Below are 72089 nucleotides of genomic sequence, written 5' to 3'. Positions count from 1 at the left end.
CACGGAGACAGTCCTGCTCCACACTCACCACCACCAGAACATATCTTCAAAGCTATCAGCCCAAAATAAAAAAAGCAACACACCACTCCCGGGAGGGCTCAAACCTCCCACCTTTCGGTTAACAGCCGATCGCGCTAGCCCATTGCGCCACGGGGACAGTCGTGCTCCACTCTCACCACCATCAGAACATATCTTCAAAGCTATCAGCCCAAAGAAAAAAAAGCGCCGCACCAGCACCGCGTGGGCCCGAACCTCAAACCTTTCGGTTAACAGCCGATCGCGCTAGCCAATTGCGCCAAAGAGACAGTCCTGCTCCACTCTCACCACCATCAGAACATATCTTCAAAGCTATCAGCCCCCCAAAAAAGCAACACACCACTCCCGCGAGGGCTCGAACCTCCAACCTTTCAGTTAACAGCCGATCGCATAGCCAATTGCGCCATGGAGACAGTCGTGCTCCAATCTCACCACCATCAGAATATATCTTCAAAGCTATCAGTCCAAAGAAAAAAAGCGCCGCACCTCCACCGGGTGGGCTCGTACCTCCACCGTTCCGAATAACAGCCGATCGCGGCAGCCAATCGCGCCACGGAGACAGTCCTGCTCCACTCTCACCACCATCAGAACATAACTTCGAAGCTATCAGCCTAAAGAAAAAAAAGCAACACACTACTCCCGGGAGGGCTCGAACATCCAACCTTTCAGTCAACAGCCGATCGAATAGCCAATTGCGCCACGGAGACAGTCGTGCTCCACTCTCACCACCATCAGAACATATCTTCAAAGCTATCAGCCCAAAGAAAAAAAAGCGCCGCACCACCACTGCGTGGGCTCGTACCTCCAAACTTTCGGTTAACAGCCGATCGCGTTAGCCAATTGCGCCACGGAGACAGTCCTGCTCCACTCTCACCAACATCAGAACATATCTTCAAAGCTATCAGCCCAAAGAATAAAAAGCAACACACCACTCCCGGGAGGGCTCGTACCTCCAACCTTACGGTTAACAGCCGATCGCGCTAGCCAAATGTGCCACGGAGACAGTCGTGCTCCACTCTCACCACCATCAGAACATATCTTCAAAGCTATCAGCCCAAAGAAAAAAAAGCGCCGCACCACCACCAGGTGGGCCCGAACCTCCAACCTTTCGGTTAACAGCCGATAGCGCTAGCCAATTGCGCCACGGAGACAGTCGTGCTCCACTCTCACCACCATCATTACATATCTTCAAAGCTATCAGCCCAAAATAAAAAAAGCAACACACCACTCCCGGAAGGGCTCGAACCTCAAACCTTTCAGTTAACAGCCGATCGAATAGCCAATTGCGCCATGGAGACAGTCGTGCTCCACTCTCACCACCATCAGAACATATCTTCAAAGCTATCAGCCCAAAGGAAAAAAAACGCCGCACCACCACCAGGTGGGCTCGTACCTCCAACCTTTCGGTTAACAGCCGATCGCGCTAGCCAATTGCGCCACGGAGACAGTCGTGCTCCACTCTCACCACCATCAGAACATATCTTCAAAGCTATCAGCCCAAAGAAAAAAAGCGCCGCACAACCACCGGGTGGGCTCGTACCTCCAACCTTTCGGTTAACAGCCGATCGCGCTAGACAATTGCGCCACGGAGACAGTCGTGCTCCACTCTCACCACCATCAGAACATATCTTCAAAGCTATCAGCCCAAAGAAAAAAAAGCGCCGCACCACCACCAGGTGGGCCCGAACCTCCAACCTTTCGGTTAACAGCCGATAGCGCTAGCCAATTGCGCCACGGAGACAGTCGTGCTCCACTCTTACCACCATCAGAACACATCTTCAAAGCTATCAGCCCAAAGAAAAAAAAAGCGCCGCACCACTACCGGGTGGGCTCGAACCTCCAACCTTTCGGTTAACAGCCGATCGCGCTAGCCAATAGCGCCACGGAGACAGTCGTGCTCCACTCTCACCACCATGAGAACATATCTTCAAAGCTATCAGCCCAAAGAAAAAAAAGCAATGCACCACTACCGGGAGAGCTCGTACGTCCAACCTTTCGGTTAACAGCCGATCGCGCTAGCCAATTGCGCCACGGAGACAGTCCTGCTCCACACTCACCACCACCAGAACATATCTTCAAAGCTATCAGCCCGAAATAAAAAAGCAACACACCACTCCCGGGAGGGCTCAAACCTCCAACCTTTCGGTTAACAGCCGATCGCGCTAGCCTATTGCGCCACGGGGACAGTCGTGCTCCACTCTCACCACCATCAGAATATATCTTCAAAGCTATCAGGCTAAAAAAAAGAAAGCGCCGCACCAGCACCGGGTGGGCCCGAACCTCAAACCTTTCGGTTAACAGCCGATCGCGCTAGCCAATTGCGCGAAGGAGACAGTCCTGCTCCACTCTCATCACCATCAGAACATACCTTCAAAGCTATCAGCCCCTAAAAAAAGCAACACACCACTCCCGCGAGGGCTCAAACCTCCAACCTTTCAGTTAACAGCCGATCGCATAGCCAATTGCGCCATGGAGACAGTCGTGCTCCAATCTCACCACCATCAGAATATATCTTCAAAGCTATCAGTCCGAAGAAAAAAAGCGCCGCACCTCCACCGGGTGGGCTCGTACCTCCACCGTTTCGGTTAACAGCCGATCGCGGCAGCCAATCGCGCCACGGAGACAGTCCTGCTCCACTCTCACCACCATCAGAACATATCTTCGAAGCTATCAGCCTAAAGAAAAAAAAGCAACACACTACTCCCGGGAGGGCTCGAACATCCAACCTTTCAGTCAACAGCCGATCGAATAGCCAATTACGCCACGGAGACAGTCGTGCTCCACTCTCACCACCATCAGAACATATCTTCAAAGCTATCAGCCCAAAGAAAAAAAAGCGCCGCACCACCACTGCGTGGGCTCGTACCTCCAAACTTTCGGTTAACAGCCGATCGCGTTAGCCAATTGCGCCACGGAGACAGTCCTGCTCCACTCTCACCAACATCAGAACATATCTTCAAAGCTATCAGCCCAAAGAATAAAAAGCAACACACCACTCCCGGGAGGGCTCGTACCTCCAACCTTACGGTTAACAGCCGATCGCGCTAGCCAAATGTGCCACGGAGACAGTCGTGCTCCACTCTCACCACCGTCAGAACATTTCTTCAGAGCTATCAGCCCAAATAAAAAAAGCGCCGCACCACTACCGGGTGGGCTCGTACCTCCAACCTTTCGGTTAACAGCCGATCGCGCTAGCCAATTGCGCCACGGAGACAGTCCTGCTCCACTCTGACCACCATCAGAACATATCTTCAAAGCTATCAGCCCAAAGAAAAAAAAGCAACACACCACTCCCGGGAGGGCTCGAACCTCCAACCTTCCGGTTAACAGCCTTTCGCATAGCCAATTGCGCCACGGAGACAGTCGTGCTCCACTCTCACCACCGTCAGAACATTTCTTCAGAGCTATCTGCCCAAAGAAAAAAAAAAGTGCCGGACCACCACCATGTGGGCTCGTACCTCCAACCTTTCGGTTAACAGGCGATCGCGCTAGCAAATTGCGCCACGGAGACAGTCGTGCTCCACTCTCACCACCATCAGAACATATCTTCTAAGCTATCAGCCCAAAAAAAGCAACAAACCACTCCCGGGAGGGCTGGAACCTCCAACTTTTCAGTTAACAGCCGATCGCATAGCCACTTGCGCCATGAAGACAGTCGTGCTCCACTCTCACCACCGTCTGAACATTTTTTCAGAGCTATCAGCTCAAAGGAAAAAAATCGCCGCACCACCACCGGGTGGGCTCGAACCTCCAACCTCTCGGTTAACAGTCGATCGCGCTAGCCAATTGCGTCACGGAGACAGTCCTGCTCCACACTCACCACCATCAAAACATATTTTCAAAGCTATCAGCAAAAAATAAAAAAAGCAACACACCACTCCTAGAAGGGCTCGAACCTCAAACCTTTCAGTTAACAGCCGATCGAATAGCCAATTGCGCCACGGAGACAGTCGTGCTCCACTCTCACCACCATCAGAACATATCTTCAAAGCTATCAGCCCAAAGAAAAAAAAGCGCCGCACCACCACCGGGTGGGCTCTTACCTCGAACATTGTTGTTAACAGCCGATCGCGCTAGCCAATTGCGCCACGGAGACAGTCGTGCTTCACTCTCACCACCATCAGAACATATCTTCAAAGCTATCACCCCAAAGAAAAAAAGCGCCGCACCACCACCGGTTGGGCTCGTACCGCCAACCTTTCGGTTAACAGCCGATCGCGCTAGCCAAATGCGCCACGGAGACAGTCGTGCTCCACTCTCACCACCATCACAACATATCTGTAAAGCTATCAGCCCTAAGAAAAAAAAGCAACGCACCAGTCCCGGGAGGGCTCGTACCTCCAACCTTTCGGTTAACAGCCGATCGCGCTAGCCAATTGCGCCACGGAGACAGTCCGGCTCCACACTCACCACCACCAGAACATATCTTCAAAGTTATCAGCCCAAAATAAAAAAAAGCAACACACCACTCCCGGGAGGGCTCAAACCTCCAACCTTTCGGTTAACAGCCGATCGCGCTAGCCAATTGCGCCACGGAGACAGTCCTGCTCCACTCTCACCACCATCAGAACATATCTTCAAAGCTATCAGCCCAAAGAAAAAAAAGCAACACACCACTCCCGGGAGGGCTCGAACCTCCAACCTTCCGGTTAACAGCCTTTCGCATAGCCAATTGCGCCACGGAGACAGTCGTGCTTCAATCTCACCACCGTCAGAACATTTCTTCAGAGCTATCAGCGCAAAGAAAAAAAGTGCCGGACCACCACCGTGTGGGCTCGTACCTCCAACCTTTCGGTTAACAGCCGATCGCGCTAGCAAATTGCGCCACGGAGACATTCGTGCTCCACTCTCACCACCATCAGAACATATCTTCTAAGGTATCAGCCCAAAAAAAAGCAACAAACCACTCCCGGGAGGGCTGGAACCTCCAACTTTTCAGTTAACAGCCGATCGCATAGCCACTTGCGCCATGAAGACAGTCGTGCTCCACTCTCACCACCGTCAGAACATTTTTTCAGAGCTATCAGCCCAAAGGAAAAAAAATCGCCGCACCACCACCGGGTGGGCTCGAACCTCCAACCTCTCAGCTAACAGCCCATCGCGCTAGCCAATTGCGCCACGGAGACAGTCGTGCTCCACTCTCACCACCATCAGGACATATCTTCAAAGCTATGAGTCCAAAGAAAAAAAAAGCGCCGCACCTCCACCGGGTGGGCTCGTACCTACAACCTTTCGGTTAACAGCCGATCGCGCTAGCCAATTTCGTCACGGAGACAGTCCTGCTCCACACTCACCACCATCAAAACATATTTTCAAAGCTATCAGCCCAAAATAAAAAAAGCAACACACCACTCCCGGGAGGACTCGAACCTCCAACCTTTCGGTTAACAGCCGACCGCGCTAGCCAATTGAGCCACGGAGACAGACGTGCTCCACTCTCACTACCATCAGAACATTTCTTCAAAGCTTTCAGCCCAAAGAAAAAAAAGCGCCACACCACCACCGGGTGGGCTCGTACTTCCAACCTTTCGGTTAACAGCCGATCGCGCTAGCCAACTGCGCCACGGAGACAGTCGTGCTCCACTCTCACCATCATCAGAACATTTCTTCAAAGCTATCAGCCCAAAGAAAAAAAGCAATACACCACTCCCGGGAGGACTCGAACCTCCAACCTTTCAGTTGACAGCCGATCGCATAGCCAATTGCGCCATGAAGACAGTCGTGCTCCACTCTCAGCACCGTCAGAACATTTCTTCAGAGCTATCAGCCAAAAGGAAAAAAATCGCCGCACCACCACCGGGAAGGCTCCAACCTCCAACCTCTCGGTTAACAGCCGATCGCGCTAGCCAATTGCGCCACGGAGACAGTAGTGCTCCCCTCTCACCACCATCAGAACATATCTTCAAAGCTATCAGCCCAAAGAAAAAAAAGCGCCGCACCTCCACCGGGTGGGCTCGCACCTCCACCGGGTAGGCTCGTACCTCCAACCTTTCGGTTAACAGCCGATCGCGCTAGCCAATTGCGCCACGGAGACAGTCCTGCTCCACACTCACCACCATCAGAACATATTTTCAAAGCTATCAGCCCAAAATAAAAAAAGCAACACACCACTCCCGGGGGGGGCTCGAAACTCCAACCTTTCGGTTAACAGCCGATCGCGCTAGCCAATTGCGCCACGGAGACAGTCGTGCTCCACTCACACCACCGTCCGAACATTTATTCAGAGCTATCAGCCCAAAAAAAAAATCGCCGCACTACCACCGGGTGGGCTCGTACCTCTAAATTTCGGTTAACAGCTGATCGCACTAGCCAATTGCGCCACGGAGACAGTCGTGCTCCACTCTCACCACCATCAGAATATATCTTCAAAGCTATCAGCCCAAAGAAAAAAAAGCGCCGCACCACCACCGGGTGGGCTCGAACCTCCAACCTTTCAGTTGACAGCCGATCGCATAGGCGATTGCGCCATGGAGACAGTCATGCTCCACTCTCACCACCGTCAGAACATTTCTTCAGAGCTATCAGCCAAAAGAAAAAAAATCGCCGCACCACCACCGGGAGGGCTCCAACCTCCAACCTCTCGGTTAACAGCCGATCGCGCTAGCCAATTGCGCCACGGAGACAGTCGTGCTCTCCTCTCACCACCATCAGAACATATCTTCAAAGCTATCAGCCCAAAGAAAAAAAAGCGCCGCACCTCCACCGGGTAGGCTCGCACCTCCACCGGGTAGGCTCGTACCTCCAACCTTTCGGTTAACAGCCGATCGCACTAGCCAATTGCGCCACGGAGACAGTCCTGCTCCACACTCACCACCATCAGAACATATTTTCAAAGCAGCAGCCCCAAATAAAAAAAGCAACACACCACTCCCGGGAGGGCTCGAACCTCCAACCTTTCGGTTAAACACCGATCGTGCTAGCCAATTGCGCCACGGAGACAGTCGTGCTCCACTCACACCACCGTCAGAACATTTCTTCAGAGCTATCAGCCCAAAGAAAAAAAAGCGCCGCACCACCACCGGGTGGGCTCGTACCTCTAAATTTCGGTTAACAGCTGATCGCACTAGCCAATTGCGCCACGGAGACAGTCGTGCTCCACTCTCACCACCATCAGAACATGTCTTCAAAGCTATCAGCCCAAAGAAAAACAAGCGCCGCACCACCACCGGGTGGGCTCGTACCTCCAACCTTCGGTTAACAGCCGATCGCGCTAGCCGATTGCGCCACGGAGACAGTCTTGCTCCACTCTCACCACCATCAGAACATATCTTCAAAGCTATCAGCCCAAAGAAAAAAAAAGCGCCGCACCACCACCGGGTGGGCTCGTACCTCCAACCTTTCGGTTAACAGCCGATCGCGTTAGCCGATTGCGCCACGGAGACAGTCCTGCTCCACTCTCACCACGATCAGAACATATCTTCAAAGCTATCAGCCCAAAGAATAAAAAGCAACACACCACACCCGGGAGGGCTCGTACCTCCATCCTTTCGGTTAACAGCCGATCGCGCTAGCCAATTGCGCCACGGAGACAGTCGTGCTTCACTCTCACCACGATCAGAACATATCTTCAAAGCTATCAGCCCAAAGAAAAAAAAGCGCCGCACCTCCACCGGGTGGGCTCGTACCTCCAATCTTTCGGTTAACAGCCGATCGAGCTAGCCAATTGCGTTACGGAGACAGTCCTGCTCCACACTCACCACTATCAAAACATATTTTCAAAGCTATCAGCAAAAATAAAAAAAGCAACACACCACTCCCGGGAGGGCTCGAACCTCCAACCTTTCGGTTAACAGCCGACCGCGCTAGCCAATTGCGCCACGGAGACAGACGTGCTCAACTCTCACCACCATAAGAACATTTCTTCAAAGCTATCAGCCCAAAGAAAAAAAAGCGCCGCACCACTCCCAGAAGGGCTCGAACCTCAAACCTTTCAGTTAACAGCCGATCGAATAGCCAATTGCGCCATGGAGACAGTCGTGCTCCACTCTCACCACCATCAGAACATATCTTCAAAGCTATCAGCCCAAAGAAAAAAAAAGCGCCGCACCACCACCGGGTGGGCCCGTACCTCCAACCTTTCGGTTAACAGCCGATCGCGCTAGCCAATTGCGCCACGGAGACAGTCGTGCTCCATCTCACCACCATCATTACATATCTTCAAAGCTATCTGCCCAAAATAAAAAAAGCAACACACCACTCCCGGAAGGGCTCGAACCTCAAACCTTTCAGTTAACAGCCGATCGAATAGCCAATTGCGCCATGGAGACAGTCGTGCTCCACTCTCACCACCATCAGAACATATCTTCAAAGCTATCAGCCCAAAGAAAAAAAAGCGCCGCACAACCACCGGGTGGGCTCGTACCCCCAACCTTTCGCTTAACAGCCGATCGCGCTAGCCAATTGCGCCACGGAGACAGTCGTGCTCCACTCTCAGCACCATCAGAACATATCTTCAAAGCTATCAGCCCAAGATAAAAAAAGCAACACACCACTCCCGGGAGGGCTCGTACCTCCAACCTTTTAGTTAACAGCCGATCGCGTTAGCCGATTGCGCCACGGAGACAGTCCTGCTCCACTCTCACCACCATCAGAACATATCTTCAACGCTATCAGCCCAAAGAATAAAAAGCGCCGCACCACCACCGGGTGGGCTCGAACCTCCAACCTCTCGGTTAACAGTCGATCGCGCTAGCCAATTGCGCCACGGAGACAGTCGTGCTCCACTCTCACCACCATCAGGACATATCTTCAAAGCTATCAGTCCAAAGAAAAAAAAGCGCCGCACCTCCACCAGGTAGGCTCGTACCTCCAACCTTTCGGTTAACAGCCGATCGAGCTAGCCAATTGCGTCACGGAGACAGTCCTGCTCCACACTCACCACCATCAAAACATATTTTCAAAGCTATCAGCAAAAAATAAAAAAAGCAACACACCACTCCTGGAAGGGCTCGAACCTCAAACCTTTCAGTTAACAGCCGATCGAATAGCCAATTGCGCCACGGAGACAGTCGTGCTCCACTCTCACCACCATCAGAACATATCTTCAAAGCTATCAGCCCAAAAAAAAAAAGCGCCGCACCACCACCGGGTGGGCTCTTACCTCGAACATTTTTGTTAACAGCCGATCGCGCTAGCCAATTGCGCCACGGAGACAGTCGTGCTTCACTCTCACCACCATCAGAACATATCTTCAAAGCTATCAGCCCAAAGAAAAAAAGCGCCGCACCACCACCGGTTGGGCTCGTACCGCCAACCTTTCGGTTAACAGCCGATCGCACTAGCCAATTGCGCCACGGAGACAGTCCTGCTCCACACTCACCACCATCAGAACATATTTTCAAAGCTATCAGCCCAAAATAAAAAAAGCAACACACCACTCCCGGGAGGGCTCGAACCTCCAACCTTTCGGTTAAACGCCGATCGCGCTAGCCAATTGCGCCACGGAGATAGTCGTGCTCCACTCACACCACCGTCAGAACATTTCTTCAGAGCTATCAGCCCAAAGAAAAAAAAAGCGCCGCACCACCACCGGGTGGGCTCGTACCTCTAAATTTCGGTTAACAGCTGATCGCACTAGCCAATTGCGCCACGGAGACAGTCGTGCTCCACTCTCACCACCATCAGAACATGTCTTCAAAGCTATCAGCCCAAAGAAAAACAAGCGCCGCACCACCACCGGGTGGGCTCGTACCTCCAACCTTCGGTTAACAGCCGATCGCGCTAGCCGATTGCGCCACGGAGACAGTCTTGCTCCACTCTCACCACCATCAGAACATATCTTCAAAGCTATCAGCCCAAAGAAAAAAAAGCGCCGCACCACCACCGGGTGGGGTCGTACCTCCAACCTTTCGGTTAACAGCCGATCGCGTTAGCCGATTGCGCCACGGAGACAGTCCTGCTCCACTCTCACCACGATCAGAACATATCTTCAAAGCTATCAGCCCAAAGAACAAAAAGCAACACACCACACCCGGGAGGGCTCGTACCTCCATCCTTTCGGTTAACAGCCGATCGCGCTAGCCAATTGCGCCACGGAGACAGTCGTGCTCCACTCTCACCACGATCAGAACATATCTTCAAAGCTATCAGCCCAAAGAATAAAAAGCAACACACCACACCCGGGAGGGCTCGTACCTCCATCCTTTCGGTTAACAGCCGATCGCGCTAGCCAATTGCGCCACGGAGACAGTCGTGCTCCACTCTCACCACCGTCAGAACATTTTTTCAGAGCTATCAGCCCAAAGGAAAAAAATCGCCGCACCACCACCGGGTGGGCTCGAACCTCCAACCTCTCGGCTAACAGCCGATCGCGCTAGCCAATTGCGCCACGGAGACAGTCGTGCTCCACTCTCACCACCATCAGGACATATCTTCAAAGCTATGAGTCCAAAGAAAAAAAAGCGCCGCAGCTCCACCGGGTGGGCTCGTACCTCCAATCTTTCGGTTAACAGCCGATCGCGCTAGCCAATTGCGTCACGGAGACCATCCTGCTCCACACTCACCACCATCAAAACATATTTTCAAAGCTATCAGCCCAAAATAAAAAAAGCAACACACCACTCCCGGGAGGGCTCGAACCTCCAACCTTTCGGTTAACAGCCGACCGCGCTAGCCAATTGAGCCACGGAGACAGACGCGCTCCACTCTCACCACCATCAGAACATTTCTTCAAAGCTATCAGCCCAAAGAAAAAAAAGCGCCGCACCACCACCGGGTGGACTCGTACCTCCAAATTTCGGTTAACAGCCGATCGCGCTAGCCAATTGCGCCACGGAGACAGTCCTGCTCCACTTTCACCACCACGAGAACATATCTTCAAAGCTATCAGCCCAAAGAAAAAAACGCAACACACCACTCCCGGGAGGGCTCCAACATCCAACCTTTCGGTTAACAGCCGATCGAGCTAGCCAATTGCGTCACGGAGACAGTCCTGCTCCACACTCACCACTATCAAAACATATTTTCAAAGCTATCAGCAAAAAATAAAAAAAGCAACACACCACTCCCGGGAGGGCTCGAACCTCCAACCTTTTGGTTAACAGCCGACCGCGCTAGCCAATTGCGCCACGGAGACAGACGTGCTCAACTCTCACCACCATAAGAACATTTCTTCAAAGCTATCAGCCCAAAGAAAAAAAAGCGCCGCACCACTCCCGGAAGGGCTCGAACCTTAAACCTTTCAGTTAACAGCCGATCGAATAGCCAATATCGCCATGCAGACAGTCGTGCTCCACTCTCACCACAATCAGAACATATCTTCAAAGCTATCAGCCCAAAGAAAAAAAAAGCGCCGCACCACCACCGGGTGGGCTCGTACCTCCAACCTTTCGGTTAACAGCCGATCGCGCTAGCCAATTGCGCCACGGAGACAGTCGTGCTCCACTCTCACCACCATCATTACATATCTTCAAAGCTATCTGCCCAAAATAAAAAAAAGCAACACACCACTCCCGGAAGGGCTCGAACCTCAAACCTTTCAGTTAACAGCCGATCGAATAGCCAATTGCGCCATGGAGACAGTCGTGCTCCACTCTCACCACCATCAGAACATATCTTCTAAGCTATCAGCCCAAAGAAAAAAAAGCGCCGCACAACCACCGGGTGGGCTCGTACCCCCAACCTTTCGCTTAACAGCCGATCGCGCTAGCCAATAGCGCCACGGAGACAGTCCTGCTCCACTCTCACCACCACGAGAACATATCTTCAAAGCTATCAGCCCAAAGAAAAAAACGCAACACAAAACTCCCGGGAGGGCTCCAACATCAAACCTTTCAGTTAACAGCCGATCGCATAGCCAATTGCGCCACGAAGACAGTCGTGCTCCACTCTCACCACCGTCAGAACATTTCTTCAGAGCTATCAGCCCAAAGAAAAAAAAAGCGCCACACCACCACCGGGTGGGCTCCTACCTCCAACCTTTCGGTTAACAGCCGATCGCGCTAGTCAACTGCGCCACGGAGACAGTCGTGCTCCACTCTCACCATCATCAGAACATTTCTTCAAAGCTATCAGCCCAAAGAAAAAAAGCAATACACCACTCCCGGGAGGACTCGAACCTCCAACCTTTCAGTTGACAGCCGATCGCATAGCCAATTGCGCCATGAAGACAGTCGTGCTCCACTCTCAGCACCGTCAGAACATTTCTTCAGAGCTATCAGCCAAAAGGAAAAAAATCGCCGCACCACCACCGGGAGGGCTCCAACCTCCAACCTCTCAGTTAACAGCCGATCGCGCTAGCCAATTGCGCCACAGAGACAGTAGTGCTCCCCTCTCACCACCATCAGAACATATCTTCAAAGCTATCAGCCCAAAGAAAAAAAAGCGCCGCAACTCCACCGGGTGGGCTCGCACCTCCACCGGGTAGGCTCGTACCTCCAACCTTTCGGTTAACAGCCGATCGCGCTAGCCAATTGCGCCACGGAGACAGTCCTGCTCCACACTCACCGCCATCAGAACATATTTTCAAAGCTATCAGCCCAAAATAAAAAAAGCAACACACCACTTCCGGGGGGGCTCGAACCTCCAACCTTTCGGTTAACAGCCGATCGCGCTAGCCAATTGCGCCACGGAGACAGTCGTGCTCCACTCACACCACCGTCAGAACATTTCTTCAGAGCTATCAGCCCAAAGAAAAAAAATCGCCACACTACCACCGGGTGGGCTCATACCTCTAAATTTCGGTTAACAGCTGATCGCACTAGCCAATTGCGCCACGGAGACAGTCGTGCTCCACTCTCACCACCATCAGAATATATCTTCAAAGCTATCAGCCCAAAGAAAAAAAAGCGCCGCACCACCACCGGGTGGGCTCGTACCTCAAACCTTTCGGTTAACAGCCGATCGCGTTAGCCGATTGCGCCACGGAGACAGTCCTGCTCCACTCTCACCACGATCAGAACATATCTTCAAAGCTATCAGCCCAAAGAATAAAAAGCAACACACCACTCCCGGTAGGGCTCGAACCTCCAACCTTCCGGTTAACAGCCTTTCGCATAGCCAATTGCGCCACGGAGACAGTCGTGCTCCACTCTCACCACCGTCAGAACATTTCTTCAGAGCTATCAGCCCAAAGAAAAAAAAAGTGCCGGACCACCACCGGGAGGGCTCCAACCTCAAACCTCTCTGTTAACAGCCGATCGCGCTAGCCAATTGCGCCACGGAGACAGTCGTGCTCTCCTCTCACCACCATCAGAACATATCTTCAAAGCTATCAGCCCAAAGAAAAAAAAGCGCCGCACCTCCACCGGGTAGGCTCGCACCTCCACCGGGTAGGCTCGTACCTCCAACCTTTCGGTTAACAGCCGATCGCACTAGCCAATTGCGCTACGGAGACAGTCCTGCTCCACACTCACCACCATCAGAACATATTTTCAAAGCTATCAGCCCAAAATAAAAAAAGCAACACAACACTCCCGGGAGGGCTCGAACCTCCAACCTTTCAGTTAAACGCCGATCGCGCTAGCCAATTGCGTCACGGAGACAGTCGTGCTCCACTCACACCACCGTCAGAACATTTCTTCAGAGCTATCAGCCCAAAGAAAAAAAAGCGCCGCACCACCACCGGGTGGGCTCGTACCTCTAAATTTCGGTTAACAGCTGATCGCACTAGCCAATTGCGCCACGGAGACAGTCGTGCTCCACTCTCACCACCATCAGAACATGTCTTCAAAGCTATCAGCCCAAAGAAAAACAAGCGCCGCACCACCACCGGGTGGGCTCGTACCTCCAACCTTCGGTTAACAGCCGATCGCGCTAGCCGATTGCGCCACGGAGACAGTCTTGCTCCACTCTCACCACCATCAGAACATATCTTCAAAGCTATCAGCCCGAAGAAAAAAAAGCGCCGCACCACCACCGGGTGGGCTCGTACCTCCAACCTTTCGGTTAACAGCCGATCGCGTTAGCCGATTGCGCCACGGAGACAGTCCTGCTCCACTCTCACCACGATCAGAACATATCTTCAAAGCTATCAGCCCAAAGAATAAAAAGCAACACACCACACCCGGAAGGGCTCGTACCTCCATCCTTTCGGTTAACAGCCGATCGCGCTAGCCAATTGCGCCACGGAGACAGTCGTGCTCCACTCTCACCACGATCAGAACATATCTTCAAACCTATCAGCCCAAAGAATAAAAAGCAACACACCACACCCGGGAGGGCTCGTACCTCCATCCTTTCGGTTAACAGCCGATCGCGCTAGCCAATTGCGCCACGGAGACAGTCGTGCTCCACTCTCACCACCGTCAGAACATTTTTTCAGAGCTATCAGCCCAAAGGAAAAAAATCGCCGCACCACCACCGGGTGGGCTCGAACCTCCAACCTCTCGGCTAACAGCCGATCGCGCTAGCCAATTGCGCCACGGAGACAGTCGTGCTCCACTCTCACCACCATCAGGACATATCTTCAAAGCTATGAGTCCAAAGAAAAAAAAGCGCCGCACCTCCACCGGGTGGGCTCGTACCTCCAATCTTTCGGTTAACAGCCGATCGCGCTAGCCAATTGCGTCACGGAGACCATCCTGCTCCACACTCACCACCATCAAAACATATTTTCAAAGCTATCAGCCCAAAATAAAAAAAGCAACACACCACTCCCGGGAGGGCTCGAACCTCCAACCTTTCGGTTAACAGCCGACCGCGCTAGCCAATTGAGCCACGGAGACAGACGCGCTCCACTCTCACCACCATCAGAACATTTCTTCAAAGCTATCAGCCCAAAGAAAAAAAAGCGCCGCACCACCACCGGGTGGACTCGTACCTCCAAATTTCGGTTAACAGCCGATCGCGCTAGCCAATTGCGCCACGGAGACAGTCCTGCTCCACTCTCACCACCACGAGAACATATCTTCAAAGCTATCAGCCCAAAGAAAAAAACGCAACACACCACTCCCGGGAGGGCTCCAACATCCAACCTTTCGGTTAACAGCCGATCGAGCTAGCCAGTTGCGTCACGGAGACAGTCCTGCTCCACACTCACCACTATCAAAACATATTTTCAAAGCTATCAGCAAAAAATAAAAAAAGCAACACACCACTCCCGGGAGGGCTCGAACCTCCAACCTTTTGGTTAACAGCCGACCGCGCTAGCCAATTGCGCCACGGAGACAGACGTGCTCAACTCTCACCACCATAAGAACATTTCTTCAAAGCTATCAGCCCAAAGAAAAAAAAGCGCCGCACCACTCCCGGAAGGGCTCGAACCTTAAACCTTTCAGTTAACAGCCGATCGAATAGCCAATATCGCCATGCAGACAGTCGTGCTCCACTCTCACCACAATCAGAATATATCTTCAAAGCTATCAGCCCAAAGAAAAAAAAGCGCCGCACCACCACCGGGTGGGCTCGTACCTCAAACCTTTCGGTTAACAGCCGATCGCGTTAGCCGATTGCGCCACGGAGACAGTCCTGCTCCACTCTCACCACGATCAGAACATATCTTCAAAGCTATCAGCCCAAAGAATAAAAAGCAACACACCACTCCCGGTAGGGCTCGAACCTCCAACCTTCCGGTTAACAGCCTTTCGCATAGCCAATTGCGCCACGGAGACAGTCGTGCTCCACTCTCACCACCGTCAGAACATTTCTTCAGAGCTATCAGCCCAAAGAAAAAAAAAGTGCCGGACCACCACCGGGAGGGCTCCAACCTCAAACCTCTCTGTTAACAGCCGATCGCGCTAGCCAATTGCGCCACGGAGACAGTCGTGCTCTCCTCTCACCACCATCAGAACATATCTTCAAAGCTATCAGCCCAAAGAAAAAAAAGCGCCGCACCTCCACCGGGTAGGCTCGCACCTCCACCGGGTAGGCTCGTACCTCCAACCTTTCGGTTAACAGCCGATCGCACTAGCCAATTGCGCTACGGAGACAGTCCTGCTCCACACTCACCACCATCAGAACATATTTTCAAAGCTATCAGCCCAAAATAAAAAAAGCAACACAACACTCCCGGGAGGGCTCGAACCTCCAACCTTTCAGTTAAACGCCGATCGCGCTAGCCAATTGCGTCACGGAGACAGTCGTGCTCCACTCACACCACCGTCAGAACATTTCTTCAGAGCTATCAGCCCAAAGAAAAAAAAGCGCCGCACCACCACCGGGTGGGCTCGTACCTCTAAATTTCGGTTAACAGCTGATCGCACTAGCCAATTGCGCCACGGAGACAGTCGTGCTCCACTCTCACCACCATCAGAACATGTCTTCAAAGCTATCAGCCCAAAGAAAAACAAGCGCCGCACCACCACCGGGTGGGCTCGTACCTCCAACCTTCGGTTAACAGCCGATCGCGCTAGCCGATTGCGCCACGGAGACAGTCTTGCTCCACTCTCACCACCATCAGAACATATCTTCAAAGCTATCAGCCCGAAGAAAAAAAAGCGCCGCACCACCACCGGGTGGGCTCGTACCTCCAACCTTTCGGTTAACAGCCGATCGCGTTAGCCGATTGCGCCACGGAGACAGTCCTGCTCCACTCTCACCACGATCAGAACATATCTTCAAAGCTATCAGCCCAAAGAATAAAAAGCAACACACCACACCCGGAAGGGCTCGTACCTCCATCCTTTCGGTTAACAGCCGATCGCGCTAGCCAATTGCGCCACGGAGACAGTCGTGCTCCACTCTCACCACGATCAGAACATATCTTCAAACCTATCAGCCCAAAGAATAAAAAGCAACACACCACACCCGGGAGGGCTCGTACCTCCATCCTTTCGGTTAACAGCCGATCGCGCTAGCCAATTGCGCCACGGAGACAGTCGTGCTCCACTCTCACCACCGTCAGAACATTTTTTCAGAGCTATCAGCCCAAAGGAAAAAAATCGCCGCACCACCACCGGGTGGGCTCGAACCTCCAACCTCTCGGCTAACAGCCGATCGCGCTAGCCAATTGCGCCACGGAGACAGTCGTGCTCCACTCTCACCACCATCAGGACATATCTTCAAAGCTATGAGTCCAAAGAAAAAAAAGCGCCGCACCTCCACCGGGTGGGCTCGTACCTCCAATCTTTCGGTTAACAGCCGATCGCGCTAGCCAATTGCGTCACGGAGACCATCCTGCTCCACACTCACCACCATCAAAACATATTTTCAAAGCTATCAGCCCAAAATAAAAAAAGCAACACACCACTCCCGGGAGGGCTCGAACCTCCAACCTTTCGGTTAACAGCCGACCGCGCTAGCCAATTGAGCCACGGAGACAGACGCGCTCCACTCTCACCACCATCAGAACATTTCTTCAAAGCTATCAGCCCAAAGAAAAAAAAGCGCCGCACCACCACCGGGTGGACTCGTACCTCCAAATTTCGGTTAACAGCCGATCGCGCTAGCCAATTGCGCCACGGAGACAGTCCTGCTCCACTCTCACCACCACGAGAACATATCTTCAAAGCTATCAGCCCAAAGAAAAAAACGCAACACACCACTCCCGGGAGGGCTCCAACATCCAACCTTTCGGTTAACAGCCGATCGAGCTAGCCAGTTGCGTCACGGAGACAGTCCTGCTCCACACTCACCACTATCAAAACATATTTTCAAAGCTATCAGCAAAAAATAAAAAAAGCAACACACCACTCCCGGGAGGGCTCGAACCTCCAACCTTTTGGTTAACAGCCGACCGCGCTAGCCAATTGCGCCACGGAGACAGACGTGCTCAACTCTCACCACCATAAGAACATTTCTTCAAAGCTATCAGCCCAAAGAAAAAAAAGCGCCGCACCACTCCCGGAAGGGCTCGAACCTTAAACCTTTCAGTTAACAGCCGATCGAATAGCCAATATCGCCATGCAGACAGTCGTGCTCCACTCTCACCACAATCAGAACATATCTTCAAAGCTATCAGCCCAAAGAAAAAAAAGCGCCGCACCACCACCGGGTGGGCTCGTACCTCCAACCTTTCGGTTAACAGCCGATCGCGCTAGCCAATTGCGCCACGGAGACAGTCGTGCTCCACTCTCACCACCATCATTACATATCTTCAAAGCTATCTGCCCAAAATAAAAAAAGCAACACACCACTCCCGGAAGGGCTCGAACCTCAAACCTTTCAGTTAACAGCCGATCGAATAGCCAATTGCGCCATGGAGACAGTCGTGCTCCACTCTCACCACCATCAGAACATATCTTCTAAGCTATCAGCCCAAAGAAAAAAAAGCGCCGCACAACCACCGGGTGGGCTCGTACCCCCAACCTTTCGCTTAACAGCCGATCGCGCTAGCCAATAGCGCCACGGAGACAGTCCTGCTCCACTCTCACCACCACGAGAACATATCTTCAAAGCTATCAGCCCAAAGAAAAAAACGCAACACAAAACTCCCGGGAGGGCTCCAACATCAAACCTTTCAGTTAACAGCCGATCGCATAGCCAATTGCGCCACGAAGACAGTCGTGCTCCACTCTCACCACCGTCAGAACATTTCTTCAGAGCTATCAGCCCAAAGAAAAAAAAAGCGCCACACTACCACCGGGTGGGCTCCTACCTCCAACCTTTCGGTTAACAGCCGATCGCGCTAGCCAACTGCGCCACGGAGACAGTCGTGCTCCACTCTCACCGTCATCAGAACATTTCTTCAAAGCTATCAGCCCAAAGAAAAAAAGCAATACACCACTCCCGGGAGGACTCGAACCTCCAACCTTTCAGTTGACAGCCGATCGCATAGCCAATTGCGCCATGAAGACAGTCGTGCTCCACTCTCAGCACCGTCAGAACATTTCTTCAGAGCTATCAGCCAAAAGGAAAAAAATCGCCGCACCACCACCGGGAGGGCTCCAACCTCCAACCTCTCAGTTAACAGCCGATCGCGCTAGCCAATTGCGCCACAGAGACAGTAGTGCTCCCCTCTCACCACCATCAGAACATATCTTCAAAGCTATCAGCCCAAAGAAAAAAAAGCGCCGCAACTCCACCGGGTGGGCTCGCACCTCCACCGGGTAGGCTCGTACCTCCAACCTTTCGGTTAACAGCCGATCGCGCTAGCCAATTGCGCCACGGAGACAGTCCTGCTCCACACTCACCACCATCAGAACATATTTTCAAAGCTATCAGCCCAAAATAAAAAAAGCAACACACCACTTCCGGGGGGGCTCGAACCTCCAACCTTTCGGTTAACAGCCGATCGCGCTAGCCAATTGCGCCACGGAGACAGTCGTGCTCCACTCACACCACCGTCAGAACATTTCTTCAGAGCTATCAGCCCAAAGAAAAAAAATCGCCACACTACCACCGGGTGGGCTCATACATCTAAATTTCGGTTAACAGCTGATCGCACTAGCCAATTGCGCCACGGAGACAGTCGTGCTCCACTCTCACCACCATCAGAATATATCTTCAAAGCTATCAGCCCAAAGAAAAAAAAGCGCCGCACCACCACCGGGTGGGCTCGTACCTCAAACCTTTCGGTTAACAGCCGATCGCGTTAGCCGATTGCGCCACGGAGACAGTCCTGCTCCACTCTCACCACGATCAGAACATATCTTCAAAGCTATCAGCCCAAAGAATAAAAAGCAACACACCACTCCCGGTAGGGCTCGAACCTCCAACCTTCCGGTTAACAGCCTTTCGCATAGCCAATTGCGCCACGGAGACAGTCGTGCTCCACTCTCACCACCGTCAGAACATTTCTTCAGAGCTATCAGCCCAAAGAAAAAAAAAGTGCCGGACCACCACCGGGAGGGCTCCAACCTCAAACCTCTCTGTTAACAGCCGATCGCGCTAGCCAATTGCGCCACGGAGACAGTCGTGCTCTCCTCTCACCACCATCAGAACATATCTTCAAAGCTATCAGCCCAAAGAAAAAAAAGCGCCGCACCTCCACCGGGTAGGCTCGCACCTCCACCGGGTAGGCTCGTACCTCCAACCTTTCGGTTAACAGCCGATCGCACTAGCCAATTGCGCTACGGAGACAGTCCTGCTCCACACTCACCACCATCAGAACATATTTTCAAAGCTATCAGCCCAAAATAAAAAAAGCAACGCAACACTCCCGGGAGGGCTCGAACCTCCAACCTTTCAGTTAAACGCCGATCGCGCTAGCCAATTGCGTCACGGAGACAGTCGTGCTCCACTCACACCACCGTCAGAACATTTCTTCAGAGCTATCAGCCCAAAGAAAAAAAAGCGCCGCACCACCACCGGGTGGGCTCGTACCTCTAAATTTCGGTTAACAGCTGATCGCACTAGCCAATTGCGCCACGGAGACAGTCGTGCTCCACTCTCACCACCATCAGAACATGTCTTCAAAGCTATCAGCCCAAAGAAAAACAAGCGCCGCACCACCACCGGGTGGGCTCGTACCTCCAACCTTCGGTTAACAGCCGATCGCGCTAGCCGATTGCGCCACGGAGACAGTCTTGCTCCACTCTCACCACCATCAGAACATATATTCAAAGCTATCAGCCCGAAGAAAAAAAAGCGCCGCACCACCACCGGGTGGGCTCGTACCTCCAACCTTTCGGTTAACAGCCGATCGCGTTAGCCGATTGCGCCACGGAGACAGTCCTGCTCCACTCTCACCACGATCAGAACATATCTTCAAAGCTATCAGCCCAAAGAATAAAAAGCAACACACCACACCCGGAAGGGCTCGTACCTCCATCCTTTCGGTTAACAGCCGATCGCGCTAGCCAATTGCGCCACGGAGACAGTCGTGCTCCACTCTCACCACGATCAGAACATATCTTCAAACCTATCAGCCCAAAGAATAAAAAGCAACACACCACACCCGGGAGGGCTCGTACCTCCATCCTTTCGGTTAACAGCCGATCGCGCTAGCCAATTGCGCCACGGAGACAGTCGTGCTCCACTCTCACCACCGTCAGAACATTTTTTCAGAGCTATCAGCCCAAAGGAAAAAAATCGCGGCACCACCACCGGGTGGGCTCAAACCTCCAACCTCTCGGCTAACAGCTGAATCCGCTAGCCAATTGCGCCACGGAGACAGTCGTGCTCCACTCTCACCACCATCAGGACATATCTTCAAAGCTATGTGTCCAAAGAAAAAAAAGCGCCGCACCTCCACCGGCTGGGCTCGTACCTCCAACCTTTCGGTTAACAGCCGATCGCGCTAGCCAATTGCGTCACGGAGACAGTCCTGCTCCACACTCACCACCATCAAAACATATTTTCAAAGCTATCAGCCCAAAATAAAAAAAGCAACACACCACTCCCGGGAGGGCTCGAACCTCCAACCTTTCGGTTAACAGCCGACCGCGCTAGCCAATTGAGCCACGGAGACAGACGTGCTCCACTCTCACCACCATCAGAACATTTCTTCAAAGCTATCAGCCCAAAGAAAAAAAAGCGCCGCACCACCACCGGGTGGACTCGTACCTCCAAATTTCGGTTAACAGCCGATCGCGCTAGCCAATTGCGCCACGGAGACAGTCCTGCTCCACTCTCACCACCACGAGAACATATCTTCAAAGCTATCAGCCCAAAGAAAAAAACGCAACACACCACTCCCGGGAGGGCTCCAACATCCAACCTTTCAGTTAACAGCCGATCGCATAGCCAATTGCGCCATGAAGACAGTCGTGCTTCATTCTCACCACCGTCAGAACATTTCTTCAGAGCTATCAGCCCAAAGAAAAAAAAGCGCCACACCACCACCGGGTGGGCTCGTACCTCCAACCTTTCGGTTAACAGCCGATCGCGCTAGCCAACTGCGCCACGGAGACAGTCGTGCTCCACTCTCACCATCATCAGAACATATCTTCAAAGCTATCAGCCCAAAGAAAAAAAAGCGCCGCACCTCCACCGGGTAGGCTCGTACCTCCAACCTTTCGGTTAACAGCCGATCGAGCTAGCCAATTGCGTCACGGAGACAGTCCTGCTCCACACTCACCACCATCAAAACATATTTTCAAAGCTATCAGCAAAAAATAAAAAAGCAACACACCACTCCCGGGAGGGCTCGAACCTCCAACCTTTCGGTTAACAGCCGACCGCGCTAGCGAATTGCGCCACGGAGACAGACGTGCTCAACTCTCACCACCATAAGAACATTTCTTCAAAGCTATCAGCCCAAAGAAAAAAAAGCGCCGCACCACTCCCGGAAGGGCTCGAACCTCAAGCCTTTCAGTTAACAGCCGATCGAATAGCCAATTGCGCCATGGAGACAGTCGTGCTCCACTCTCACCACCATCAGAACATATCTTCAAAGCTATCAGCCCAAAGAAACAAAAGCGCCGCACCACCACCGGGTGGGCTCGTACCTCCAACCTTTCGGTTAACAGCCGATCGCGCTAGCCAATTGCGCCACAGAGACAGTCGTGCTCCACTCTCACCACCATCATTACATATCTTCAAAGCTATCTGCCCAAAATAAAAAAGCAACACACCACTCCCGGAAGGGCTCGAACCTCAAACCTTTTAGTTAACAGCCGATCGAATAGCCAATTGCGCCATGGAGACAGTCGTGCTCCACTCTCACCGCCATCAGAACATATCTTCAAAGCTATCAGCCCAAAGAAAAAAAAGCGCCGCACAACCACCGGGTGGGCTCGTACCCCCAACCTTTCGCTTAACAGCCGATCGCGCTAGCCAATTGCGCCACGGAGACAGTCGTGCTCCACTCTCAGCACCATCAGAACATATCTTCAAAGCTATCAGCCCAAGATAAAAAAAGCAACACACCACTCCCGGGAGGGCTCGTACCTCCAACCTTTTGGTTAACAGCCGATCGCGTTAGCCGATTGCGCCACGGAGACAGTCCTGCTCCACTCTCACCACCATCAGAACATATCTTCAACGCTATCAGCCCAAAGAATAAAAAGCGCCGCACCACCACCGGGTGGGCTCGTACCCCCAACCTTTCGCTTAACAGCCGATCGCGCTAGCCAATTGCGCCACGGAGACAGTCGTGCTCCACTCTCAGCACCATCAGAACATATCTTCAAAGCTATCAGCCCAAGATAAAAAAAGCAACACACCACTCCCGGGAGGGCTCGTACCTCCAACCTTTTGGTTAACAGCCGATCGCGTTAGCCGATTGCGCCACGGGGACAGTCGTGCTCCACTCTCACCACCATCAGAACATATCTTCAAAGCTATCAGCCCAAAGAAAAAAAAGCGCCGCACCAGCACCGGGTGGGCCCGAACCTCAAACCTTTCGGTTAACAGCCGATCGCGCTAGCCAATTGCGCCAAGGAGACAGTCCTGCTCCACTCTCACCACCATCAGAACATATCTTCAAAGCTATCAGCCCCCCAAAAAAGCAACACACCACTCCCGCGAGGGCTCGAACCTCCAACCTTTCAGTTAACAGCCGATCGCATAGCCAATTGCGCCATGGAGACAGTCATGCTCCACTCTCACCACCATCATTACATATCTTCAAAGCTATCAGCCCAAAATAAAAAAAGCAACACACCACTCCCGGAAGGGCTCGAACCTCAAACCTTTCAGTTAACAGCCGATCGAATAGCCAATTGCGCCATGGAGACAGTCGTGCTCCACTCTCACCACCATCAGAACATATCTTCAAAGCTATCAGCCCAAAGGAAAAAAAACGCCGCACCACCACCAGGTGGGCTCGTACCTCCAACCTTTCGGTTAACAGCCGATCGCGCTAGCCAATTGCGCCACGGAGACAGTCGTGCTCCACTCTCACCACCATCAGAACATATCTTCAAAGCTATCAGCCCAAAATAAAGAAAGCAACACACCACTCCCTGGAGGGCTCGTACCTCCAACATTTCGGTTAACAGCCGATCGCGTTAGCCGATTGCGCCACGGAGACAGTAAAGCTCCACTCTCACCACCATCAGAACATATCTTCAAAGCTATCAGCCCAAAGAAAAAAAGCGCCGCACAACCACCGGGTGGGCTCGTACCTCCAACCTTTCGGTTAACAGCCGATCGCGCTAGACAATTGCGCCACGGAGACAGTCGTGCTCCACTCTCACCACCATCAGAACATATCTTCAAAGCTATCAGCCCAAAGAAAAAAAGCGCCGCACCACCACCAGGTGGGCCCGAACCTCCAACCTTTCGGTTAACAGCCGATAGCGCTAGCCAATTGCGCCATGGAGACAGTCGTGCTCCACTCTCACCACCATGAGAACATATCTTCAAAGCTATCAGCCCAAAGAAAAAAAAGCAATGCACCACTCCCGGGAGGGCTCGTACGTCCAACCTTTCGGTTAACAGCCGATCGCGGTAGCCAATTGCGCCACGGAGACAGTCCTGCTCCACACTCACCACCACCAGAACATATCTTCAAAGCTATCAGCCCGAAATAAAAAAAGCAACACACCACTCCCGGGAGGGCTCAAACCTCCAACCTTTCGGTTAACAGCCGATCGTGCTAGCCTATTGCGCCACGGGGACAGTCGTGCTCCACTCTCACCACCATCAGAACATATCTTCAAAGCTATCAGGCTAAAGAAAAGAAAGCGCCGCACCAGCACCGGGTGGGCCCGAACCTCAAACCTTTCGGTTAACAGCCGATCGCGCTAGCCAATTGCGCGAAGGAGACAGTCCTGGTCACCTCTCACCACCATCAGAACATACCTTCAAAGCTATCAGCCCCTAAAAAAAGCAACACACCACTCCCGCGAGGGCTCGAACCTTCAACCTTTCAGTTAACAGCCGATCGCATAGCCAATTGCGCCATGGAGACAGTCGTGCTCCACTCTCACCACCATCAGAATATATCTTCAAAGCTATCAGTCCAAAGAAAAAAAGCGCCGCACCTCCACCGGGTGGGCTCGTACCTCCACCCTTTCGGTTAACAGCCGATCGCGGCAGCCAATTGCGCCACGGAGACAGTCCTGCTCCACTCTCACCACCATCAGAACATATCTTCGAAGCTATCAGCCTAAAGAAAAAAAGCAACACACTACTCCCGGGAGGGCTCGATTATCCAACCTTTCAGTCAACAGCCGATCGAATAGCCAATTGCGCCACGGAGACAGTCGTGCTCCACTCTCACCACCATCAGAACATATCTTCAAAGCTATCAGCCCAAAGAAAAAAAAGCGCCGCACCACCACTGCGTGGGCTCGTACCTCCAAACTTTCGGTTAACAGCCGATCGCGTTAGCCAATTGCGCCACGGAGACAGTCCTGCTCCACTCTCACCAACGTCAGAACATATCTTCAAAGCAATCAGCCCAAAGAATAAAAAGCAACACACCACTCCCGGGAGGGCTCGTACCTCCAACCTTACGGTTAACAGCCGATCGCGCTAGCCAAATGCGCCACGGAGACAGTCGTGCTCCACTCTCACCACCGTCAGAACATTTCTTCAGAGCTATCAGCCCAAAGAAAAAAAGCGCCGGACCACCACCGTGTGGGCTCGTACCTCCAACCTTTCGGTTAACAGCCGATCGCGCTAGCAAATTGCGCCACGGAGACAGTCGTGCTCCACTCTCACCACCATCAGAACATACCTTCTAAGCTATCAGCCCAAAAAAGCAACAAACCACTCCCGGGAGGGCTGGAACCTCCAACTTTTCAGTTAACAGCCGATCGCATAGCCACTTGCGCCATGAAGACAGTCGTGCTCCACTCTCACCACCGTCTGAACATTTTTTCAGAGCTAACAGCCCAAAGGAAAAAAAATCGCCGCACCACCACCGGGTGGGCTCGAACCTCCAACCTCTCGGTTAACAGTCGATCGCGCTAGCCAATTGCGCCACGGAGACAGTCGTGCTCCACTCTCACCACCATCAGGACATATCTTCAAAGCAATCAGTCCAAAGAAAAAAAAGCGCCGCACCTCCACCGGGTGGGCTCGTACCTCCAACCTTTCGGATAACAGCCGATCGAGCTAGCCAATTGCGTCACGGAGACAGTCCTGCTCCACACTCACCACCATCAAAACATCTTTTCAAAGCTATCAGCAAAAAATAAAAAAAGCAACACACCACTCCTGGAAGGGCTCGAACCTCAAACCTTTCAGTTAACAGCCGATCGAATAGCCAATTGCGCCACGGAGACAGTCGTGCTCCACTCTCACCTTCATCAGAACATATCTTCAAAGCTATCAGCTCAAAGAAAAAAAAGCCCCGCACCACCACCGGGTGGGCTCTTACCTCGAACATTTCGGTTAACAGCCGATCGCGCTAGCCAATTGCGCCACGGAGACAGTCGTGCTTCACTCTCACCACCATCAGAACATATCTTCAAAGCTATCAGCCCAATGAAAAAAAGCGCCGCACCTCCACCGGGTGGGCTCGTACCTCCAAACTTTCGGTTAACAGCCGATCGCGCTAGCCAATGGCGCCACGGACACTGTCGTGCTCCACTCTCACCACCATCAGAACATATCTTCAAAGCTATCAGCCCAAAGAAAAAAAAGCGCCGCACCTCCACTGGGTAGGCTCGTACCTCCAACCTTTCGGTTAACAGCCGATCGCGCTAGCCAATTGCGCCACGGAGACAGCGTGCTCCACTCTCACCACCATCATTACATATCTTCAAAGCTATCAGCCCAAAATAAAAAAAAGCAACACACCTCTCCCAGAAGGGCTCGAACCTCAAACCTTTCAGGTAAATGCCGATCGAATAGCCAATTGCGCCACGGAGACAGTCGTGCTCCACTCTCACCACCATCAGAACATATCTTCAAAGCTATCAGCCCAAAGAAAAAAAGCGCCGCACCACCACCGGGTGGGCTCGTACCTCCAACCTTTCGGTTAACAGCCGATCGCGCTAGCCAATTGCGCCACGGAGACAGTCGTGCTCCACTCTCACCACCATCAGAACATATCTTCAAAGCTATCAGCCCAAAATAAACAAAGCAACACACCACTCCCGGGAGGGCTCGTACCTCCAACTTTTCAGTTAACAGCCGATCGCATAGCCACTTGCGCCATGAAGACAGTCGTGCTCCACTCTCACCACTGTCAGAACATTTTTTCAGAGCTATCAGCCCAAAGGAAAAAAATCGCCGCACCACCACCGGGTGGGCTCGAACCTGCAACCTCTCGGCTAACAGCCGATCGCGCTAGCCAATTGCGCCACGGAGACAGTCATGCTCCACTCTCACCACCATCAGGACATATCTTCAAAGCTATGAGTCCAAAGAAAAAAAAAGCGCCGCACCTCCACCGGGTGGGCTCGTACCTCCAACCTGTCGGTTAACAGCCGATCGCGCTAGCCAATTGCGTCACGGAGACAGTCCTGCTCCACACTCACCACCATTAAAACATATTTTCAAAGCTATCAGCCCAAAATAAAAAAGCAACACACATCTCCCGGGAGGGCTCGTACCTCCAACCTTTCGGTTAACAGCTGATCGCGCTAGCAAATTGCGCCACGGAGACAGTCGTGCTCCACTCTCACCGCCATCAGAACATATCTTCAAAGCTATCAGTCCAAAGAAAAAAAAGCAATACACCACTCCCGGGAGGACTCGAACCTCCAACCTTTCAGTTGACAGCCGATCGCATAGGCAATTGCGCCATGGAGACAGTCATGCTCCACTCTCACCACCGTCAGAAGATTTCTTCAGAGCTATCAGCCAAAAGGAAAAAAATCGCCGCACCACCACCGGGAGGGCTCCAACCTCCAACCTCTCGGTTAACAGCCGATCGCGCTAGCCAATTGCGCCACGGAGACAGTCGTGCTCTCCTCTCACCACCATCAGAACATATCTTCAAAGCTATCAGCCCAAAGAAAAAAAAGCGCCGCACCTCCACCGGGTAGGCTCGCACCTCCACCGGGTAGGCTCGTACCTCCAACCTTTCGGTTAACAGCCGATCGCACTAGCCAATTGCGCCACGGAGACAGTCCTGCTCCACTCTCACCACCATCAGAACATATCTTCGAAGCTATCAGCCTAAAGAAAAAAAGCAACACACTACTCCCGGGAGGGCTCGATTATCCAACCTTTCAGTCAACAGCCGATCGAATAGCCAATTGCGCCACGGAGACAGTCGTGCTCCACTCTCACCACCATCAGAACATATCTTCAAAGCTATCAGCCCAAAGAAAAAAAAGCGCCGCACCACCACTGCGTGGGCTCGTACCTCCAAACTTTCGGTTAACAGCCGATCGCGTTAGCCAATTGCGCCACGGAGACAGTCCTGCTCCACTCTCACCAACGTCAGAACATATCTTCAAAGCAATCAGCCCAAAGAATAAAAAGCAACACACCACTCCCGGGAGGGCTCGTACCTCCAACCTTACGGTTAACAGCCGATCGCGCTAGCCAAATGCGCCACGGAGACAGTCGTGCTCCACTCTCACCACCGTCAGAACATTTCTTCAGAGCTATCAGCCCAAAGAAAAAAAGCGCCGGACCACCACCGTGTGGGCTCGTACCTCCAACCTTTCGGTTAACAGCCGATCGCGCTAGCAAATTGCGCCACGGAGACAGTCGTGCTCCACTCTCACCACCATCAGAACATACCTTCTAAGCTATCAGCCCAAAAAAGCAACAAACCACTCCCGGGAGGGCTGGAACCTCCAACTTTTCAGTTAACAGCCGATCGCATAGCCACTTGCGCCATGAAGACAGTCGTGCTCCACTCTCACCACCGTCTGAACATTTTTTCAGAGCTAACAGCCCAAAGGAAAAAAAATCGCCGCACCACCACCGGGTGGGCTCGAACCTCCAACCTCTCGGTTAACAGTCGATCGCGCTAGCCAATTGCGCCACGGAGACAGTCGTGCTCCACTCTCACCACCATCAGGACATATCTTCAAAGCAATCAGTCCAAAGAAAAAAAAGCGCCGCACCTCCACCGGGTGGGCTCGTACCTCCAACCTTTCGGATAACAGCCGATCGAGCTAGCCAATTGCGTCACGGAGACAGTCCTGCTCCACACTCACCACCATCAAAACATCTTTTCAAAGCTATCAGCAAAAAATAAAAAAAGCAACACACCACTCCTGGAAGGGCTCGAACCTCAAACCTTTCAGTTAACAGCCGATCGAATAGCCAATTGCGCCACGGAGACAGTCGTGCTCCACTCTCACCTTCATCAGAACATATCTTCAAAGCTATCAGCTCAAAGAAAAAAAAGCCCCGCACCACCACCGGGTGGGCTCTTACCTCGAACATTTCGGTTAACAGCCGATCGCGCTAGCCAATTGCGCCACGGAGACAGTCGTGCTTCACTCTCACCACCATCAGAACATATCTTCAAAGCTATCAGCCCAATGAAAAAAAGCGCCGCACCTCCACCGGGTGGGCTCGTACCTCCAAACTTTCGGTTAACAGCCGATCGCGCTAGCCAATGGCGCCACGGACACTGTCGTGCTCCACTCTCACCACCATCAGAACATATCTTCAAAGCTATCAGCCCAAAGAAAAAAAAGCGCCGCACCTCCACTGGGTAGGCTCGTACCTCCAACCTTTCGGTTAACAGCCGATCGCGCTAGCCAATTGCGCCACGGAGACAGCGTGCTCCACTCTCACCACCATCATTACATATCTTCAAAGCTATCAGCCCAAAATAAAAAAAAGCAACACACCTCTCCCAGAAGGGCTCGAACCTCAAACCTTTCAGGTAAATGCCGATCGAATAGCCAATTGCGCCACGGAGACAGTCGTGCTCCACTCTCACCACCATCAGAACATATCTTCAAAGCTATCAGCCCAAAGAAAAAAAGCGCCGCACCACCACCGGGTGGGCTCGTACCTCCAACCTTTCGGTTAACAGCCGATCGCGCTAGCCAATTGCGCCACGGAGACAGTCGTGCTCCACTCTCACCACCATCAGAACATATCTTCAAAGCTATCAGCCCAAAATAAACAAAGCAACACACCACTCCCGGGAGGGCTCGTACCTCCAACTTTTCAGTTAACAGCCGATCGCATAGCCACTTGCGCCATGAAGACAGTCGTGCTCCACTCTCACCACTGTCAGAACATTTTTTCAGAGCTATCAGCCCAAAGGAAAAAAATCGCCGCACCACCACCGGGTGGGCTCGAACCTGCAACCTCTCGGCTAACAGCCGATCGCGCTAGCCAATTGCGCCACGGAGACAGTCATGCTCCACTCTCACCACCATCAGGACATATCTTCAAAGCTATGAGTCCAAAGAAAAAAAAAGCGCCGCACCTCCACCGGGTGGGCTCGTACCTCCAACCTGTCGGTTAACAGCCGATCGCGCTAGCCAATTGCGTCACGGAGACAGTCCTGCTCCACACTCACCACCATTAAAACATATTTTCAAAGCTATCAGCCCAAAATAAAAAAGCAACACACATCTCCCGGGAGGGCTCGTACCTCCAACCTTTCGGTTAACAGCTGATCGCGCTAGCAAATTGCGCCACGGAGACAGTCGTGCTCCACTCTCACCGCCATCAGAACATATCTTCAAAGCTATCAGTCCAAAGAAAAAAAAGCAATACACCACTCCCGGGAGGACTCGAACCTCCAACCTTTCAGTTGACAGCCGATCGCATAGGCAATTGCGCCATGGAGACAGTCATGCTCCACTCTCACCACCGTCAGAAGATTTCTTCAGAGCTATCAGCCAAAAGGAAAAAAATCGCCGCACCACCACCGGGAGGGCTCCAACCTCCAACCTCTCGGTTAACAGCCGATCGCGCTAGCCAATTGCGCCACGGAGACAGTCGTGCTCTCCTCTCACCACCATCAGAACATATCTTCAAAGCTATCAGCCCAAAGAAAAAAAAGCGCCGCACCTCCACCGGGTAGGCTCGCACCTCCACCGGGTAGGCTCGTACCTCCAACCTTTCGGTTAACAGCCGATCGCACTAGCCAATTGCGCCACGGAGACAGTCCTGCTCCACACTCACCACCATCAGAACATATTTTCAAAGCTATCAGCCCAAAATAAAAAAGCAACACACCACTCCCGGGAGGGCTCGAACCTCCAACCTTTCGGTTAAAAGCCGATCGCGCTAGCCAGTTGCGCCACGGAGACAGTCGTGCTCCACTCACACCACCGTCAGAACATTTCTTCAGAGCTATCAGCCCAAAGAAAAAAAAGCGCCGCACCACCACCGGGTGGGCTCGTACCTCTAAATTTCGGTTAACAGCTGATCGCACTAGCCAATTGCGCCACGGAGACAGTCGTGCTCCACTCTCACCACCATCAGAACATATCTTCAAAGCTATCAGCCCAAAGAAAACAAGCGCCGCACCACCACCGGGTGGGCTCGTACCTCCAACTTTCGGTTAACAGCCGATCGCGCTAGCCGATTGCGCCACGGAGACAGTCCTGCTCCACTCTCACCACCATCAGAACATATCTTCAAAGCTATCAGCCCAAAGAAAAAAAGCGCCGCACCACCACCGGGTGGGCTCGTACCTCCAACCTTTCGGTTAACAGCCGATCGCGCTAGCCAATTGCGCCACGGAGACAGTCGTGCTCCACTCTGACCAACATGAGAACATAGCTTCAAAGCTATCAGCCCAAAATAAAAAAAGCAACACACCACCACCGTGTGGGCTCGTACCTCCAACCTTTCGGTTAACAGCCGATCGCGCTAGCAAATTGCGCCACGGAGACAGTCGTGCTCCACTCTCACCACCATCAGAACATATCTTCTAAGGTATCAGCCCCAAAAAAAGCAACAAACCACTCCCGAGAGGGCTGGAACCTCCAACCTTTCGGTTAAAAGCCGATCGCGCTAGCCAATTGCGCCACGGAGACAGTCGTGCTCCACTCACACCACCGTCAGAACATTTCTTCAGAGCTATCAGCCCAAAGAAAAAAAAGCGCCGCACCAACACCGGGTGGGCTCGTACCTCCAACCTTCGGTTAACAGCCGATCGCGCTAGCCGATTGCGCCACGGAGACAGTCCTGCTCCACTCTCACCACCATCAGAACATACCTTCAAAGCTATCAGCCCAAAGAAAAAAAGTGCCGCACCACCACCGGGTGGGCTCGTACCTCCAACCTTTCGGTTAACAGCCGATCGCGTTAGCCGATTGCGCCACGGAGACAGTCCTGCTCCACTCTCACCACGATCAGAACATATCTTCAAAGCTATCAGCCCAAAGAAAAAAAGCGCCGCACCACCACCGGGTGGGCTCGTACCTCCAACCTTTCGGTTAACAGCCGATCGCGCTAGCCAATTGCGCCACGGAGACAGTCCTGCTCCACTCTCACCACGACCAGAACATATCTTCAAAGCTATCAGCCCAAAGAATAAAAAGCAACACACCACAACCGGGAGGGCTCGTACCTCCATCCTTTCGGTTAACAGCCGATCGCGCTAGCCAATCGCGCCACGGAGACAGTCGTGCTCCACTCTCACCACCATCAGGACATATCTTCAAAGCTATGAGTCCAAAGAAAAAAAAGCGCCGCACCTCCACCGGGTGGGCTCGTACCTCCAACCTGTCGGTTAACAGCCGATCGCGCTAGCCAATTGCGTCACGGAGACAGTCCTGCTCCACACTCACCACCATTAAAACATATTTTCAAAGCTATCAGCCCAAAATAAAAAAAGCAACACACCACTCCCGGGAGGGCTCGAACCTCCAACTTTTCGGTTAACAGCCGACCGCGCTAGCCAATTGAGCCACGGAGACAGACGTGCTCCACTCTCACTACCATCAGAACATTTCTTCAAAGCTATCAGCCCAAAGAAAAAAAAGCAACACACCACTCCCGGGAGGGCTCGAACCTCCAACCTTTCGGTTAAAAGCCGATCGCGCTAGCCAATTGCGCCACGGAGACAGTCGTGCTCCACTCACACCACCGTCAGAACATTTCTTCAGAGCTATCAGCCCAAAGAAAAAAAAGCGCCGCACCACCACCGGGTGGGCTCGTACCTCCAACCTTCGGTTAACAGCCCATCGCGCTAGCCGATTGCGCCACGGAGACAGTCCTGCTCCACTCTCACCACCATCAGAACATACCTTCAAAGCTATCAGCCCAAAGAAAAAAAGCGCCGCACCACCACCGGGTGGGCTCGTACCTCCAACCTTTCGGTTAACAGCCGGTCGCGTTAGCCGATTGCGCCACGGAGACAGTCCTGCTCCACTCTCACCACGATCAGAACATATCTTCAAAGCTATCAGCCCAAAGAAAAAAAGCGCCGCACCACCACCGGGTGGGCTCGTACCTCCAACCTTTCGGTTAACAGCCGATCGCGCTTACCAATTGCGCCACGGAGACAGTCCTGCTCCACTCTCACCACGATCAGAACATATCTTCAAAGCTATCAGCCCAAAGAATAAAAAGCAACACACCACCACCGGGAGGGCTCGTACCTCCATCCTTTCGGTTAACAGCCGATCGCGCTAGCCAATTGCGCCACGGAGACATTCGTGCTCCACTCTCACCACCGTCAGAACATTTCTTCAGAGCTATCAGCCCAAAGAAAAAAAAGCGCCGCACCACCACCGAGTGGGCTCGTACCTCCAACCTTTCGGTTAACAGCCGATCGCGCTAGCCTAATGCGCCACGGAGACAGTCGTGCTCCACTCTCACCACCATCAGAACATATCTTCAAAGCTATCAGCCCAAAGAAAAAAAGCGCCGCACCACCACCGGGTGGGCTCGTACCTCCAACCTTTCGGTTAACAGCCGATCGCGCTAGCCAATTGCGCCACAGAGACAGTCGTGCTCCACTCTCACCAACATGAGAACATAGCTTCAAAGCTATCAGCCCAAAATAAAAAAGCAACACACCACCACCGTGTGGGCTCGTACCTCCAACCTTTCGGTTAACAGCCGATCGCGCTAGCAAATTGCGCCACGGAGACAGTCGTGCTCCACTCTCACCACCATCAGAACATATCTTCTAAGGTATCAGCCCAAAAAAAAGCAACAAACCACTCCCGGGAGGGCTGGAACCTCCAACTTTTCAGTTAACAGCCGATCGCATAGCCACTTGCGCCATGAAGACAGTCGTGCTCCACTCTCACCACCGTCAGAACATTTTTTCAGAGCTATCAGCCCAAAGGAAAAAAATCGCCGCACCACCACCGGGTGGGCTCGAACCTCCAACCTCTCGGCTAACAGCCGATCGCGCTAGCCAATTGCGCCACGGAGACAGTCGTGCTCCACTCTCACCACCATCAGGACATATCTTCAAAGCTATGAGTCCAAAGAAAAAAAAGCGCCGCACCTCCACCGGGTGGGCTCGTACCTCCAACCTTTCGGTTAACAGCCGATCGCGCTAGCCAATTGCGTCACGGAGACAGTCCTGCTCCACACTCACCACCATCAAAACATATTTTCAAAGCTATCAGCCCAAAATAAAAAAAGCAACACACCACTCCCGGGAGGGCTCGAACCTCCGACCTTTCGGTTAACAGCCGACCGCGCTAGCCAATTGAGCCACGGAGACAGACGTGCTCCACTCTCACCACCATCAGAACATTTCTTCAAAGCTATCAGCCCAAAGAAAAAAAATCGCCGCACCACCACCGGGAGGGCTCCAACCTCCAACCTCTCGGTTAACAGCCGATCGCGCTAGCCAATTGCGCCACGGAGACAGTCGTGCTCTCCTCTCACCACCATCAGAACATATCTTCAAAGCTATCAGCCCAAAGAAAAAAAAGCGCCACACCTCCACCGGGTAGGCTCGTACCTCCAACCTTTCGGTTAACAGCCGATCGCACTAGCCAATTGCGCCACGGAGACAGTCCTGCTCCACACTCACCACAATCAGAACATATTTTCAAAGCTATCAGCCCAAAATAAAAAAAGCAACACACCACTCCCGGGAGGGCTCGAACCTCCAACCTTTCGGTTAAAAGCCGATCGCGCTAGCCAATTGCGCCACGGAGACAGTCGTGCTCCACTCACACCACCGTCAGAACATTTCTTCAGAGCTATCAGCCCAAAGAAAAAAAAGCGACGCACCACCACCGGGTGGGCTCGTACCTCTAAATTTCGGTTAACAGCCGATCGCGTTAGCCGATTGCGCCACGGAGACAGTCCTGCTCCACTCTCACCACGATCAGAACATATCTTCAAAGCTATCAGCCCAAAGAATAAAAAGCAACACACCACACCCGGGAGGGCTCGTACCTCCATCCTTTTGGTTAACAGCCGATCGCGCTAGCCAATTGCGCCACGGAGACAGTCGTGCTCCACTCTCACCACCGTCAGATCATTTCTTCAGAGCTATCAGCCCAAAGAAAAAAAAGCGCCGCACCACCACCGGGTGGGCTCGTACCTCCAACCTTTCGGTTAACAGCCGATCGCGCTAGCCTAATGCCCCACGGAGACAGTCGTGCTCCACTCTCACCACCATCAGAACATATCTTCAAAGCTATCAGCCCAAAGAAAAAAAGCGCCGCACCACCAGCGGGTGGGCTCGTACCTCCAACCTTTCGGTTAACAGCCGATCGCGCTAGACAATTGCGCCACGGAGACAGTCGTGCTCCACTCTCACCAACATGAGAACATAGCTTCAAAGCTATCAGCCCAAAATAAAAAAAGCAACACACCACCACCGTGTGGGCTCGTACCTCCAACCTTTCGGTTAACAGCCGATCGCGCTAGCAAATTGCGCCACGGAGACAGTCGTGCTCCACTCTCACCACCATCAGAACATATCTTCTAAGGTATCAGCCCAAAAAAAAGCAACAAACCACCACCGGGTGGGCTCGTACCTCCAAATTTTGGTTAACAGCCGATCGCGCTAGCCAATTGCGCCACGGAGACAGTCCTGCTCCACACTCACCACCATCAGAACATATTTTCAAAGCTATCAGCCCAAAATAAAAAAAGAAACACACCACTCCCGGGAGGGCTCGAACCTCCAACCTTTCGGTTAAAAGCCGATCGCGCTAGCCAATTGCGCCACGGAGACAGTCATGCTCCACTCTCACCACCATCAGGACATATCTTCAAAGCTATGAGTCCAAAGAAAAAAAAAGCGCCGCACCTCCACCGGGTGGGCTCGTACCTCCAACCTGTCGGTTAACAGCCGATCGCGCTAGCCAATTGCGTCACGGAGACAGTCCTGCTCCACACTCACCACCATTAAAACATATTTTCAAAGCTATCAGCCCAAAATAAAAAAGCAACACACATCTCCCGGGAGGGCTCGTACCTCCAACCTTTCGGTTAACAGCTGATCGCGCTAGCAAATTGCGCCACGGAGACAGTCGTGCTCCACTCTCACCGCCATCAGAACATATCTTCAAAGCTATCAGTCCAAAGAAAAAAAAGCAATACACCACTCCCGGGAGGACTCGAACCTCCAACCTTTCAGTTGACAGCCGATCGCATAGGCAATTGCGCCATGGAGACAGTCATGCTCCACTCTCACCACCGTCAGAAGATTTCTTCAGAGCTATCAGCCAAAAGGAAAAAAATCGCCGCACCACCACCGGGAGGGCTCCAACCTCCAACCTCTCGGTTAACAGCCGATCGCGCTAGCCAATTGCGCCACGGAGACAGTCGTGCTCTCCTCTCACCACCATCAGAACATATCTTCAAAGCTATCAGCCCAAAGAAAAAAAAGCGCCGCACCTCCACCGGGTAGGCTCGCACCTCCACCGGGTAGGCTCGTACCTCCAACCTTTCGGTTAACAGCCGATCGCACTAGCCAATTGCGCCACGGAGACAGTCCTGCTCCACACTCACCACCATCAGAACATATTTTCAAAGCTATCAGCCCAAAATAAAAAAGCAACACACCACTCCCGGGAGGGCTCGAACCTCCAACCTTTCGGTTAAAAGCCGATCGCGCTAGCCAGTTGCGCCACGGAGACAGTCGTGCTCCACTCACACCACCGTCAGAACATTTCTTCAGAGCTATCAGCCCAAAGAAAAAAAAGCGCCGCACCACCACCGGGTGGGCTCGTACCTCTAAATTTCGGTTAACAGCTGATCGCACTAGCCAATTGCGCCACGGAGACAGTCGTGCTCCACTCTCACCACCATCAGAACATATCTTCAAAGCTATCAGCCCAAAGAAAACAAGCGCCGCACCACCACCGGGTGGGCTCGTACCTCCAACTTTCGGTTAACAGCCGATCGCGCTAGCCGATTGCGCCACGGAGACAGTCCTGCTCCACTCTCACCACCATCAGAACATATCTTCAAAGCTATCAGCCCAAAGAAAAAAAGCGCCGCACCACCACCGGGTGGGCTCGTACCTCCAACCTTTCGGTTAACAGCCGATCGCGCTAGCCAATTGCGCCACGGAGACAGTCGTGCTCCACTCTGACCAACATGAGAACATAGCTTCAAAGCTATCAGCCCAAAATAAAAAAAGCAACACACCACCACCGTGTGGGCTCGTACCTCCAACCTTTCGGTTAACAGCCGATCGCGCTAGCAAATTGCGCCACGGAGACAGTCGTGCTCCACTCTCACCACCATCAGAACATATCTTCTAAGGTATCAGCCCCAAAAAAAGCAACAAACCACTCCCGAGAGGGCTGGAACCTCCAACCTTTCGGTTAAAAGCCGATCGCGCTAGCCAATTGCGCCACGGAGACAGTCGTGCTCCACTCACACCACCGTCAGAACATTTCTTCAGAGCTATCAGCCCAAAGAAAAAAAAGCGCCGCACCAACACCGGGTGGGCTCGTACCTCCAACCTTCGGTTAACAGCCGATCGCGCTAGCCGATTGCGCCACGGAGACAGTCCTGCTCCACTCTCACCACCATCAGAACATACCTTCAAAGCTATCAGCCCAAAGAAAAAAAGTGCCGCACCACCACCGGGTGGGCTCGTACCTCCAACCTTTCGGTTAACAGCCGATCGCGTTAGCCGATTGCGCCACGGAGACAGTCCTGCTCCACTCTCACCACGATCAGAACATATCTTCAAAGCTATCAGCCCAAAGAAAAAAAGCGCCGCACCACCACCGGGTGGGCTCGTACCTCCAACCTTTCGGTTAACAGCCGATCGCGCTAGCCAATTGCGCCACGGAGACAGTCCTGCTCCACTCTCACCACGACCAGAACATATCTTCAAAGCTATCAGCCCAAAGAATAAAAAGCAACACACCACAACCGGGAGGGCTCGTACCTCCATCCTTTCGGTTAACAGCCGATCGCGCTAGCCAATCGCGCCACGGAGACAGTCGTGCTCCACTCTCACCACCATCAGGACATATCTTCAAAGCTATGAGTCCAAAGAAAAAAAAGCGCCGCACCTCCACCGGGTGGGCTCGTACCTCCAACCTGTCGGTTAACAGCCGATCGCGCTAGCCAATTGCGTCACGGAGACAGTCCTGCTCCACACTCACCACCATTAAAACATATTTTCAAAGCTATCAGCCCAAAATAAAAAAAGCAACACACCACTCCCGGGAGGGCTCGAACCTCCAACTTTTCGGTTAACAGCCGACCGCGCTAGCCAATTGAGCCACGGAGACAGACGTGCTCCACTCTCACTACCATCAGAACATTTCTTCAAAGCTATCAGCCCAAAGAAAAAAAAGCAACACACCACTCCCGGGAGGGCTCGAACCTCCAACCTTTCGGTTAAAAGCCGATCGCGCTAGCCAATTGCGCCACGGAGACAGTCGTGCTCCACTCACACCACCGTCAGAACATTTCTTCAGAGCTATCAGCCCAAAGAAAAAAAAGCGCCGCACCACCACCGGGTGGGCTCGTACCTCCAACCTTCGGTTAACAGCCCATCGCGCTAGCCGATTGCGCCACGGAGACAGTCCTGCTCCACTCTCACCACCATCAGAACATACCTTCAAAGCTATCAGCCCAAAGAAAAAAAGCGCCGCACCACCACCGGGTGGGCTCGTACCTCCAACCTTTCGGTTAACAGCCGGTCGCGTTAGCCGATTGCGCCACGGAGACAGTCCTGCTCCACTCTCACCACGATCAGAACATATCTTCAAAGCTATCAGCCCAAAGAAAAAAAGCGCCGCACCACCACCGGGTGGGCTCGTACCTCCAACCTTTCGGTTAACAGCCGATCGCGCTTACCAATTGCGCCACGGAGACAGTCCTGCTCCACTCTCACCACGATCAGAACATATCTTCAAAGCTATCAGCCCAAAGAATAAAAAGCAACACACCACCACCGGGAGGGCTCGTACCTCCATCCTTTCGGTTAACAGCCGATCGCGCTAGCCAATTGCGCCACGGAGACATTCGTGCTCCACTCTCACCACCGTCAGAACATTTCTTCAGAGCTATCAGCCCAAAGAAAAAAAAGCGCCGCACCACCACCGAGTGGGCTCGTACCTCCAACCTTTCGGTTAACAGCCGATCGCGCTAGCCTAATGCGCCACGGAGACAGTCGTGCTCCACTCTCACCACCATCAGAACATATCTTCAAAGCTATCAGCCCAAAGAAAAAAAGCGCCGCACCACCACCGGGTGGGCTCGTACCTCCAACCTTTCGGTTAACAGCCGATCGCGCTAGCCAATTGCGCCACAGAGACAGTCGTGCTCCACTCTCACCAACATGAGAACATAGCTTCAAAGCTATCAGCCCAAAATAAAAAAGCAACACACCACCACCGTGTGGGCTCGTACCTCCAACCTTTCGGTTAACAGCCGATCGCGCTAGCAAATTGCGCCACGGAGACAGTCGTGCTCCACTCTCACCACCATCAGAACATATCTTCTAAGGTATCAGCCCAAAAAAAAGCAACAAACCACTCCCGGGAGGGCTGGAACCTCCAACTTTTCAGTTAACAGCCGATCGCATAGCCACTTGCGCCATGAAGACAGTCGTGCTCCACTCTCACCACCGTCAGAACATTTTTTCAGAGCTATCAGCCCAAAGGAAAAAAATCGCCGCACCACCACCGGGTGGGCTCGAACCTCCAACCTCTCGGCTAACAGCCGATCGCGCTAGCCAATTGCGCCACGGAGACAGTCGTGCTCCACTCTCACCACCATCAGGACATATCTTCAAAGCTATGAGTCCAAAGAAAAAAAAGCGCCGCACCTCCACCGGGTGGGCTCGTACCTCCAACCTTTCGGTTAACAGCCGATCGCGCTAGCCAATTGCGTCACGGAGACAGTCCTGCTCCACACTCACCACCATCAAAACATATTTTCAAAGCTATCAGCCCAAAATAAAAAAAGCAACACACCACTCCCGGGAGGGCTCGAACCTCCGACCTTTCGGTTAACAGCCGACCGCGCTAGCCAATTGAGCCACGGAGACAGACGTGCTCCACTCTCACCACCATCAGAACATTTCTTCAAAGCTATCAGCCCAAAGAAAAAAAATCGCCGCACCACCACCGGGAGGGCTCCAACCTCCAACCTCTCGGTTAACAGCCGATCGCGCTAGCCAATTGCGCCACGGAGACAGTCGTGCTCTCCTCTCACCACCATCAGAACATATCTTCAAAGCTATCAGCCCAAAGAAAAAAAAGCGCCACACCTCCACCGGGTAGGCTCGTACCTCCAACCTTTCGGTTAACAGCCGATCGCACTAGCCAATTGCGCCACGGAGACAGTCCTGCTCCACACTCACCACAATCAGAACATATTTTCAAAGCTATCAGCCCAAAATAAAAAAAGCAACACACCACTCCCGGGAGGGCTCGAACCTCCAACCTTTCGGTTAAAAGCCGATCGCGCTAGCCAATTGCGCCACGGAGACAGTCGTGCTCCACTCACACCACCGTCAGAACATTTCTTCAGAGCTATCAGCCCAAAGAAAAAAAAGCGACGCACCACCACCGGGTGGGCTCGTACCTCTAAATTTCGGTTAACAGCCGATCGCGTTAGCCGATTGCGCCACGGAGACAGTCCTGCTCCACTCTCACCACGATCAGAACATATCTTCAAAGCTATCAGCCCAAAGAATAAAAAGCAACACACCACACCCGGGAGGGCTCGTACCTCCATCCTTTTGGTTAACAGCCGATCGCGCTAGCCAATTGCGCCACGGAGACAGTCGTGCTCCACTCTCACCACCGTCAGATCATTTCTTCAGAGCTATCAGCCCAAAGAAAAAAAAGCGCCGCACCACCACCGGGTGGGCTCGTACCTCCAACCTTTCGGTTAACAGCCGATCGCGCTAGCCTAATGCCCCACGGAGACAGTCGTGCTCCACTCTCACCACCATCAGAACATATCTTCAAAGCTATCAGCCCAAAGAAAAAAAGCGCCGCACCACCAGCGGGTGGGCTCGTACCTCCAACCTTTCGGTTAACAGCCGATCGCGCTAGACAATTGCGCCACGGAGACAGTCGTGCTCCACTCTCACCAACATGAGAACATAGCTTCAAAGCTATCAGCCCAAAATAAAAAAAGCAACACACCACCACCGTGTGGGCTCGTACCTCCAACCTTTCGGTTAACAGCCGATCGCGCTAGCAAATTGCGCCACGGAGACAGTCGTGCTCCACTCTCACCACCATCAGAACATATCTTCTAAGGTATCAGCCCAAAAAAAAGCAACAAACCACCACCGGGTGGGCTCGTACCTCCAAATTTTGGTTAACAGCCGATCGCGCTAGCCAATTGCGCCACGGAGACAGTCCTGCTCCACACTCACCACCATCAGAACATATTTTCAAAGCTATCAGCCCAAAATAAAAAAAGAAACACACCACTCCCGGGAGGGCTCGAACCTCCAACCTTTCGGTTAAAAGCCGATCGCGCTAGCCAATTGCGCCACGGAGACAGTCGTGCTCAACTCACACCACCGTCAGAACATATCTTCAAAGCTATCAGCCCAAAGAAAAAAAAGCGCCGCACCACCACCGGGTGGGCTCGTACCTCCAACCTTCAGTTAACAGCTGATCGCACTAGCCAATTGCGCCACGGAGACAGTCGTGCTCCACTCTCACCACCATCAGAACATATCTTCAAAGCTATCAGCCCAAAGAAAAACAAGCGCCGCACCACCACCGGGTGGGCTCGTACCTCCAACCTTCGGTTAACAGCCGATCGCGCTAGCCGATTGCGCCACGGAGACAGTCCTGCTCCACTCTCACCACCATCAGAACATATCTTCAAAGCTATCAGCCCAAAGAAAAAAAAGCGCCGCACCACCACCGGGTGGGCTCGTACCTCCAACCTTTCGGTTAACAGCCGATCGCGTTAGCCGATTGCGCCACGGAGACAGTCCTGCTCCACTCTCACCACGATCAGAACATATCTTCAAAGCTATCAGCCCAAAGAATAAACAGCAACACACCACACCCGGGAGGGCTCGTACCTCCATCCTTTCGGTTAAGAGCCGATCGCGCTAGCCAATTGCGCCACGGAGACAGTCGTGCTCCACTCTCACCACCGTCAGAACATTTCTTCAGAGCTATCAGCCCAAAGAAAAAAAAGCGCCGCACCACCACCGGGTGGGCTCGTACCTCCAACCTTTCGGTTAACAGCCGATCGCGCTAGCCTAATGCGCCACGGAGACAGTCGTGCTCCACTCTCACCACCATCAGAACATATCTTCAAAGCTATCAGCCCAAAGAAAAAAAGCGCCGCACCACCACCGCGTGGGCTCGGACCTCCAACCTTTCGGTTAACAGCCGATCGCGCTAGCCAATTGCGCCACGGAGACAGTCGTGCTCCACTCTCACCACCATCAGAACATATCTTTTAAGGTATCAGCCCAAAAAAAGCAACAAACCACTCCCGGGAGGGCTGGAACCTCCAACTTTTCAGTTAACAGCCGATCGCGCTAGCCAATTGCGTCACGCAGACAGTCCTGCTCCACACTCACCACCATCAAAACATATTTTCAAAGCTATCAGCCCAAAATAAAAAAAGCAACACAACACTCCCGGGAGGGCTCGAACCTCCAACCTTTCGGTTAACAGCCGACCGCGCTAGCCAATTGAGCCACGGAGACAGACGTGCTCCACTCTCACCACCATCAGAACATTTCTTCAAAGCTATCAGCCCAAAGAAAAAAAAGCGCCGCACCACCACCGGGTGGGCCCGTACCTCCAAATTTCGGTTAACAGCCGATCGCGCTAGCCAATTGCGCCACGGAGACAGTCCTGCTCCACTCTCACCACCACGAGAACATATCTTCAAATCTATCAGCCCAAAGAAAAAAACGCAACACACCACTCCCGGGAGGGCTCCAACATCCAACCTTTCAGTTAACAGCCGATCGCATAGCCAATTGCGCCATGAAGACAGTCGTGCTCCACTCTCACCACCGTCAGAACATTTCTTCAGAGCTATCAGCCCAAAGAAAAAAAAGCGCCACACCACCACCGGGTGGGCTCGTACCTCAAACCTTTCGGTTAACAGCCGATCGCGCTAGCCAACTGCGCCACGGAGACAGTCGTGCTCCACACTCACCACCATCAGAACATATCTTCAAAGCTATCATCCCAAAGAAAAAAAGCAATACACCACTCCCGGGAGGACTCGAACCTCCAACCTTTCAGTTGACAGCCGATCGCATAGCCAATAGCGCCATGAAGACAGTCGTGCTCCACTCTCAGCACCGTCAGAACATTTCTTCAGAGCTATCAGCCAAAAGGAAAAAAATTGCCGCACCACCACCGGGAGGGCTCCAACCTCCAACCTCTCGGTTAACAGCCGATCGCGCTAGCCAATTGCGCCACGGAGACAGTAGTGCTCCCCTTTCACCACCATCAGAACATATCTTCAAAGCTATCAGCCCAAAGAAAAAAAAGCGCCGCACCTCCACCGGGTGGGCTCGCACCTCCACCGGGTAGGCTCGTACCTCCAACCTTTCGGTTAGCAGCCGATCGCGCTAGCCAATTGCGCTACGGAGACAGTCGTGCTCCACTCCCACCACCGTCAGAACATTTCTTCAGAGCTATCAGCCCAAAGAAAAAAAATCGCCGAACCACCACCGGGTGGGCTCATACCTCTAAATTTCGGTTAACAGCTGATTGCACTAGCCAATTGCGCCACGGAGACAGTCGTGCTCCACTCTCACCACCATCACCACATATCTTCAAAGCTATCAGCCCAAAGAAAAACAATCGCCGCACCACCACCGGGTGGGCTCGTACCTCCAACCTTCGGTTAACAGCCGATCGCGCTAGCCCATTGCGCCACGGAGCCAGTCCTGCTCCACTCTCACCACCATCAGAAAATATCTTCAAAGCTATCAGCCCAAAGAAAAAGAAGCGCCGCACCACCACCGGGTGGGCTCGTACCTCAAACCTTTCGGTTAACAGCCGATCGCGTTAGCCGATTGCGCCACGGAGACTGTCCTGCTCCACTCTCACCACGATCAGAACATATCTTCAAAGCTATCAGACCAAAGAATAAAAAGCAACACACCACACACGGGAGGGCTCGTACCTCCATCCTTTCGGTTAACAGCCGATCGCGCTAGCCAATTGCGCCACGGAGACAGTCGTGCTCCACTATCACCACCGTCAGAACATTTTTTCAGAGCTATCAGCCCAAAGGAAAAAAATCGCCGCACCACCACCGGGTGGGCTCGAACCTCCAACCTCTCGGCTAACAGCCGATCGCGCTAGCCAATTGCGCCACGGAGACAGTCGTGCTCCACTCTCACCACCATCAGGACGTATCTTCAAAGCAATGAGTCCAAAGGAAAAAAAACGCCGCCCCTCCACCGGGTGGGCTCGTACCTACAACCTTTCGGTTAACAGCCGATCGCGCTAGCCAATTTCGTCACGGAGACAGTCCTGCTCCACACTCACCACCATCAAAACATATTTTCAAAGCTATCAGCCCAAAATAAAAAAAGCAACACACCACTCCCGGGAGGACTCGAACCTCCAACCTTTCGGTTAACAGCCGACCGCGCTAGCCAATTGAGCCACGGAGACAGTCGTGCTCCACTCTCACCATCATCAGAACATTTCTTCAAAGCTATCAGCCCAAAGAAAAAAAGCAATACACCACTCCCGGGAGGACTCGAACCTCCAACCTTTCAGTTGACAGCCGATCGCATAGCCAATTGCGCCATGAAGACAGTCGTGCTCCACTCTCAGCACCGTCAGAACATTTCTTCAGAGCTATCAGCCAAAAGGAAAAAAATCGCCGCACCACCACCGGGAAGGCTCCAACCTCCAACCTCTCGGTTAACAGCCGATCGCGCTAGCCAATTGCGCCACGGAGACAGTAGTGCTCCCCTCTCACCACCATCAGAACATATCTTCAAAGCTATCAGCCCAAAGAAAAAAAAGCGCCGCACCTCCACCGGGTGGGCTCGCACCTCCACCGGGTAGGCTCGTACCTCCAACCTTTCGGTTAACAGCCGATCGCGCTAGCCAATTGCGCCACGGAGACAGTCCTGCTCCACACTCACCACCATCAGAACATATTTTCAAAGCTATCAGCCCAAAATAAAAAAAGCAACACACCACTCCCGGGGGGGCTCGAAACTCCAACCTTTCGGTTAACAGCCGATCGCGCTAGCCAATTGCGCCACGGAGACAGTCGTGCTCCACTCACACCACCGTCCGAACATTTCTTCAGAGCTATCAGCCCAAAAAAAAATCGCCGCACTACCACCGGGTGGGCTCATACCTCTAAATTTCGGTTAACAGCTGATCGCACTAGCCAATTGCGCCACGGAGACAGTCGTGCTCCACTCTCGCCACCATCAGAATATATCTTCAAAGCTATCAGCCCAAAGAAAAAAAAGCGCCGCACCACCACCGGGTGGGCTCGAACCTCCAACCTTTCAGTTGACAACCGATCGCATAGGCGATTGCGCCATGGAGACAGTCATGCTCCACTCTCACCACCGTCAGAACATTTCTTCAGAGCTATCAGCCAAAAGAAAAAAAATCGCCGCACCACCAACGGGAGGGCTCCAACCTCCAACCTCTCGGTTAACAGCCGATCGCGCTAGCCAATTGCGCCACGGAGACAGTCGTGCTCTCCTCTCACCACCATCAGAACATATCTTCAAAGCTATCAGCCCAAAGAAAAAAAAGCGCCGCACCTCCACCGGGTAGGCTCGCACCTCCACCGGGTAGGCTCGTACCTCCAACCTTTCGGTTAACAGCCGATCGCACTAGCCAATTGCGCCACGGAGACAGTCCTGCTCCACACTCACCACCATCAGAACATATTTTCAAAGCAGCAGCCCCAAATAAAAAAAGCAACACACCACTCCCGGGAGGGCTCGAGCCTCCAACCTTTCGGTTAAACACCGATCGCGCTAGCCAATTGCGCCACGGAGACAGTCGTGCTCCACTCACACCACCGTCAGAACATTTCTTCAGAGCTATCAGCCCAAAGAAAAAAAAGCGCCGCACCACCACCGGGTGGGCTCGTACCTCTAAATTTCGGTTAACAGCTGATCGCACTAGCCAATTGCGCCACGGAGACAGTCGTGCTCCACTCTCACCACCATCAGAACATGTCTTCAAAGCTATCAGCCCAAAGAAAAACAAGCGCCGCACCACCACCGGGTGGGCTCGTACCTCCAACCTTCGGTTAACAGCCGATCGCGCTAGCCGATTGCGCCACGGAGACAGTCTTGCTCCACTCTCACCACCATCAGAACATATCTTCAAAGCTATCAGCCCAAAGAATAAAAAGCAACACACCACACCCGGGAGGGCTCGTACCTCCATCCTTTCGGTTAACAGCCGATCGCGCTAGCCAATTGCGCCACGGAGACAGTCGTGCTCCACTCTCACCACGATCAGAACATATCTTCAAAGCTATCAGCCCAAAGAAAAAAAAGCGCCGCACCTCCACCGGGTGGGCTCGTACCTCCAATCTTTCGGTTAACAGCCGATCGCGCTAGCCAATTGCGTCACGGAGACAGTCCTGCTCCACACTCACCACCGTCAAAACATATTTTCAAAGCTATCAGCCCAAAATAAAAAAAGCAACACACCACTCCCGGGAGGGCTCGAACCTCAAACCTTTCGGGTAACAGCTGACCGCGCTTGCCAATTGAGCCACGGAGACAGACGTGCTCCACTCTCACCACCATCAGAACATTTCTTCAAAGCTATCAGCCCAAAGAAAAAAAAGCGCCGCACCTCCACCGGGTAGGCTCGTACCTCCAACCTTTCGGTTAACAGCCGATCGAGCTAGCCAATTGCGTTACGGAGACAGTCCTGCTCCACACTCACCACTATCAAAACATATTTTCAAAGCTATCAGCAAAAATAAAAAAAGCAACACACCACTCCCGGGAGGGCTCGAACCTCCAACCTTTCGGTTAACAGCCGATCGCGCTAGCCAATTGCGCCACGGAGACAGTCGTGCTCCATCTCACCACCATCATTACATATCTTCAAAGCTATCTGCCCAAAATAAAAAAAGCAACACACCACTCCCGGAAGGGCTCGAACCTCAAACCTTTCAGTTAACAGCCGATCGAATAGCCAATTGCGCCATGGAGACAGTCGTGCTCCACTCTCACCACCATCAGAACATATCTTCAAAGCTATCAGCCCAAAGAAAAAAAAGCGCCGCACAACCACCGGGTGGGCTCGTACCCCCAACCTTTCGCTTAACAGCCGATCGCGCTAGCCAATTGCGCCACGGAGACAGTCGTGCTCCACTCTCAGCACCATCAGAACATATCTTCAAAGCTATCAGCCCAAGATAAAAAAAGCAACACACCACTCCCGGGAGGGCTCGTACCTCCAACCTTTTAGTTAACAGCCGATCGCGTTAGCCGATTGCGCCACGGAGACAGTCCTGCTCCACTCTCACCACCATCAGAACATATCTTCAACGCTATCAGCCCAAAGAATAAAAAGCGCCGCACCACCACCGGGTGGGCTCGAACCTCCAACCTCTCGGTTAACAGTCGATCGCGCTAGCCAATTGCGCCACGGAGACAGTCGTGCTCCACTCTCACCACCATCAGGACATATCTTCAAAGCTATCAGTCCAAAGAAAAAAAAGCGCCGCACCTCCACCGGGTGGGCTCGTACCTCCAACCTTTCGGTTAACAGCCGATCGAGCTAACCAATTGCGTCACGGAGACAGTCCTGCTCCACACTCACCACCATCAAAACATATTTTCAAAGCTATCAGCAAAAAATAAAAAAAGCAACACACCACTCCTGGAAGGGCTCGAACCTCAAACCTTTCAGTTAACAGCCGATCGAATAGCCAATTGCGCCACGGAGACAGTCGTGCTCCACTCTCACCACCATCAGAACATATCTTCAAAGCTATCAGCCCAAAGAAAAAAAGCGCCGCACCACCACCGGGTGGGCTCTTACCTCGAACATTTTTGTTAACAGCCGATCGCGCTAGCCAATTGCGCCACGGAGACAGTCGTGCTTCACTCTCACCACCATCAGAACATATCTTCAAAGCTATCAGCCCAAAGAAAAAAAGCGCCGCACCACCACCGGTTGGGCTCGTACCGCCAACCTTTCGGTTAACAGCCGATCGCACTAGCCAATTGCGCCACGGAGACAGTCCTGCTCCACACTCACCACCATCAGAACATATTTTCAAAGCTATCAGCCCAAAATAAAAAAAGCAACACACCACTCCCGGGAGGGCTCGAACCTCCAACCTTTCGGTTAAACGCCGATCGCGCTAGCCAATTGCGCCACGGAGATAGTCGTGCTCCACTCACACCACCGTCAGAACATTTCTTCAGAGCTATCAGCCCAAAGAAAAAAAAGCGCCGCACCACCACCGGGTGGGCTCGTACCTCTAAATTTCGGTTAACAGCTGATCGCACTAGCCAATTGCGCCACGGAGACAGTCGTGCTCCACTCTCACCACCATCAGAACATGTCTTCAAAGCTATCAGCCCAAAGAAAAACAAGCGCCGCACCACCACCGGGTGGGCTCGTACCTCCAACCTTCGGTTAACAGCCGATCGCGCTAGCCGATTGCGCCACGGAGACAGTCTTGCTCCACTCTCACCACCATCAGAACATATCTTCAAAGCTATCAGCCCAAAGGAAAAAAATCGCCGCACCACCACCGGGTGGGCTCGAACCTCCAACCTCTCGGCTAACAGCCGATCGCGCTAGCCAATTGCGCCACGGAGACAGTCGTGCTCCACTCTCACCACCATCAGGACATATCTTCAAAGCTATGAGTCCAAAGAAAAAAAAGCGCCGCACCTCCACCGGGTGGGCTCGTACCTCCAATCTTTCGGTTAACAGCCGATCGCGCTAGCCAATTGCGTCACGGAGACAGTCCTGCTCCACACTCACCACCATCAAAACATATTTTCAAAGCTATCAGCCCAAAATAAAAAAAGCAACACACCACTCCCGGGAGGGCTCGAACCTCCAACCTTTCGGTTAACAGCCGATCGAGCTAGCCAATTGCGTCACGGAGACAGTCCTGCTCCACACTCACCACTATCAAAACATATTTTCAAAGCTATCAGCAAAAAATAAAAAAAGCAACACACCACTCCCGGGAGGGCTCGAACCTCCAACCTTTCGGTTAACAGCCGACCGCGCTAGCCAATTGCGCCACGGAGACAGACGTGCTCAACTCTCACCACCATAAGAACATTTCTTCAAAGCTATCAGCCCAAAGAAAAAAAAGCGCCGCACCACTCCCGGAAGGGCTCGAACCTTAAACCTTTCAGTTAACAGCCGATCGAATAGCCAATATCGCCATGGAGACAGTCGTGCTCCACTCTCACCACAATCAGAACATATCTTCAAAGCTATCAGCCCAAAGAAAAAAAAGCGCCGCACCAACACCGGGTGGGCTCGTACCTCCAACCTTTCGGTTAACAGCCGATCGCGCTAGCCAATTGCGCCACGGAGACAGTCGTGCTCCACTCTCACCACCATCATTACATATCTTCAAAGCTATCTGCCCAAAATAAAAAAAGCAACACACCACTCCCGGAAGGGCTCGAACCTCAAACCTTTCAGTTAACAGCCGATCGAATAGCCAATTGCGCCATGGAGACAGTCGTGCTCCACTCTCACCACCATCAGAACATATCTTCTAAGCTATCAGCCCAAAGAAAAAAAAGCGCCGCACAACCACCGGGTGGGCTCGTACCCCCAACCTTTCGCTTAACAGCCGATCGCGCTAGCCAATAGCGCCACGGAGACAGTCCTGCTCCACTCTCACCACCACGAGAACATATCTTCAAAGCTATCAGCCCAAAGAAAAAAACGCAACACAAAACTCCCGGGAGGGCTCCAACATCAAACCTTTCAGTTAACAGCCGATCGCATAGCCAATTGCGCCACGAAGACAGTCGTGCTCCACTCTCACCACCGTCAGAACATTTCTTCAGAGCTATCAGCCCAAAGAAAAAAAAGCGCCACACCACCACCGGGTGGGCTCGTACCTCCAACCTTTCGGTTAACAGCCGATCGCGCTAGCCAACTGCGCCACGGAGACAGTCGTGCTCCACTCTCACCATCATCAGAACATTTCTTCAAAGCTATCAGCCCAAAGAAAAAAAGCAATACACCACTCCCGGGAGGACTCGAACCTCCAACCTTTCAGTTGACAGCCGATCGCATAGCCAATTGCGCCATGAAGACAGTCGTGCTCCACTCTCAGCACCGTCAGAACATTTCTTCAGAGCTATCAGCCAAAAGGAAAAAAATCGCCGCACCACCACCGGGAGGGCTCCAACCTCCAACCTCTCGGTTAACAGCCGATCGCGCTAGCCAATTGCGCCACAGAGACAGTAGTGCTCCCCTCTCACCACCATCAGAACATATCTTCAAAGCTATCAGCCCAAAGAAAAAAAAGCGCCGCAACTCCACCGGGTGGGCTCGCACCTCCACCGGGTAGGCTCGTACCTCCAACCTTTCGGTTAACAGCCGATCGCGCTAGCCAATTGCGCCACGGAGACAGTCCTGCTCCACACTCACCACCATCAGAACATATTTTCAAAGCTATCAGCCCAAAATAAAAAAAGCAACACACCACTTCCGGGGGGGCTCGAACCTCCAACCTTTCGGTTAACAGCCGATCGCGCTAGCCAATTGCGCCACGGAGACAGTCGTGCTCCACTCACACCACCGTCAGAACATTTCTTCAGAGCTATCAGCCCAAAGAAAAAAAATCGCCGCACTACCACCGGGTACGCTCATACCTCTAAATTTCGGTTAACAGCTGATCGCACTAGCCAATTGCGCCACGGAGACAGTCGTGCTCCACTCTCACCACCATCAGAATATATCTTCAAAGCTATCAGCCCAAAGAAAAAAAAGCGCCGCACCACCACCGGGTGGCCTCGTACCTCAAACCTTTCGGTTAACAGCCGATCGCGTTAGCCGATTGCGCCACGGAGACAGTCCTGCTCCACTCTCACCACGATCAGAACATATCTTCAAAGCTATCAGCCCAAAGAATAAAAAGCAACACACCACTCCCGGTAGGGCTCGAACCTCCAACCTTCCGGTTAACAGCCTTTCGCATAGCCAATTGCGCCACGGAGACAGTCGTGCTCCACTCTCACCACCGTCAGAACATTTCTTCAGAGCTATCAGCCCAAAGAAAAAAAAAGTGCCGGACCACCACCGGGAGGGCTCCAACCTCCAACCTCTCTGTTAACAGCCGATCGCGCTAGCCAATTGCGCCACGGAGACAGTCGTGCTCTCCTCTCACCACCATCAGAACATATCTTCAAAGCTATCAGCCCAAAGAAAAAAAAGCGCCGCACCTCCACCGGGTAGGCTCGCACCTCCACCGGGTAGGCTCGTACCTCCAACCTTTCGGTTAACAGCCGATCGCACTAGCCAATTGCGCCACGGAGACAGTCCTGCTCCACACTCACCACCATCAGAACATATTTTCAAAGCTATCAGCCCAAAATAAAAAAAGCAACACACCACTCCCGGGAGGGCTCGAACCTCCAACCTTTCAGTTAAACGCCGATCGCGCTAGCCAATTGCGTCACGGAGACAGTCGTGCTCCACTCACACCACCGTCAGAACATTTCTTCAGAGCTATCAGCCCAAAGAAAAAAAAGCGCCGCACCACCACCGGGTGGGCTCGTACCTCTAAATTTCGGTTAACAGCTCATCGCACTAGCCAATTGCGCCACGGAGACAGTCGTGCTCCACTCTCACCACCATCAGAACATGTCTTCAAAGCTATCAGCCCAAAGAAAAACAAGCGCCGCACCACCACCGGGTGGGCTCGTACCTCCAACCTTCGGTTAACAGCCGATCGCGCTAGCCGATTGCGCCACGGAGACAGTCTTGCTCCACTCTCACCACCATCAGAACATATCTTCAAAGCTATCAGCCCAAAGAATAAAAAGCAACACACCACACCCGGGAGGGCTCGTACCTCCATCCTTTCGGTTAACAGCCGATCGCGCTAGCCAATTGCGCCACGGAGACAGTCGTGCTCCACTCTCACCACGATCAGAACATATCTTCAAAGCTATCAGCCCAAAGAAAAAAAAGCGCCGCACCTCCACCGGGTGGGCTCGTACCTCCAATCTTTCGGTTAACAGCCGATCGCGCTAGCCAATTGCGTCACGGAGACAGTCCTGCTCCACTCTCACCACGATCAGAACATATCTTCAAACCTATCAGCCCAAAGAATAAAAAGCAACACACCACACCCGGGAGGGCTCGTACCTCCATCCTTTCGGTTAACAGCCGATCGCGCTAGCCAATTGCGCCACGGAGACAGTCGTGCTCCACTCTCACCACCGTCAGAACATTTTTTCAGAGCTATCAGCCCAAAGGAAAAAAATCGCGGCACCACCACCGGGTGGGCTCAAACCTCCAACCTCTCGGCTAACAGCCGAATCCGCTAGCCAATTGCGCCACGGAGACAGTCGTGCTCCACTCTCACCACCATCAGGACATATCTTCAAAGCTATGTGTCCAAAGAAAAAAAAAGCGCCGCACCTCCACCGGCTGGGCTCGTACCTCCAACCTTTCGGTTAACAGCCGATCGCGCTAGCCAATTGCGTCACGGAGACAGTCCTGCTCCACACTCACCACCATCAAAACATATTTTCAAAGCTATCAGCCCAAAATAAAAAAAGCAACACACCACTCCCGGGAGGGCTCGAACCTCCAACCTTTCGGTTAACAGCCGACCGCGCTAGCCAATTGAGCCACGGAGACAGACGTGCTCCACTTTCACCACCATCAGAACATTTCTTCAAAGCTATCAGCCCAAAGAAAAAAAAGCGCCGCACCACCACCGGGTGGACTCGTACCTCCAAATTTCGGTTAATAGCCGATCGCGCTAGCCAATTGCGCCACGGAGACAGTCCTGCTCCACTCTCACCACCACGAGAACATATCTTCAAAGCTATCAGCCCAAAATAAAAAAAGCAACACACCACTCCCGGGAGGGCTCAAACCTCCCACCTTTCGGTTAACAGCCGGTCGCGCTAGCCCATTGCGCCACGGGGACAGTCGTGCTCCACTCTCACCACCATCAGAACATATCTTCAAAGCTATCAGCCCAAAGAAAAAAAAGCGCCGCACCAGCACCGGGTGGGCCCGAACCTCCAACCTTTCGGTTAACAGCCGATCGCGCTAGCCAACTGCGCCACGGAGACAGTCGTGCTCCACTCTCACCACCATCAGAACATATCTTCAAAGCTATCAGCCCAAAGAAAAAAAAGCGCCGCACCTCCACCGGGTAGGCTCGTACCTCCAACCTTTCGGTTAACAGCCGATCGAGCTAGCCAATTGCGTCACGGAGACAGTCCTGCTCCACACTCACCACCATCAAAACATATTTTCAAAGCTATCAGCCCAAAATAAAAAAAGCAACACACCACTCCCGGGAGGGCTCAAACCTCCCACCTTTCGGTTAACAGCCGGTCGCGCTAGCCCATTGCGCCACGGGGACAGTCGTGCTCCACTCTCACCACCATCAGAACATATCTTCAAAGCTATCAGCCCAAAGAAAAAAAAGCGCCGCACCAGCACCGGGTGGGCCCGAACCTCAAACCTTTCGGTTAACAGCCGATCGCGCTAGCCAATTGCGCCAAGGAGACAGTCCTGCTCCACTCTCACCACCATCAGAACATATCTTCAAAGCTATCAGCCCCCCAAAAAAGCAACACACCACTCCCGCGAGGGCTCGAACCTCCAACCTTTCAGTTAACAGCCGATCGCATAGCCAATTGCGCCATGGAGACAGTCATGCTCCACTCTCACCACCATCATTACATATCTTCAAAGCTATCAGCGCAAAATAAAAAAAGCAACACACCACTCCCGGAAGGGCTCGAACCTCAAACCTTTCAGTTAACAGCCGATCGAATAGCCAATTGCGCCATGGAGACAGTCGTGCTCCACTCTCACCACCATCAGAACATATCTTCAAAGCTATCAGCCCAAAGGAAAAAAAACGCCGCACCACCACCAGGTGGGCTCGTACCTCCAACCTTTCGGTTAACAGCCGATCGCGCTAGCCAATTGCGCCACGGAGACAGTCGTGCTCCACTCTCACCACCATCAGAACATATCTTCAAAGCTATCAGCCCAAAATAAAGAAAGCAACACACCACTCCCTGGAGGGCTCGTACCTCCAACATTTCGGTTAACAGCCGATCGCGTTAGCCGATTGCGCCACGGAGACAGTAAAGCTCCACTCTCACCACCATCAGAACATATCTTCAAAGCTATCAGCCCAAAGAAAAAAAGCGCCGCACAACCACCGGGTGGGCTCGTACCTCCAACCTTTCGGTTAACAGCCGATCGCGCTAGACAATTGCGCCACGGAGACAGTCGTGCTCCACTCTCACCACCATCAGAACATATCTTCAAAGCTATCAGCCCAAAGAAAAAAAGCGCCGCACCACCACCAGGTGGGCCCGAACCTCCAACCTTTCGGTTAACAGCCGATAGCGCTAGCCAATTGCGCCATGGAGACAGTCGTGCTCCACTCTCACCACCATGAGAACATATCTTCAAAGCTATCAGCCCAAAGAAAAAAAAGCAATGCACCACTCCCGGGAGGGCTCGTACGTCCAACCTTTCGGTTAACAGCCGATCGCGGTAGCCAATTGCGCCACGGAGACAGTCCTGCTCCACACTCACCACCACCAGAACATATCTTCAAAGCTATCAGCCCGAAATAAAAAAAGCAACACACCACTCCCGGGAGGGCTCAAACCTCCAACCTTTCGGTTAACAGCCGATCGTGCTAGCCTATTGCGCCACGGGGACAGTCGTGCTCCAATCTCACCACCATCAGAACATATCTTCAAAGCTATCAGGCTAAAGAAAAGAAAGCGCCGCACCAGCACCGGGTGGGCCCGAACCTCAAACCTTTCGGTTAACAGCCGATCGCGCTAGCCAATTGCGCGAAGGAGACAGTCCTGGTCACCTCTCACCACCATCAGAACATACCTTCAAAGCTATCAGCCCCTAAAAAAAGCAACACACCACTCCCGCGAGGGCTCGAACCTTCAACCTTTCAGTTAACAGCCGATCGCATAGCCAATTGCGCCATGGAGACAGTCGTGCTCCACTCTCACCACCATCAGAATACATCTTCAAAGCTATCAGTCCAAAGAAAAAAAGCGCCGCACCTCCACCGGGTGGGCTCGTACCTCCACCCTTTCGGTTAACAGCCGATCGCGGCAGCCAATTGCGCCACGGAGACAGTCCTGCTCCACTCTCACCACCATCAGAACATATCTTCGAAGCTATCAGCCTAAAGAAAAAAAGCAACACACTACTCCCGGGAGGGCTCGATTATCCAACCTTTCAGTCAACAGCCGATCGAATAGCCAATTGCGCCACGGAGACAGTCGTGCTCCACTCTCACCACCATCAGAACATATCTTCAAAGCTATCAGCCCAAAGAAAAAAAAGCGCCGCACCACCACTGCGTGGGCTCGTACCTCCAAACTTTCGGTTAACAGCCGATCGCGTTAGCCAATTGCGCCACGGAGACAGTCCTGCTCCACTCTCACCAACGTCAGAACATATCTTCAAAGCAATCAGCCCAAAGAATAAAAAGCAACACACCACTCCCGGGAGGGCTCGTACCTCCAACCTTACGGTTAACAGCCGATCGCGCTAGCCAAATGCGCCACGGAGACAGTCGTGCTCCACTCTCACCACCGTCAGAACATTTCTTCAGAGCTATCAGCCCAAAGAAAAAAAGCGCCGGACCACCACCGTGTGGGCTCGTACCTCCAACCTTTCGGTTAACAGCCGATCGCGCTAGCAAATTGCGCCACGGAGACAGTCGTGCTCCACTCTCACCAGCATCAGAACATACCTTCTAAGCTATCAGCCCAAAAAAAGCAACAAACCACTCCCGGGAGGGCTGGAACCTCCAACTTTTCAGTTAACAGCCGATCGCATAGCCACTTGCGCCATGAAGAGAGTCGTGCTCCACTCTCACCACCGTCTGAACATTTTTTCAGAGCTATCAGCCCAAAGGAAAAAAAATCGCCGCACCACCACCGGGTGGGCTCGAACCTCCAACCTCTCGGTTAACAGTCGATCGCGCCAGCCAATTGCACCACGGAGACAGTCGTGCTCCACTCTCACCACCATCAGGACATATCTTCAAAGCAATCAGTCCAAAGAAAAAAAAGCGCCGCACCTCCACCGGGTGGGCTCGTACCTCCAACCTTTCGGTTAACAGCCGATCGAGCTAGCCAATTGCGTCACGGAGACAGTCCTGCTCCACACTCACCACCATCAAAACATCTTTTCAAAGCTATCAGCAAAAAATAAAAAAAGCAACACAGCACTCCTGGAAGGGCTCGAACCTCAAACCTTTCAGTTAACAGCCGATCGAATAGCCAATTGCGCCACGGAGACAGTCGTGCTCCACTCTCACCTTCATCAGAACATATCTTCAAAGCTATCAGCCCAAAGAAAAAAAAGCGCCGCACCACCACCGGGTGGGCTCTTACCTCGAACATTTCGGTTAACAGCCGATCGCGCTAGCCAATTGCGCCACGGAGACAGTCGTGCTTCACTCTCACCACCATCAGAACATATCTTCAAAGCTATCAGCCCAATGAAAAAAAGCGCCGCACCTCCACCGGGTGGGCTCGTACCTCCAAACTTTCGGTTAACAGCCGATCGCGCTAGCCAATGGCGCCACGGAGACTGTCGTGCTCCACTCTCACCACCATCAGAACATATCTTCAAAGCTATCAGCCCAAAGAAAAAAAAGCGCCGCACCTCCACTGGGTAGGCTCGTACCTCCAACCTTTCGGTTAACAGCCGATCGCGCTAGCCAATTGCGCCACGGAGACAGCGTGCTCCACTCTCACCACCATCATTACATATCTTCAAAGCTATCAGCCCAAAATAAAAAAAAGCAACACACCTCTCCCAGAAGGGCTCGAACCTCAAACCTTTCAGTTAAATGCCGATCGAATAGCCAATTGCGCCACGGAGACAGTCGTGCTCCACTCTCACCACCATCAGAACATATCTTCAAAGCTATCAGCCCAAAGAAAAAAAGCGCCGCACCACCACCGGGTGGGCTCGTACCTCCAACCTTTCGGTTAACAGCCGATCGCGCTAGCCAATTGCGCCACGGAGACAGTCGTGCTCCACTCTCACCACCATCAGAACATATCTTCAAAGCTATCAGTCCAAAGAAAAAAAAGCAATACACCACTCCCGGGAGGGCTCGTACCTCCAACCTTTCGGTTAACAGCTGATCGCGCTAGCAAATTGCGCCACGGAGACAGTCGTGCTCCACTCTCACCGCCATCAGAACATATCTTCAAAGCTATCAGTCCAAAGAAAAAAAAGCAATACACCACTCCCGGGAGGACTCGAACCTCCAACCTTTTAGTTGACAGCCGATCGCATAGGCAATTGCGCCATGGAGACAGTCATGCTCCACTCTCACCACCGTCAAAAGATTTCTTCAGAGCTATCAGCCATAAGGAAAAAAATCGCCGCACCACCACCGGGAGGGCTCCAACCTCCAACCTCTCGGTTAACAGCCGATCGCGCTAGCCAATTGCGCCACGGAGACAGTCGTGCTCTCCTCTCACCACCATCAGAACATATCTTCAAAGCTATCAGCCCAAAGAAAAAAATAGCCGCACCTCCACCGGGTAGGCTCGCACCTCCACCGGGTAGGCTCGTACCTCCAACCTTTCGGTTAACAGCCGATCGCACTAGCCAATTGCGCCACGGAGACAGTCCTGCTCCACACTCACCACCATCAGAACATTTCTTCAGAGCTATCAGCCCAAAGAAAAAAAAGCGCCGCACCACCACCGGGTGGGCTCGTACCTCCAACCGTTCGGTTAACAGCTGATCGCGTTAGCCGATTGCGCCACGGAGACAGTCCTGCTCCACTCTCACCACCATCAGAACATATCTTCAAAGCTATCAGCCCAAAGAAAAAAAGCGCCGCACCACCACCGGGTGGGCTCGTACCTCCAACCTTTCGGTTAACAGCTGATCGCGTTAGCCGATTGCGCCACGGAGACAGTCCTGCTCCACTCTCACCACGATCAGAACATATCTTCAAAGCTATCAGCCCAAAGAAAAAAAGCGCCGCACCACCACCGGGTGGGCTCGTACCTCCAACCTTTCGGTTAACAGCCGATCGCGCTAGCCAATTGCGCCACGGAGACAGTCGTGCTCCACTCTGACCAACATGAGAACATAGCTTCAAAGCTATCAGCCCAAAATAAAAAAAGCAACACACCACCACCGTGTGGGCTCGTACCTCCAACCTTTCGGTTAACAGCCGATCGCGCTAGCAAATTGCGCCACGGAGACAGTCGTGCTCCACTCTCACCACCATCAGAACATATCTTCTAAGGTATCAGCCCAAAAAAAAGCAACAAACCACTCCCGGGAGGGCTGGAACCTCCAACTTTTCAGTTAACAGCCGATCGCATAGCCACTTGCGCCATGAAGACAGTCGTGCTCCACTCTCACCACGGTCAGAACATTTTTTCAGAGCTATCAGCCCAAAGGAAAAAAATCGCCGCACCACCACCGGGTGGGCTCGAACCTCCAACCTCTCGGCTAACAGCCGATCGCGCTAGCCAATTGCGCCACGGAGACAGTCGTGCTCCACTCTCACCACCATCAGGACATATCTTCAAAGCTATGAGTCCAAAGAAAAAAAAGCGCCGCACCTCCACCGGGTGGGCTCGTACCTCCAACCTGTCGGTTAACAGCCGATCGCGCTAGCCAATTGCGTCACGGAGACAGTCCTGCTCCACACTCACCACCATTAAAACATATTTTCAAAGCTATCAGCCCAAAATAAAAAAGCAACACACCACTCCCGGGAGGGCTCGTACCTCCAACCTTTCGGTTAACAGCTGATCGCGCTAGCAAATTGCGCCACGGAGACAGTCGTGCTCCACTCTCACCGCCATCAGAACATATCTTCAAAGCTATCAGTCCAAAGAAAAAAAAGCAATACACCACTCCCGGGAGGACTCGAACCTCCAACCTTTCAGTTGACAGCCGATCGCATAGGCAATTGCGCCATGGAGACAGTCATGCTCCACTCTCACCACCGTCAGAAGATTTCTTCAGAGCTATCAGCCAAAAGGAAAAAAATCGCCGCACCACCACCGGGAGGGCTCCAACCTCCAACCTCTCGGTTAACAGCCGATCGCGCTAGCCAATTGCGCCACGGAGACAGTCGTGCTCTCCTCTCACCACCATCAGAACATATCTTCAAAGCTATCAGCCCAAAGAAAAAAAAGCGCCGCACCTCCACCGGGTAGGCTCGCACCTCCACCGGGTAGGCTCGTACCTCCAACCTTTCGGTTAACAGCCGATCGCACTAGCCAATTGCGCCACGGAGACAGTCCTGCTCCACACTCACCACCATCAGAACATATTTTCAAAGCTATCAGCCCAAAATAAAAAAGCAACACACCACTCCCGGGAGGGCTCGAACCTCCAACCTTTCGGTTAAAAGCCGATCGCGCTAGCCAATTGCGCCACGGAGACAGTCGTGCTCCACTCACACCACCGTCAGAACATTTCTTCAGAGCTATCAGCCCAAAGAAAAAAAAGCGCCGCACCACCACCGGGTGGGCTCGTACCTCTAAATTTCGGTTAACAGCTGATCGCACTAGCCAATTGCGCCACGGAGACAGTCGTGCTCCAGTCTCACCACCATCAGAACATATCTTCAAAGCTATCAGCCCAAAGAAAAACAAGCGCCGCACCACCACCGGGTGGGCTCGTACCTCCAACTTTCGGTTAACAGCCGATCGCGCTAGCCGATTGCGCCACGGAGACAGTCTTGCTCCACTCTCACCACCATCAGAACATATCTTCAAAGCTATCAGCCCAAAGAAAAAAAGCGCCGCACCACCACCGGGTGGGCTCGTACCTCCAACCTTTCGGTTAACAGCCGATCGCGTTAGCCGATTGCGCCACGGAGACAGTCCTGCTCCACTCTCACCACGATCAGAACATATCTTCAAAGCTATCAGCCCAAAAAAAAAAGCGCCGCACCACCACCGGGTGGGCTCGTACCTCCAACCTTTCGGTTAACAGCCGATCGCGCTAGCCAATTGCGCCACGGAGACAGTCGTGCTCCACTCTGACCAACATGAGAACATAGCTTCAAAGTTATCAGCCCAAAATAAAAAAAGCAACACACCACCACCGTGTGGGCTCGTACCTCCAACCTTTCGGTTAACAGCCGATCGCGCTAGCAAATTGCGCCACGGAGACAGTCGTGCTCCACTCTCACCACCATCAGAACATATCTTCTAAGGTATCAGCCCAAAAAAAAGCAACAAACCACTCCCGAGAGGGCTGGAACCTCCAACTTTTCAGTTAACAGCCGATCGCATAGCCACTTGCGCCATGAAGACAGTCGTGTTCCACTCTCACCACTGTCAGAACATTTTTTCAGAGCTATCAGCCCAAAGGAAAAAAATCGCCGCACCACCACCGGGTGGGCTCGAACCTCCAACCTCTCGGCTAACAGCCGATCGCGCTAGCCAATCGCGCCACGGAGACAGTCGTGCTCCACTCTCACCACCATCAGGACATATCTGCAAAGCTATGAGTCCAAAGAAAAAAAAGCGCCGCACCTCCACCGGGTGGGCTCGTACCTCCAACCTGTCGGTTAACAGCCGATCGCGCTAGCCAATTGCGTCACGGAGACAGTCCTGCTCCACACTCACCACCATTAAAACATATTTTCAAAGCTATCAGCCCAAAATAAAAAAAGCAACACACCACTCCCGGGAGGGCTCGAACCTCCAACCTTTCGGTTAACAGCCGACCGCGCTAGCCAATTGAGCCACGGAGACAGACGTGCTCCACTCTCACTACCATCAGAACATTTCTTCAAAGCTATCAGCCCAAAGAAAAAAAAGCAACACACCACTCCCGGGAGGGCTCGAACCTCCAACCTTTCGGTTAAAAGCCGATCGCGCTAGCCAATTGCGCCACGGAGACAGTCGTGCTCCACTCACACCACCGTCAGAACATTTCTTCAGAGCTATCAGCCCAAAGAAAAAAAAGCGCCGCACCACCACCGGGTGGGCTCGTACCTCCAACCTTCGGTTAACAGCCGATCGCGCTAGCCGATTGCGCCACGGAGACAGTCCTGCTCCACTCTCACCACCATCAGAACATACCTTCAAAGCTATCAGCCCAAAGAAAAAAAGCGCCGCACCACCACCGGGTGGGCTCGTACCTCCAACCTTTCGGTTAACAGCCGATCGCGTTAGCCGATTGCGCCACGGAGACAGTCCTGCTCCACTCTCACCACGATCAGAACATATCTTCAAAGCTATCAGCCCAAAGAAAAAAAGCGCCGCACCACCACCGGGTGGGCTCGTACCTCCAACCTTTCGGTTAACAGCCGATCGCGCTAGCCAATTGCGCCACGGAGACAGTCCTGCTCCACTCTCACCACGATCAGAACATATCTTCAAAGCTATCAGCCCAAAGAATAAAAAGCAACACACCACAACCGGGAGGGCTCGTACCTCCATCCTTTCGGTTAACAGCCGATCGCGCTAGCCAATTGCGCCACGGAGACAGTCGTGCTCCACTCTCACCACCGTCAGAACATTTCTTCAGAGCTATCAGCCCAAAGAAAAAAAAGCGCCGCACCACCACCGGGTGGGCTCGTACCTCCAACCTTTCGGTTAACAGCCGATCGCGCTAGCCTAATGCGCCACGGAGACAGTCGTGCTCCACTCTCACCACCATCAGAACATATCTTCAAAGCTATCAGCCCAAAGAAAAAAAGCGCCGCACCACCACCGGGTGGGCTCGTACCTCCAACCTTTCGGTTAACAGCCGACCGCGCTAGCCAATTGAGCCACGGAGACAGACGTGCTCCACTCTCACTACCATCAGAACATTTCTTCAAAGCTATCAGCCCAAAGAAAAAAAAGCAACACACCACCACCGTGTGGGCTCGTACCTCCAACCTTTCGGTTAACAGCCGATCGCGCTAGCAAATTGCGCCACGGAGACAGTCGTGCTCCACTCTCACCACCATCAGAACATATCTTCTAAGGTATCAGCCCATAAAAAAGCAACAAACCACTCCCGGGAGGGCTGGAACCTCCAACTTTTCAGTTAACAGCCGATCGCATAGCCACTTGCGCCATGAAGACAGTCGTGCTCCACTCTCACCACCGTCAGAACATTTTTTCAGAGCTATCAGCCCAAGGGAAAAAAATCGCCGCACCACCACCGGGTGGGCTCGAACCTCCAACCTCTCGGCTAACAGCCGATCGCGTTAGCCGATTGCGCCACGGAGACAGTCCTGCTCCACTCTCACCACGATCAGAACATATCTTCAAAGCTAACAGCCCAAAGAAAAAAAGCGCCGCACCACCACCGGGTGGGCTCGTACCTCCAACCTTTCGGTTAACAGCCGATCGCGCTAGCCAATTGCGCCACGGAGACAGTCCTGCTCCACTCTCACCACGATCAGAACATATCTTCAAAGCTATCAGGCCAAAGAATAAAAAGCAACACACCACAACCGGGAGGGCTCGTACCTCCATCCTTTCGGTTAACAGCCGATCGCGCTAGCCAATTGCGCCACGGAGACAGTCGTGCTCCACTCTCACCACCGTCAGAACATTTCTTCAGAGCTATCAGCCCAAAGAAAAAAAAGCGCCGCACCACCACCGGGTGGGCTCGTACCTCCAACCTTTCGGTTAACAGCCGATCGCGCTAGCCTAATGCGCCACGGAGACAGTCGTGCTCCACTCTCACCACCATCAGAACATATCTTCAAAGCTATCAGCCCAAAGAAAAAAAGCGCCGCACCACCACCGGGTGGGCTCGTACCTCCAACCTTTCGGTTAACAGCCGATCGCGCTAGCCAATTGCGCCACAGAGACAGTCGTGCTCCACTCTCACCAACATGAGAACATAGCTTCAAAGCTATCAGCCCAAAATAAAAAAAGCAACACACCACCACCGTGTGGGCTCGAACCTCCAACCTTTCGGTTAACAGCCGATCGCGCGAGCAAATTGCGCCACGGAGACAGTCGTGCTCCACTCTCACCACCATCAGAACATATCTTCTAAGCTATGATTCCAAAGAAAAAAAAGCGCCGCACCTCCACCGGGTGGGCTCGTACCTCCAACCTTTAGGTTAACAGCCGATCGCGCTAGCCAATTGCGTCACGGAGACAGTCCTGCTCCACACTCACCACCATCAAAACATATTTTCAAAGCTATCAGCCCAAAATAAAGAAAGCAACACACCACTCCCGGGAGGGCTCGAACCTCCAACCTTTCGGTTAACAGCCGACCGCGCTAGCCAATTGAGCCACGGAGACAGACGTGCTCCACTCTCACCACCATCAGAACATTTCTTCAAAGCTATCAGCCCAAAGAAAAAAAATCGCCGCACCACCACCGGGAGGGCTCCAACCTCCAACCTCTCGGTTAACAGCCGATCGCGCTAGCCAATTGCGCCACGGAGACAGTCGTGCTCTCCTCTCACCACCATCAGAACATATCTTCAAAGCTATCAGCCCAAAGAAAAAAAAGCGCCACACCTCCACCGGGTAGGCTCGCACCTCCACCGGGTAGGCTCGTACCTCCAACCTTTCGGTTAACAGCCGATCGCACTAGCCAATTGCGCCACGGAGACAGTCCTGCTCCACACTCACCACAATCAGAACATATTTTCAAAGCTATCAGCCCAAAATAAAAAAAGCAACACACCACTTCCGGGAGGGCTCGAACCTCCAACCTTTCGGTTAAAAGCCGATCGCACTAGCCAATTGCGCCACGGAGACAGTCGTGCTCCACTCACACCACCGTCAGAACATTTCTTCAGAGCTATCAGCCCAAAGAAAAAAAAAGCAACGCACCACCACCGGGTGCGCTCGTACCTCTAAATTTCGGTTAACAGCCGATCGCGTTAGCCGATTGCGCAACGGAGACAGTCCTGCTCCACTCTCACCACGATCAGAACATATCTTCAAAGCTATCAGCCCAAAGAATAAAAAGCAACACACCACACCCGGGAGGGCTCGTACCTCCATCCTTTCGGTTAACAGCCGATCGCGCTAGCCAATTGCGCCACGGAGACAGTCGTGCTCCACTCTCACCACTGTCAGAACATTTTTTCAGAGCTATCAGCCCAAAGGAAAAAAATCGCCGCACCACCACCGGGTGGGCTCGAACCTCCAACCTCTCGGCTAACAGCCGATCGCGCTAGCCAATCGCGCCACGGAGACAGTCGTGCTCCACTCTCACCACCATCAGGACATATCTTCAAAGCTATGAGTCCAAAGAAAAAAAAGCGCCGCACCTCCACCGGGTGGGCTCGTACCTCCAACCTGTCGGTTAACAGCCGATCGCGCTAGCCAATTGCGTCACGGAGACAGTCCTGCTCCACACTCACCACCATTAAAACATATTTTCAAAGCTATCAGCCCAAAATAAAAAAAGCAACACACCACTCCCGGGAGGGCTCGAACCTCCAACCTTTCGGTTAAAAGCCGATCGCGCTAGCCAATTGCGCCACGGAGACTGTCGTGCTCCACTCACACCACCGTCAGAACATTTCTTCAGAGCTATCAGCCCAAAGAAAAAAAAGCGCCGCACCACCACCGGGTGGGCTCGTACCTCCAACCTTCGGTTAACAGCCCATCGCGCTAGCCGATTGCGCCACGGAGACAGTCCTGCTCCACTCTCACCACCATCAGAACACACCTTCAAAGCTATCAGCCCAAAGAAAAAAAGCGCCGCACCACCACCGGGTGGGCTCGTACCTCCAACCTTTCGGTTAACAGCCGATCGCGTTAGCCGATTGCGCCACGGAGACAGTCCTGCTCCACTCTCACCACGATCAGAACATATCTTCAAAGCTATCAGCCCAAAGAAAAAAAGCGCCGCACCACCACCGGGTGGGCTCGTACCTCCAACCTTCGGTTAACAGCCCATCGCGCTAGCCGATTGCGCCACGGAGACAGTCCTGCTCCACTCTCACCACCATCAGAACATACCTTCAAAGCTATCAGCCCAAAGAAAAAAAGCGCCGCACCACCACCGGGTGGGCTCGTACCTCCAACCTTTCGGTTAACAGCCGATCGCGTTAGCCGATTGCGCCACGGAGACAGTCCTGCTCCACTCTCACCACGATCAGAACATATCTTCAAAGCTATCAGCCCAAAGAAAAAAAGCGCCGCACCACCACCGGGTGGGCTCGTACCTCCAACCTTTCGGTTAACAGCCGATTGCGCTTACCAATTGCGCCACGGAGACAGTCCTGCTCCACTCTAACCACGATCAGAACATATCTTCAAAGCTATCAGCCCAAAGAATAAAAAGCAACACACCACAACCGGGAGGGCTCGTACCTCCATCCTTTCGGTTAACAGCCGATCGCGCTAGCCAATTGCGCCACGGAGACATTCGTGCTCCACTCTCACCACCGTCAGAACATTTCTTCAGAGCTATCAGCCCAAAGAAAAAAAAGCGCCGCACCACCACCGGGTGGGCTCGTACCTCCAACCTTTCGGTTAACAGCCGATCGCGCTAGCCTAATGCGCCACGGAGACAGTCGTGCTCCACTCTCACCACCATCAGAACATATCTTCAAAGCTATCAGCCCAAAGAAAAAAAGCGCCGCACCACCACCGGGTGGGCTCGTACCTCCAACCTTTCGGTTAACAGCCGATCGCGCTAGCCAATTGCGCCACAGAGACAGTCGTGCTCCACTCTCACCAACATGAGAACATAGCTTCAAAGCTATCAGCCCAAAATAAAAAAAGCAACACACCACCACCGTGTGGGCTCGTACCTCCAACCTTTCGGTTAACAGCCGATCGCGCTAGCAAATTGCGCCACGGAGACAGTCGTGCTCCACTCTCACCACCATCAGAACATATCTTCTAAGGTATCAGCCCATAAAAAAGCAACAAACCACTCCCGGGAGGGCTGGAACCTCCAACTTTTCAGTTAACAGCCGATCGCATAGCCACTTGCGCCATGAAGACAGTCGTGCTCCACTCTCACCACCGTCAGAACATTTTTTCAGAGCTATCAGCCCAAGGGAAAAAAATCGCCGCACCACCACCGGGTGGGCTCGAACCTCCAACCTCTCGGCTAACAGCCGATCGCGCTAGCCAATTGCGCCACGGAGACAGTCGTGCTCCACTCTCACCACCATCAGGACATATCTTCAAAGCTATGAGTCCAAAGAAAAAAAAGCGCCGCACCTCCACCGGGTGGGCTCGTACCTCCAACCTTTCGGCTAACAGCCGATCGCGCTAGCCAATTGCGTCACGGAGACAGTCCTGCTCCACACTCACCACCATCAAAACATATTTTCAAAGCTATCAGCCCAAAATAAAAAAAGCAACACACCACTCCCGGGAGGGCTCGAACCTCCGACCTTTCGGTTAACAGCCGACCGCGCTAGCCAATTGAGCCACGGAGACAGTCGTGCTCCACTCTCACCACCATCAGAACATATCTTCTAAGGTATCAGCCCATAAAAAAGCAACAAACCACTCCCGGGAGGGCTGGAACCTCCAACTTTTCAGTTAACAGCCGATCGCATAGCCACTTGCGCCATGAAGACAGTCGTGCTCCACTCTCACCACCATCAGAACATTTCTTCAAAGCTATCAGCCCAAAGAAAAAAAATCGCCGCACCACCACCGGGAGGGCTCCAACCTCCAACCTCTCGGTTAACAGCCGATCGCGCTAGCCAATTGCGCCACGGAGACAGTCGTGCTCTCCTCTCACCACCATCAGAACATATCTTCAAAGCTATCAGCCCAAAGAAAAAAAAGCGCCACACCTCCACCGGGTAGGCTCGTACCTCCAACCTTTCGGTTAACAGCCGATCGCACTAGCCAATTGCGCCACGGAGACAGTCCTGCTCCACACTCACCACAATCAGAACATATTTTCAAAGCTATCAGCCCAAAATAAAAAAAGCAACACACCACTCCCGGGAGGGCTCGAACCTCAAACCTTTCGGTTAAAAGCCGATCGCGCTAGCCAATTGCGCCACGGAGACAGTCGTGCTCCACTCACACCACCGTCAGAACATTTCTTCAGAGCTATCAGCCCAAAGAAAAAAAAGCGACGCACCACCACCGGGTGGGCTCGTACCTCTAAATTTCGGTTAACAGCCGATCGCGTTAGCCGATTGCGCCACGGAGACAGTCCTGCTCCACTCTCACCACGATCAGAACATATCTTCAAAGCTATCAGCCCAAAGAATAAAAAGCAACACACCACACCCGGGAGGGCTCGTACCTCCATCCTTTTGGTTAACAGCCGATCGCGCTAGCCAATTGCGCCACGGAGACAGTAGTGCTCCACTCTCACCACCGTCAGATCATTTCTTCAGAGCTATCAGCCCAAAGAAAAAAAAGCGCCGCACCACCACCGGGTGGGCTCGTACCTCCAACCTTTCGGTTAACAGCCGATCGCGCTAGCCTAATGCGCCACGGAGACAGTCGTGCTCCACTCTCACCAACATGAGAACATAGCTTCAAAGCTATCAGCCCAAAATAAAAAAAGCAACACACCACCACCGTGTGGGCTCGTACCTCCAACCTTTCGGTTAACAGCCGATCGCGCTAGCAAATTGCGCCACGGAGACAGTCGTGCTCCACTCTCACCACCATCAGAACATATCTTTTCAGGTATCAGCCCAAAAAAAAGCAACAAACCACCACCGGGTGGGCTCGTACCTCCAAATTTTGGTTAACAGCCGATCGCGCTAGCCAATTGCGCCACGGAGACAGTCCTGCTCCACACTCACCACCATCAGAACATATTTTCAAAGCTATCAGCCCAAAATAAAAAAAGAAACACACCACTCCCGGGAGGGCTCGAACCTCCAACCTTTCGGTTAAAAGCCGATCGCGCTAGCCAATTTCGCCACGGAGACAGTCGTGCTCAACTCACACCACCGTCAGAACATATCTTCAAAGCTATCAGCCCAAAGAAAAAAAAGCGCCGCACCACCACCGGGTGGGCTCGTACCTCCAACCTTCAGTTAACAGCTGATCGCACTAGCCAATTGCGCCACGGAGACAGTCGTGCTCCACTCTCACCACCATCAGAACATATCTTCAAAGCTATCAGCCCAAAGAAAAACAAGCGCCGCACCACCACCGGGTGGGCTCGTACCTCCAACCTTCGGTTAACAGCCGATCGCGCTAGCCGATTGCGCCACGGAGACAGTCCTGCTCCACTCTCACCACCATCAGAACATATCTTCAAAGCTATCAGCCCAAAGAAAAAAAAGCGCCGCACCACCACCGGGTGGGCTCGTACCTCCAACCTATCGGTTAACAGCCGATCGCGTTAGCCGATTGCGCCACGGAGACAGTCCTGCTCCACTCTCACCACGATCAGAACATATCTTCAAAGCTATCAGAACAAAGAATAAACAGCAACACACCACACCCGGGAGGGCTCGTACCTCCATCCTTTCGGTTAACAGCCGATCGCGCTAGCCAATTGCGCCACGGAGACAGTCGTGCTCCACTCTCACCACCGTCAGAACATTTCTTCAGAGCTATCAGCCCAAAGAAAAAAAAGCGCCGCACCACCACCGGGTGGGCTCGTACCTCCAACCTTTCGGTTAACAGCCGATCGCGCTAGCCTAATGCGCCACGGAGACAGTCGTGCTCCACTCTCACCACCATCAGAACATATCTTCAAAGCTATCAGCCCAAAGAAAAAAAGCGCCGCACCACCACCGCGTGGGCTCGGACCTCCAACCTTTCGGTTAACAGCCGATCGCGCTAGCCAATTGCGCCACGGAGACAGTCGTGCTCCACTCTCACCACCATCAGAACATATCTTCTAAGGTATCAGCCCAAAAAAAGCAACAAACCACTCCCGGGAGGGCTGGAACCTCCAACTTTTCAGTTAACAGCCGATCGCGCTAGCCAATTGCGTCACGCAGACAGTCCTGCTCCACACTCACCACCATCAAAACATATTTTCAAAGCTATCAGCCTAAAATAAAAAAAGCAACACAACACTCCCGGGAGGGCTCGAACCTCCAACCTTTCGGTTAACAGCCGACCGCGCTAGCCAATTGAGCCACGGAGACAGACGTGCTCCACTCTCACCACCATCAGAACATTTCTTCAAAGCTATCAGCCCAAAGAAAAAAAAGCGCCGCACCACCACCGGGTGGGCCCGTACCTCCAAATTTCGGTTAACAGCCGATCGCGCTAGCCAATTGCGCCACGGAGACAGTCCTGCTCCACTCTCACCACCACGAGAACATATCTTCAAATCTATCAGCCCAAAGAAAAAAACGCAACACACCACTCCCGGGAGGGCTCCAACATCCAACCTTTCAGTTAACAGCCGATCGCATAGCCAATTGCGCCATGAAGACAGTCGTGCTCCACTCTCACCACCGTCAGAACATTTCTTCAGAGCTATCAGCCCAAAGAAAAAAAAGCGCCACACCACCACCGGGTGGGCTCGTACCTCAAACCTTTCGGTTAACAGCCGATCGCGCTAGCCAACTGCGCCACGGAGACAGTCGTGCTCCACACTCACCACCATCAGAACATATCTTCAAAGCTATCATCCCAAAGAAAAAAAGCAATACACCACTCCCGGGAGGACTCGAACCTCCAACCTTTCAGTTGACAGCCGATCGCATAGCCAATAGCGCCATGAAGACAGTCGTGCTCCACTCTCAGCACCGTCAGAACATTTCTTCAGAGCTATCAGCCAAAAGGAAAAAAATTGCCGCACCACCACCGGGAGGGCTCCAACCTCCAACCTCTCGGTTAACAGCCGATCGCGCTAGCCAATTGCGCCACGGAGACAGTAGTGCTCCCCTTTCACCACCATCAGAACATATCTTCAAAGCTATCAGCCCAAAGAAAAAAAAGCGCCGCACCTCCACCGGGTGGGCTCGCACCTCCACCGGGTAGGCTCGTACCTCCAACCTTTCGGTTAGCAGCCGATCGCGCTAGCCAATTGCGCTACGGAGACAGTCGTGCTCCACTCACACCACCGTCAGAACATTTCTTCAGAGCTATCAGCCCAAAGAAAAAAAATCGCCGCACCACCACCGGGTGGGCTCATACCTCTAAATTTCGGTTAACAGCTGATTGCACTAGCCAATTGCGCCACGGAGACAGTCGTGCTCCACTCTCACCACCATCACCACATATCTTCAAAGCTATCAGCCCAAAGAAAAACAATCGCCGCACCACCACCGGGTGGGCTCGTACCTCCAACCTTCGGTTAACAGCCGATCGCGCTAGCCCATTGCGCCACGGAGCCAGTCCTGCTCCACTCTCACCACCATCAGAAAATATCTTCAAAGCTATCAGCCCAAAGAAAAAAAAGCGCCGCACCACCACCGGGTGGGCTCGTACCTCAAACCTTTCGGTTAACAGCCGATCGCGTTAGCCGATTGCGCCACGGAGACTGTCCTGCTCCACTCTCACCACGATCAGAACATATCTTCAAAGCTATCAGACCAAAGAATAAAAAGCAACACACCACACACGGGAGGGCTCGTACCTCCATCCTTTCGGTTAACAGCCGATCGCGCTAGCCAATTGCGCCACGGAGACAGTCGTGCTCCACTATCACCACCGTCAGAACATTTTTTCAGAGCTATCAGCCCAAAGGAAAAAAATCGCCGCACCACCACCGGGTGGGCTCGAACCTCCAACCTCTCGGCTAACAGCCGATCGCTCTAGCCAATTGCGCCACGGAGACAGTCGTGCTCCACTCTCACCACCATCAGGACATATCTTCAAAGCAATGAGTCCAAAGAAAAAAAAACGCCGCACCTCCACCGGGTGGGCTCGTACCTCCAACCTTTCGGTTAACAGCCGATCGCGCTAGCCAATTGCGTCACGGAGACAGTCTGTCTCCACACTCACCACCATGAAAACATATTTTCAAAGTTATCAGCCCAAAATAAAAAAAGCAACACACCACTCCCGGGAAGGCTCGAACCTCCAATCTTTCGGTTAACAGCCGACCGCGCTAGCCAATTGAGCCACGGAGACAGACGTGCTCCACTCTCACCACCATCAGAACATTTCTTCAAAGCTATCAGCCCAAAGAAAAAAAAGCGCCGCACCACCACCGGGTGGGCTCGTACCTCCAACCTTTCGGTTAACAGCCGATCGCGCTAGCAAATTGCGCCACGGAGACAGTCGTGCTCCACTCTCACCACCATCAGAACATATCTTCAAAGCTATCAGCCCAAAGAAAAAAAAGCAATACAACACTCCCGGGAGGACTCGAACCTCCAACCTATCAGTTGACAGCCGATCGCGCTAGCCAACTGCGCCACGGAGACAGTCGTGCTCCACACTCACCACCATCAGAACATATCTTCAAAGCTATCATCCCAAAGAAAAAAAGCAATACCCCACTCCCGGGAGGACTCGAACCTCCAACCTTTCAGTTGACAGCCGATCGCATAGCCAATTGCGCCATGAAGACAGTCGTGCTCCACTCTCAGCACCGTCAGAACATTTCTTCAGAGCTATCAGCCAAAAGGAAAAAAATTGCCGCACCACCACCGGGAGGGCTCCAACCTCCAACCTCTCGGTTAACAGCCGATCGCGCTAGCCAATTGCGCCACGGAGACAGTAGTGCTCCCCTTTCACCACCATCAGAACATATCTTCAAAGCTATCAGCCCAAAGAAAAAAAAGCGCCGCACCTCCACCGGGTGGGCTCGCACCTCCACCGGGTAGGCTCGTACCTCCAACCTTTCGGTTAGCAGCCGATCGCGCTAGCCAATTGCGCCACGGAGACAGTCGTGCTCCACTCACACCACCGTCAGAACATTTCTTCAGAGCTATCAGCCCAAAGAAAAAAAAATCGCCGCACCACCACCGGGTGGGCTCATACCTCTAAATTTCGGTTAACAGCTGATCGCACTAGCCAATTGCGCCACGGAGACAGTCGTGCTCCACTCTCACCACCATCACCACAT

The 72089-nt window shown here is 52.8% G+C and overlaps 1 non-coding gene across 1 annotated transcript; it reads right to left on the bottom strand.

Annotated features, from left to right (window-relative positions):
• Window positions 1-71371: 71371 nt before the first annotated feature.
• TRNAD-GUC (transfer RNA aspartic acid (anticodon GUC)) lies at window positions 71372-71448 on the bottom strand. Its single transcript has one exon. It is a non-coding gene; the product is annotated as a tRNA-Asp (tRNA).
• Between the last annotated feature and the right edge of the window lie 641 nt (window positions 71449-72089).

The sequence above is a fragment of the Rhipicephalus microplus genome, chromosome 2 (assembly GCF_043290135.1).
Source record: "Rhipicephalus microplus isolate Deutch F79 chromosome 2, USDA_Rmic, whole genome shotgun sequence".
NCBI lineage: Eukaryota > Metazoa > Arthropoda > Arachnida > Ixodida > Ixodidae > Rhipicephalus > Rhipicephalus microplus.
This window is presented reverse-complemented; position numbering and strand designations above follow the sequence as displayed.